The sequence below is a fragment of the Saccostrea cucullata genome, unplaced genomic scaffold, assembly GCF_032062105.1.
Source record: "Saccostrea cucullata isolate Sc308-1 unplaced genomic scaffold, CSIRO_AGI_Scuc_v1 ctg1146, whole genome shotgun sequence".
Lineage (NCBI taxonomy): Eukaryota > Metazoa > Mollusca > Bivalvia > Ostreida > Ostreidae > Saccostrea > Saccostrea cuccullata.
In genome coordinates this window covers 43,442-109,775 of record NW_026930038.1, presented here as the reverse complement: position 1 = coordinate 109,775, position 66,334 = coordinate 43,442, and the positions used below count along the sequence as shown (strand labels likewise).

The 66,334-nt window shown below is 32.6% G+C and overlaps 2 protein-coding genes across 2 annotated transcripts; both read left to right on the top strand.

Annotated features, from left to right (window-relative positions):
- The first annotated feature begins 9,343 nt into the window (after positions 1-9,343).
- Positions 9,344-46,864, top strand: LOC134282764 (uncharacterized). Its single transcript, XM_062765158.1, has 23 exons — positions 9,344-9,392; positions 10,674-10,804; positions 17,424-17,574; positions 19,475-19,605; positions 19,803-19,950; positions 20,187-20,317; positions 20,762-20,912; positions 24,650-24,780; positions 24,975-25,122; positions 25,359-25,489; positions 25,933-26,083; positions 29,842-29,972; positions 30,167-30,314; positions 30,551-30,681; positions 31,126-31,276; positions 36,265-36,395; positions 36,593-36,740; positions 36,977-37,107; positions 37,557-37,707; positions 39,439-39,569; positions 40,541-40,708; positions 46,153-46,350; positions 46,712-46,864. The coding sequence occupies exons 1-23, from the start codon at positions 9,344-9,346 to the stop codon at positions 46,862-46,864; spliced, it is 3,225 nt and encodes a 1,074-aa protein (XP_062621142.1).
- A 10,378-nt stretch (positions 46,865-57,242) lies between these two features.
- Positions 57,243-59,182, top strand: LOC134282766 (plasminogen-like). The gene is made up of 4 exons (XM_062765160.1): positions 57,243-57,348; positions 57,835-57,861; positions 57,987-58,214; positions 58,861-59,182. Exons 1-4 carry the CDS (start codon positions 57,279-57,281, stop codon positions 59,127-59,129), a joined length of 594 nt encoding a protein of 197 aa, XP_062621144.1. The 5' UTR covers positions 57,243-57,278; the 3' UTR covers positions 59,130-59,182.
- Positions 59,183-66,334: the final 7,152 nt, after the last annotated feature.

Genomic DNA, 66,334 nt, shown 5'->3' with positions numbered 1-66,334 from the left:
TGAACTGAACTTTTTCATAAAAAAAAAATGTTTTTTGCAGCAAATTAAGCATATATATATTAGTCAGAATGGCAATACAATACCAAGTTATTGCGTATAAGTAATTCATTACGTCGCTATAACGTTGTCGTCGCTACAAGAGAAAAATTATAAAATTTGACGTCAGTCGTATAAACGATGCATACTTTGAATAGCTGTAAATCCGTAACGGAGCAAGATACACCTGTAATAATTACAGGTTATATTTACCTAAGGTTCTACATCATTTTCCAAGAAAAAAGTCATTTTCGAAAATTTTTGCCATAATGGGGGGTTTTTGCTTGGAACGGCTCATATTGTATACTTTTTGTTATATCTTTACATTCAATTAAGTTAAACTCCATACTCCACAAATGAATGTATTCCAACATTTATTTTAAAGCTTGTGAAGGGTGGGGGGCTTTCATTGCATCTAAGTAATACATTCGAGGTTGTTTTTCCGCTAGTCGGAAAGGCCCGAGAAGTTGCGAATGATAGGGGCACTATAAGCATGATTATGGAGGCAAGTAATTTCACCTCAAAGCTTAAAAAGATTTTCAACCAAAAAGATTTTAATACAGAAAAAGAACAGGATATCCCTGCATCTAAACACACAAAGCTTCTTTTTTCGTATATATATAGAGGGCAGACGCGGATCTTGGAATTTTTTGAAAGGAGGGCGGGGTCCCATTCAAAATATTACAAACCACAAATTCTTCAACAGGCAAAAAACCCCACCTTTTTCGTGTTGGTGGTTATGGTTTTGGGTGTGTGGGTTCCAGGGTCATTTTTTTTATTTGCTTCAGTGTATACATTGAATAAGTACCTTACGGGATGACTTGGCGGGGGGGGGGGGGGGGGGGGGTTCCGGGGTCCCAAACCCAGCTCTTCACCTGCGCACGGAGAGGTGCAGACGGAATAGAACCCTTTTAGCTTTTTAACTGTTACAAGTAACAGCTTTTCGAAAAGCTTGCCTGACTAATGCCATCAATATTTATAGAACCTATAGGCATAATAAGTTATAGACGTTTACATTGGGGGGAGGGGGAGTTTATTTGTTTCACTAGAGTAAATTATGAAGATGTTGCACAAAACATCATGCCTTCATTTTAAGTTGTATGATACTCATCAGAGCAATGGAAAAAGAACACATTTTATATAAATCATATATATTGTTTGTATCTCATATAAAAAATGAAATCATGTATTTCATGTCACGCTGTAGATTCGAACCCGCGACGTATTTAAGATGATGGATAAAATGGTTTTAGAGGATGAAGTGAATAAGGGAAAAAGCTAATGTAATTGATTAATGCTGGAAAGAATGGCTATATATATGTAAAGGTTACATAAATTAGATTCAACTGCATACAGCATAGGCTTTTAGGAAGACAGCTGAAAATATGATAACTACAAGAAATTGGGAATCGAAACAGTTATGACTGACATGCAGAATATGTTTAATAGTTTCTTGGTATGCCAGAGCATCAAAGATGGTTGAAAACGTAGGATAAATAAAGCCCTATATGCTTAAATAAACCATGCAACAAACTTGACGGCGATATAGGAATGGCGACAGGCGCAGACTCAGGAAGTTTTCCCCGGGGATGAGGGTTTCACATCAAAAATATTTATACGAGCAAAAAAGTAATAAACTTTCTCAATCCTGAAATGTGAGAGGACATTTTCACAAGTCTATATACTCTGTTTTTGTCTGAGGAAACCGCCTGAAAGGGGGGAGGGTATGATCAGATGTATATTTGGCCAGAGCATCCTCTTACGAGGTTTTTGTTCGTTTCTTTTTTATTACACTTCTAACTCACTTCACAATATCACCGATGTTTTTGCCAAAGCTTGACCATGATTCCGATAAAAAAAAGAACATACTTTATATCGTTCATGCAGTTTTCATTTCCACTAATAGAATAGTCCAGGAAAAAGGCGCAAAAACTTACACTTGACATTTTGGCGCGAAATGATTGTGTCACCCCTTAAACAGAAGACAAATGGACTAATCCAGTAGTATAGAAACGCAGAAAAAAGGTCAAACGGACATGTCTGTATAAGAACTCGCATGAAATAAATAGCTGCTAGCAAAAAGCTAAAGGAAATAACATCAATGTATTGTATCAGCAATATGGTTATTTTTCTGCTAACTGTTATTGCTGAAACGCATGTAACAAAATCCGATGATAATCAGCATGCACAAAATCCGATGATAATCAGCATGCACAAAATTTTGCTGGCTAACTGTGACCTCTTAGCTTCGCACCTAGGAAATATTGATTCTTAGTAGTGCCTGACGCCATGACGTCAGGCAATAATGTACCGTAAACACCGGGCACGTAGTGTCGGAAGTGGGGGGTCTCCCTTCCCGCTTTTCCCCGAACGTAATATTAATGTTTTATATAATTTAGTACTAAAACCCATCAAAATTATTGATCGAAAAATTGTCTTGTGAAAAATTAAGAACCATACATGTACCACTAGCCTCCCCCCCCCCTGCCCCGCCGGGTTTTTCAAATAAAATTGCCTATTTTTCTGGGTGCTCTTTTCAAAAACGATGCTTCATACATGTACATGAAGACTAGACTTTTTTCCCATTTTCTGTTTTTTTGTGTGATCGTAAGGCCTAATGCACGGAAGCTTTTTTCCTGAAATTAATTTTGTCTCAATAAGGAGGCATGTAATAAACTTTATATTATGTGCCTATGAAAACTAACAAAAACTGCTTCATAAACATCTGGAATGCGTTAGGTTCTAAAGAATCATCCTATTAATGTATATTTAAACTCAGTGAGGGGATCAAAGAGGAGGAAACCCCATCCCCTTCCTAGTCATACGTCTTAAATCTGACAAAATATTATTAAATGTATTAATGATTATTTATAAACCAAAAATAGTCATATATTTTGAAGAAAAAAAAATCGAAAAACTAGTTAATACAAGATCACTTATATCATTTTAGATTTTCCGTATATGTAAACAAATGTGTCATTTCAAAGAGAATATATTTTCACGTTCCAGAATTTTTTTTATTTTTCTAAATGAGAGGGGGGGGGGTCGTGTCCACTAAAGTCATCAAAACGCAAAATACCTCTTTTTCGTGTGTGGAGTGGGATGGAACATCATTTGTTGATAATTTAAACTGTTTAAAATATCTCAAATATGTCACTTGTACTTATTTATCAGCGGTCCATTACTCCTGAAGGAGGGTCAAGGTTATTTCTTGATTGTTTTTATTGTATAAAATTCATGACGGAAAATCTTATGGGGTCCAGGCCTCTCCAACCCCAACCCCCTCTGCCAGTAAAAGGCTTTTAAAAATGTCAAAACGAAAATTATTAAGGATTGTTGGGAGATTTTCCTTTTTTATCTGCTACCATATTACTTTTTGCAATCAGTCTGAAGGACAGACATGAAATTTTTTTGATAAACATTTCATCAGCCCTCTCTTTATATTTTTTATGGTAGGACGAATAGGAGAAAAGATTAAATTGGTAAGCATTGAATTAACTTGCCACCTCTTTAGCCCCTTTCGTCTTGATAGGCGTTAGCATAATGCAACCTTGCATAATTTACAAATCACGAAAGTTCAATTTACATAAATTCACAAGTTGACAAATCGCAAGTCTGAGAATAGCAAGTGACTATTGACATGACTTGCATTTACATTTTACACTTTTCATGTTATGTTGGATAATTTACAATTAATAAATAGTGATAGAGCAATTGACAAATTATAAAATTATTATTTGCAATTTACAAAGTCATGTTTACAAGTGGACATTTTAAGACTACAAAGTTTGAATTTTACACCCGTTGGCTTTCCATAAGGAATCTATTTACACTGTGAAATATGCGTATGAGGTAGAAAATGCGGACCTCAAGAAATAATGTCGTTATGAAACTAAATGGCGACGGCGCCGGGGTCATATGATTTCTTTTAAAGTATCATTTCTTAAATATTCAAGGTATCAAGCTAAAATTTTCAGCATTTCTTTAACTTTTGTTGTTTGATGTTCCTTAAAAATTTTGTAAGCATAGATAGCATATTATTAATTTTATCGCATTATTCCACGAATTTGTCGAACAACGATCGTGCACAATGAGTGAATTTTTACTATTTATTTTAAGTTGATACAAGGGTTGAACTTTTCTCTTGTCGCCACATTTCATTCGGCATTTTTTTCGCTGGCCAGAGTACAAAAGATTTGCTAATTACTGTTAACACGTTCTCTCGTGATTCATCTGTTGTAATTTAAGTGAATGTTATATATTCATTATATTTAAAAGTAATCTGATATTAGTTTTTTTCAGTAACGACGAAATCTACAGCACAGATGTTTTTCACTTAAAAAAAACTCCACCACATTGTGCTTCAACATCAATGTAGACACAGTAATGATTTTTGTATTTTATATCGGCTTTTTTGTTGTTCTCTGTACAGGTACGTACATGTAGTACATGTATAAATATATTATGGAACTACAATATATAAGCAATAGATTTATTATTTATTAATTACTATTTATTATTTATCAAAATAAATTAATTCCCTTGCATGTTGACATAATTTGTCTGGCATGCAAGGGCAAAAATATGCCAAAATAGAAAACCAACTACATTAAAATAATTCTGATCTATGCATTGTCACCTTTTCCGGGGATTCTTCTTTCCTTTAACTACATGTAGGTAAATTCTTTTGAAAAAAATGAATACATCTTTACAAATAAAATGTTCATTTTTTTACAACTGAAAACATCATGATTGTAACAAATTCGAAGTACAATTTTTATAAAGTAATTATTAAACTTTTTAAAAAAGTCAATTCTTGTTGTTATCTTAAGTAAACGTGGTGTATATTAAAATTTGACATTTTACCTGGGACATTTAACAATTAATCGATACATTTTATTTTTTTTTCACATAGAGACTTCTGCATAAATGAGTGTTTTTAATTATTATTTAATGTTTATATACCTCTCAGATCCCTATTCATTTTGGATGAAAAGTTAAGTGTTTTAAATATGCTGACAAATTAAGTTTAATGTGAAATTTGCTTCTTTCATCCTTGATATCAATATATAGGAAGGCCCAAGGCGGCCGAAGGATAAGATGTAATATTACAGTGTAAGATAAAGATTTAACATGCAAGGTGAAAGCGTCAGTTAATGAGCTGTCATATTATAATATGTACTGTATAACATAATACAACAGATTTCTATATATCAACCTCTGTTCCTAAACTTACCGTGAGAATGAACAAAGCTTTTTCTTCATGCTGTAAACTTATAATTTAATGTAAATACAAAGTTATATTAACTAATATATATAATTTTGAATTGATTTGTCAGAAGTGAAAATAAATCAGTTCGCCAAGCCCTTTTTTGGGATTTCATGTAGAGTAAATTGAAAATGAAACTGATATACTCCAGTGTAATGAATTTCATGAAATTATGTTTCACCACATGACTTCCTGAAATGTTTTAAACTTTCAATTAATTTTTTCCAGCTCAATATGAAAAAACAGGTAGGAACGACAATTTTCTTTCATTTTTCACTTTTTCCTTTAATTCTGTTAAGGAAGCTTTTTGAAATAATTCAATATGGTTTTTGAATTGCTCAGATTGATGAGTGTTCTCTTTTTCAAATAGGATGTTTTACAATTCTATACCGGAGAGCAAACTAGTGTAAGATAAGATAAGATAAGATTTAAGTTTACTCTAGTTTTCAAAAGTTACCATAGCTACCAAAGTAACAAACTTTTTACATTTAAAATCAACGTATTTTTTTTCACCTGAGCTGAAGGCTCAAGAGAGCTTATCTGTTCAAAATTTGTTCATTGTCGTTGTCGTTATTTATAGTCGTCGTTGTCGTAAACTTTCACAGTTCCATCTTCCTCTCAAGAATCACTGATGATGAAAGTTTTACATAGGAATATATAGGAAAATTCTTTAAAAAATCTTCTTCTCAAGAACAATAAATCTATAATAGGTATGGATTAATATGGAAGGAATCTTAGATGGTGTAAAGTTTCGTGCCCTGCTTACAAAAAAAGTATTTACATTTTTGAAAGTGTCAATCAAACACGTCACGAAATTCGAAGTTTCAATAGAATCTAAATATATAATATCACATTTTCAGCTCACCTGAGATGAAAGCTCAAGTGATCTTTTTGAACACATTTTGTCTATAGTCCGACTGTCCATCCGTCCGCCTCTCCGACTGTCTGTTTGTCTGTCTGTCAACTTTTTACATTTTAGATCAATGATTTACATTGAAATATATAGAATTTTTTTTGTAAATATTCTTTTCATGAATTGCGAAGCCATGATTAGTCATATTCAAATGGAAGTATACTCAGGTAGTGAAGATTCTAATTTGTTCAAATCATGAACAAACCCTGGGGGTAGGGCAAGGCCATTTTGGCTGATCAAAGTTATATATAGAAATTTATAAGAAAATTCTTTTAAAATCTTCTTCTCAAGAACAGCAAAGACATGATTGATTATATTTAATGTAGATTCAAGTTTGTTGAAATCATGACCCCTTGCACTGGGTAGGGCGGGGCTACAATGGCCGATCAAAGTTTAACATAGAAATATATAGGAAAGTTTAATAATCTTCTCAAGATCCACAAAGCTATGATTAGTTATATTTATGCGGAAGCATCCTCAGGTAGTGAAGTTTTAAGTTTTATCAAATCATAACCCCTGGGGGTCAGGTGGGGACACAGTGGATTAACACAGTTTTACTTAGGAAAACAGAAGTTTTTTTTTCAAAGACAACAAAGCCATGATTTGTCATATTTTAGTTCGGAAGAGGAGGGAGGGGCACAATGTAAGTTCAAATGTGAAGGGCAATAAAGAAACAGGTAGTAAAAGAAATATGCAATCGTCCTTACTTAGTGAAATTTAAATTTGTTCAAATCATACCCTCTCCCCAGGGACCACTTTTTGATTTTAACTTTTTAATAGTAAATTGATTTCTGCTGTTTTGCTCACTTGCTTCAAGTTTGTTCATATGAAGGGCCACACCCTCTTCCAAGCGGAGATAATTATGAATTAGTCAAAAATTAATGGCATTATATAAAAAAATCTTTTTCTCAAGAACCACTGGGCCAGGAAAAATGAAACTCACGTGAAATCAGCCTCAGGTAGTGTAGATTCAAGTTTGTTCAAATCATGACCCCTAAGGGTTGGGCAGGGCCACAAAGGCCGACCAAATTTTTTCATAGAAATATATAGGAAAATTCTTTAAAAATCTTCTTCTTAAGAATAACAGTCATGATTGGTCATATTGAATTATATGGAAGCATCCCCAGGTAGTGTAGATTCAAGTTTGTTCAAATCATGATCCCCGGGGGTAGGGCGGGGCCACAATGGCTGACCCAAGTTTTACATAGAATTATATAGGAAAATTCTTTAAAAATCTTCTTCTCAAGAATAACTAAGCCATGATCAGTCATATTTATATTAAAGCATCCTCGGGTAGTGTAGGTTGGGCGGGGCCACAATGGCCGACCAAAGTTTTACATAGAAATATATAAGAAATTCTTTTAAATCTTCTCAAGAATAACAAAGCCGTTAGTGTAGATTCAAATTCAAAAGCCATGATTGGTCATATTATATGGAAGCATCATCAGGAAGTGTCGATTTCAAGTCTGTGCAAGTCATACTCTCTCCCATTGAAGGAATGGTTGGGACTACTTTTGGGTTAAAACTTTTCAATAATAAACTAATTTCTGCTTTTATGCTAGCCACAGTGCTCAATTGAGCGATGTGGCCCATGTGCCTCTTGTTATTCCTAGCCACAGTGCTCAGGTGAGCGATGTGGTCCATGAACCTCTTGTTATTATCATATTTTTGTGTAAAATGCCATAGCAACTTATTTGATTGATTGATAGCATGTTGTTTAACGTCACTCTCGAGAATATTTCACTCATATGGAGACGCCACCATGTACCGTTGGAGGGCTACGAATTTTGTCAAAATTTAGCAGATCTTCACTAGTAAAAGATGGCGTCTCCAATTGAGTGAAACATTCTCAAGAAGGACGTTAAAAAAGACACAAAACAAATAAACATACTCCTTGTATATCACTAAAGTCAAATACACGGTGTCTGAGTAAAAAGATTGCTTACATGAAATACATATGGATATATATAATCTATATTAACTCGATAAAACACTAAAATTATATACCTGTACCTGTATTTCTGAATTTTTTTCTTCAGACTAATACATGCATAGGTACTTGTACAGGCGATTGATTGATTGATTGATTGAATGATTGATTGTATATTGTTTAACGTCCCTCTCGATAATTTTTCACTCATATGGAGACGCCATCACTTGCCGGTGGAGAGCTGCAAATTTTGTCCAATGGTCGGCACTCAGGGCCATTGAGCAGGGAGGGATCTTTTTCATGCCCCCTACTGCGACCTGGGACCTTGGTTTATACGGTCTCATCCGAAGGACGGGTCTCCACCTCCCACAGCTGGATTCGAACCCGCGACGTAAAAATTGACTCCTTACGACTCTAGAGCAGACGTTCTAACCACTGCGCCACGCACGCGATTACAGGCAATTGATAGCATACAGTTGAATATGGGTATTATAATTGAGAACTTTTTCAGAATGCATATATAGTCAGTATCTGATATGGTTTAATGATTGATTCATGCATCACTGGTAGCTGATACATACCAATAAATAATATATTTGATTTTGCGTCCAAGACTTGTACAGTTTTGCACATTTACATTAAATTAGACTCACTGGTATTTCTTTATTTACAAACTTGAATACAAAATTACAATTAAAGTAAATATTTACGAAAAAAATTACAAATATTTAGTCACTTATATAGCCAACTGGAGTTCCGATGCTGATCAACAAATATATGTATCTCATTTGTTTGATACCATTTATTGCATTTGATAAGCTTTTTTGGACATTTAACTAATTAAAAAAAACCTTATCATCCTTGAACGTACGAAAATCAAAATATTTATTTAAATGTCCAAAAAAGCTTATCAAATGCAATAAATGGTATCAAACAAATGAGATCCATATATTTGTTAATCAGCATCGGAACTCCAGTTGGCTATAGCCAGGAAAGATTGTAAATCCAATGCCATAACACTGTACTAGTTTTACGCAATAAGATATATATTTTAAATAGTTTACTTACTATCTTTTAAAGAATGTGAATGTTTCATTTTTTATATGTCAATAGGATATCTGGGTTGTTTCAAGTATGAACCTGCCATTACGTTGAGGAATGGAAAATATAGCGCGGCTCACGCCAGTGTACAAAAATGCAAGGCATTCTGTGGAATGCAGAATACGCATTTCTACGGATTGGCGGTAATTCAGCATTTACTGACCATCCAGTATTTAAAATGTATATATTGTTATATTATAAACAGTTTTTCTTTATGTATTTTAAACAAATCTTTGAGTCTTCACCACTGCTTTAACAAAAGGAACCGGCGAGTTATATTTTTTTTATATGTAATGAAAAGAATTTTATCTCCAATTTAAGCATGGCAATCAATGTTTATGTGGCGATCGAGGAAGAACAATTCGAAAAAAAGAGAAAGAGTGTAATCATCGGTGCTCCGGAAATCGAAATGAGTTTTGTGGTGGACATTGGAGAATAAGCCTTTATGTAAATCAAAACTACGATACAGGTATATGGGCGCATCAAATCATTACCAATTTCCAGTTGCCTTGTTGCATCATAAGTAAAGCTGGCGATAAATAGAGAAAACAATTGATAAAGCATATATTTAAAGAATTTGAATTATAATAATATAATTGTACATGTAGTCTATGTCTAAATATTAATATGTCGTCTTAAATGTTATATTGGTCTTGAATTTAGTGAATTATTCGATCCTCCAAGTAACTTATTTTTCGTTCAAGATTGCCTTAAACTGTGATATAAATTCATTTTCAGTTAGATAGCTACAGAAATTATAAAGTGATCTAAAATCTTAAAACGAAAAAATAATTCTAAACATGTTAGTGCTCATTATCTTACTTTATATAACATGTACCTCCCACCATCTTGGCCCATCTTAAAAACATTAAAAAAAAACAAATACTATATAAGCTGAGTTTCTCCACTTAATCTATATTGAAAACGTTTTGAATGGCATTTTTGCATAAACTCACACAAAGAATTATACACAAAAAAGCTTGCGATTAAGCGGCGTCACAATGGTTATTCAGAGACGATCAAAGTATTACATGTATAATGATATGAGCAGTGAGAAATTCAAATACGGAGTATTTTTGTGTTTTTTAAACATGTAAAATTTTAAAATGATGATGCAGGATAAAGTTTGAAACAATATTGTGTATATAATACAGACTTGCACGTAAGCATTTATGTGCTTCTGGTTTTCTCTTTTTCATTATGTTCATGTATATCTTTGAAATGATTCGATATGTTTTAAAAAGTCTCAGAAGATTTTTCATTCCTTATCTTAGCTTGTTATAATTTTTTTGAAATCTTTTTATTCTGTTAATACATTCACATTTCTTGGGTATCTATTCCACTCTGAACACCTTTTCAAAAACAATCCTTAAAATCTAATTAAAGAATTTCTATGTCTTATATTTATCAATCTTATCTCACAGGATATGTAGGATGCTTCAAAGAACAGTTAAGTAAGACATTGAACGGGAAACATAATACATCAGATTCTATGACTGTGGAAAATTGTAAGGAATTCTGTCAACATCAGGATACTCAGTTCTACGGTTTGAAGGTTATTATTTGTATGTTCATGATAAATTTCTTTATGAAAATATGTTTCACTCAAATTGTTTTTAAATTTTTTGAAAGCAATGTAGATCAGCTTTACTTTATTTTTAATTTAAGTTGAAAAATATAAACAACATAAAACATTTCAAGGGCTTCTCGTTTCATGTAAACGTTTCTTTTATGGTCATCCTTCTTCTGAGGGATTTCGTACTGTGTTTCTTCTAGTTGTGTCTTGTAAGTTGTTTTTTTTTATTTTATCTTATTTTTATTTTATTTTTTGTAATTTTTTTCTCAGGAGTTTTGTCAGCTTTTAAATGATGGATATTTAAACTTGCTAAGAGTCTTTGCATGTTGAGTAAAACATCATTTTGAATCATACATATACAGATAGTTTACTTTGTTTGAATATAATTCATAATCTTCACATGTATTTTCCAAAAATCACTTCATCGAAAAAGTGAGAGAAACCCTATTATTAAATAATATTTGACAAAGTGCTTCATTTGTAGTCTTCCAGTAAATGTTTCTGTGGGAATTCTCTTTCACAAAGTGTCAAAACGCCAGACAAAGAATGCAGTTACAAATGCAGCGGAAATGAGGAGCAGATTTGTGGTGGAGATCGAAGAATAAGTGTTTATAAGAATGGCAACTACCAAAAAGGTAAAAAAAAAACATTAAGGAAAAAAGTAATCACGGTGACTATAGTTTAGATTTCATTGCATCATGAATGCACATTGAGGCCAATTTTGATTTTTGGTGCTTAATGTCTAGGTTTCAAGCAACTATTTAAGCTAGAGAAGAAGAGAGGGGAAAATCAGATCACATTGAGTTCTTTTTATAAACATGATGAATATAATGATGGATACAGTAAATCTTGTATATAACAAAGCCCTGGGGACGTGTGAAATTAATTTTCTGTATTTGTAACTGTTATATCCATATAATGAATTCGTATAAATATATCTAGCGAACGTAAACATTTTCTTTGATGAAAATGTATTACAAAACGCAACACTATTGTCAATTATTATGCTGACTGTTGCAAAAAAACGACAATATCATTTCCAATAATTTCATCACCTCTTACATGTTAGTACATGCTTATTATGACGTCACGTTGTGCTATATGTACGTCATAATCTTTTTTTTTTTATTTTGAGTGTTTCATGCAATAAGGCATAATGTATAGATAGTTTCAAAGAATTTAATTTAAGTGAAGGTAATAATGTTGCAAGAACCTTTTTAAGAAAAATAATTTTGTTGATTTTTTTTAGTATAAAATATTTGAAACTAAGTACATATATATTTGAATACGCAACAATGTAGATAACGACTTCTGTGGCATAATCGGTAGCGCGTCAGACTGGCAATCTCTGGGTCGTGAGTTCGATCCAAGACGTGGGAGCAGTCGGGTTTTCTTCAGAAAATGAAGCCGTGCGCTATTTCAGCATGGTATGCTTACACTATATGAATCCTTAGAACACTATGCGATAATAGAAGGGTATGGGTTACACATATGTATATAGAGACAAACTCACAAGAAGCATAATAATATCGAATATAATAGAAAAACATTTTTTTTTAACTCTTTCAGAAACTTAAGACTTTGTTATTAATTGAATTTTATACACAAAAACGTACTTAAAATAAAGTCAATCCTCTGCTTTTATTTTGTATTGCTTTATATACTTTTGAACTTGAATACTGTTTGTTATTTCCATTTACTAGTAGTTCATTCCGCATATCGAATTTTGAAATATTTAAAAATTGGATACAAAAGGTATCCATTTTTAGGTCACCTTAGTAAACTCAGGTGACCTATTGCTATCCGTTTTCGTCTGTCGTCGTGCGTTGTGTACCAAATTTTACATAATGCATCTATGGGTAAAGGGGAACAAAAATTGTGAATTTCATGGTCCCTGCCTCCCTGGGACCTAAGGGGTGGGGGCCAAAACCACTAAAATAAGTGAAATCTTTAAAAATCTTCTTTACTCCTGGACATCAAGCAGTCAAACTGTTAGCATGAATGTAATGACCATTGAGTCCTTCACCAAAATTTTGAAATTCATGGCCCCAGAGTCAGGGGTTCTGGTGTTAGGGTTGGGCTCTATTGATTATATAGTGAAAATGCATTATTTTTTTTAGAAATCTTCTTTTCTGCTCCTGGGTAATAAATAAACTAACTAAGTATATAGTTATGATGAGGAAGAATGCCTTTTCCAAAATTGTGAATTTTATGGCCCCAGGGTCAGGGGTTCTAGTGCTAGGGCGGGGCTCTATAAATTATATAGTGAAAATACATTATTTCTTTAAAAATCTTCTTCTCTGCTCCTGTGTATTAATTAGACTAACCAAGTACATATTTATGATGAGGAAGAATGCCTTTTCCAAAATTGTGAATTTTATGGCCCCAGGGTCAGGGATTCTGGTGTTAGGGCGGGACTCTATTGATTATAAAAAGTAAAGGCAGAAATTGTTTGAAAATCCTCTTCTCTGCTGCTGAGTATTCAACGAATTGACTAAGTATGTAGTTGTGATAAGCAAGAATGCTTCTTCCAAAATCGTGAATTTTATGGCCCCAAGGTCATGGGTTCTGGTGTAAGGGTTAGTCTCTATTGATTATACAGTGAAAATACATTATTTCTTTAAAAATCTTCTTCTCTGTTCCTGGGTATTGAATACACTAACTAAGCACATAGTTATGATAAGGAAGAATGCCTTTGTGAATTTTATGGCCTCAGGGTCAGGGGTTCTGTTGTTAGGGCGGGGCTCTCCTGGTTATATAGAGAAAATGCAGAAATTGATTGAAAATTTTCTTCTCTGCTCCTGGGTATTAAGCAGATGAACTACCTATATAGCTATGATGAGCAAGGGCCATTCTTCATGAATTGTGAATTTCAACGCCCCTGGGTCAAGGGTGCCATAGGGTGGGGGGCTCTACTTATATATTGAAAATGAATTAATTGATTGAATTCTTCTCCTTTGTAGTAATCAAACATTTTTGATAAGCAAGGGTGCCTTTTCCAAAATTGTGAAATGTGTGGACCAAGGGTCAGGGGTTCATGTGTGGTAGTGGCACTACTGATTATTGCTGAATATTACTGATTAGTCGAAATGCTTTTTTTTCCCCTACTCTGTCTATTAAGTAACCAAACTAAAGATGCAAAGTGTATTGTTATGATTAGCAATGGTGCCTCTTTCAAAACTGTGAAAGCCATGACGTCTAGTTTAAAACATGAACCAAAGTCAATCGTGGTAAAGTTGTTGCATGATGCTCAGGTGACCTATAAGGCCCATGGGCCTCTTCTATATCTTTAAACTCTGGGAAACAAAAGCAGTTGTTATATCCGAAAATTTCATATCATGTATGTTATAACTGTCACATTTAACAAAGAATTGTTTTAAAAAGTAATTAGTTGAGGTGCATGTTTCCTCTGCATCTATTCTATATTGTTTTATGGACTTTTGAGCTTCAGAATACTGTTTGTGATCTCCATAAGGTTCATTCAACATATCGAAATTTTCAAATATTTAAAAATTCGATAAGTATTGATTTCATTTTCTTAACCTCTACGAAAAGAAAAATCAGTTCCCTACATTCGCAAATCTTTTATATTACAGTTCGTTGTAACCGTAAAAGTTTACAAAGAATTGTAAGGAATTCAGAAGCCTGAAAAACCTCACTGTTCCCTTATTTGCGCGTACTTAAGAAGTTTTAATTTATTTGAAACATATTTGACTCTATTTTCATGATAGGTTATCTGGGCTGTTTCAAGTATGAACCGGGAATAACCTTAAGGAATGGAAAATATAGCGGTAGTCATCCTAGTGTGGAAAAGTGCAAGACGTTTTGCGGAAAACAAAATGCTCATTTCTACGGATTAGCGGTAATTTGTCAATCATTAAAAAAACAGTTTTTGTATCTTCAGTTTTCTCAGTTGAATGTTTTTTTTCGGGATTTCTGTCCAAAGTTTAAATTTTTTTAAATCGATAAGACTAATCTTAAATTCATTATATTTAGAAAATGTAGAGTAATTTATTGATGGAATCAATTCTAGTTGAGCTATGCTTGTAGCATGGAAATCAGTGTTTATGTGGTGATCGAGGAAGAACGGTCCGACAGGAAGAAATAGAATGTAGTCATCGATGCTCTGGAAATGGAAATGAGTTTTGCGGAGGACATTGGAGGATTAGCCTGTATATAAATCGAAACTACGATAAAGGTAAAGTGCCGGATCAATTTATAACAAAACACGAATTGCAACGTTGCGTCATTAAGAAACGCTAGTATTCACTTGAAAAGAAAAACCCTAATGTAAGATATGAACACATATACTTTACTCTTTTCATTAATTTATCACCAGGACAAATTAATAAAAGGAATTACTCTAAGAATACAGTACATGTTTCATTTAAAATTATTCTTGCTTTTAATTTGTTTTCTGTAATTGTAATCTAGCGAGTATATTGACTACCCTATTTCGCTGATGTTATTCTATTTCGAATTGCTGGAAAATTCGTTGATTGCTGAAAACGCAGGCTTGTAATGGCAGCACATGGATCAGAATAAGCCAAATTAACACTTTTTTATAATATGTAATACTACTAAATCGGAAAAGTTATAGATAAAACTTTCGCTATCAAAATGCATTATATAGACTTCACTGGGACTTATACTACAGGAAGCACTACACCAAGACGTCTTCACGTGACGTCTTTAATTAGAAAATATCACCATGCCTTAATGAAAAAGTGAAAAGTTCAACACTACTCCGGGAATAATTAATTTCAATTGTAATAATAGTTATATAAAAACATCTTTGTATCATGAAAAGTGCTGCTAGAATCATACTTTACGATCAATGAAATAATTATTCAACGCTTTCGAACAAAACCTTTCCAAAATATTTACAATTTGTTCATAAGATCGAAAAAATGCACCAATTCCCGTTAACCATACGATTCTAGCAGCAATATACAAAAAACAATACAATAATAAATTTAGATAGAAACAAAAATTAGGTTTCAAAGTATGCGGTGCAGTGTTCAACTTTTGCATCATTTTTGTTAAGAACGACAGAGGAAAGGATGATCGGCAAGTAAACAATCAGCCTTTATTGTAGAATTATATTAGCATACCTTATTCTTAAGCATTACATCCACATGAATCATACATAATATTCATTCTAATGCTTTTTAAATCCAATTTTTTGTATTTGTTTACATAAAATCTCTTTTCATTTTTTACTCAGCTAAAACTGATCAACAGTTATCATGACGTCACGGGTCTGGTATTTTACCAGTTAGATAAATACATAGAACCAGAAACGGCATGATTCCATTCATATTGTGCCTCTGCATATTTTGATTCATTTTTACGACCTCAAATTAATCTTAGATATCGATTTTAAGAAATAGTTATCTCCAAAGTTCACCTCATATACCTAACTATGACGACATATCATACAGACAAGTAGAATACTTGATTGACCTTCACATACCTGCGAATGAACACTGGCAATATAAACCAAAAAGATATTTTGATTGTATAATGGAAAACATCTGGTAATATCCGACAGCCAAATTTAATAACAATGTTTTTTCATCAATATTTTAATGTATTTTACATGCATGTATTCTTTCATCTACCCTATATCTTTATTGTCTTCTTAAATTTTTAGTCTGTTGTTTTGTTGTTTTTTTTTTCAAAAATTGTCCATATTTTTCACCTTTTGAAGCAATTTTCCTCTAGATTTTTTAAACATTCTCTTAATTGTAACTTAAATATTTATAACAGGTCTCAACAAATATAGATTGCCTGCCTGTTATTATTTTATATTATTACATGCATTGATCACCGGAAATTGAATATCTTTGAAACATGTTATTGATATGGCCAGTGCTCATATTTATTTTGTGATATTGATTTGAATCTATAAAATAGAATAAATTAACAGGCCTTAAAATAAAACTCTTGACCCTTTCCACGGCATTCATTATCAAATCTACGATTTAAGACTTCCTATCTTTTATATTTATTAATCTAATTTTCACAGGATATGTAGGATGCTTCCAAGAACAGTTAAGTAAGACATTGAACGGGAAACATAATACATCAGATTCTATGACTGTGGAAAATTGTAAGGAATTCTGTCAACATAAGGATACTCAGTTCTACGGTTTGAAGGTTATTATTCGTATGTTCATGATGCATTACTTTATGAAAAGAAAAAACTTTCACTGAATATTTTTTTTGCATTGTTTAAAAAAAGTGAAGATCAACTTTACTGTATCCTCAACTTTAGTTGCCAAAATATCACCAGCATAAAACATTTTGAGGGCTTTTCATTCCGAATATATTTCTTTTATGGCCTTCGTTCTTCTGAGAGATTCTCTATAGAACTTATTCCTGTTGTTTTTTGTAATTTTGTTCTCTGTTGGCTTTGCTTTTTGAATGAAGCATCATTCTGAATCATACATATAGTTTACTATGTTTAAATATAATTCATAATCTTGACTATATGTAATAGACTAGAATGAAAGCTTTTCAAAAATCACGTAAATCGAAAGCGGAGTCTAACCTCTAAAATTTAATGATATTTGACAAATGGCTTCTTTTGTAGTCTTCCGGTAAATGCTTCTGTGTGAATTCTCTTTCACAAAGTGTCAAAACAGCAGACAAAGAATGCAGTTCCAAATGCAGCGGAAATGGGGAGCAAATTTGTGGTGGTGATCGAAGAATAAGTGTTTATAAGAATGCCAACTACCAAAAAGGTAAAAGAACATGCTGGAGGAAAGAAATTACACTGACTAGAGATTATATTGTAATGAATTGTGAATGCACATTGAGGCCAATTTTGATTTTTGGTGCTTAATGTCTGGGTTTCAAGCAACCATTTAAGCTAGAGAAGAAGGAAATGGAGAATCAGATCAAATTGAGTTCTTTTTATAAACTTAAAAAATATAATGATGGACACAGTAAATATTGGTTATAGCAAAGCCTTGGGGACGTGTGAAATTAATTTGTTGTATCTGTAATTGTTACATCCATATAATGAATTCGTGTAAATATATCTAGCGAATTCGTAACATACACGTTTTTGTTTAAGAATTGCTACCAAATATAATAGGAAAACAATTTTTACAAAACATCTTTCAGAAAATGAAGGCTTTGTTATGAATTAAATTTTATGCACGAAAACGTACTTAAAATAAAGCCAATGTTCTGCTCTATTCTGTGTTGCTTTATGGATTTTTGAACTTGAATACTGTTTGTTATGCCCCGCCATGAATATGGTCGGGGCATATAGTGTTTGTCATGTCCGTCTTCCGTCCTTCTGTCTTTCCGTCACACTTTGCATTTAGCTCAGTTCGAAGCTCAGTTTCAAAAAGCAATCCAAGATATTTTCATCAAACTTCATAGGCTGAGAGATGTTGATAAGATCTATGCAACTTCATCATCATTTTTTGACTTTGGCCTTTTCTTTGATCTTAACCTCAATTTTTTAAAATGAGTGTTTAGGTCAATTTCTAAATACCATGCAAAATAGTGTTATTAAACTTCATAAGCTGATATATACTGATTATTGCCTTTCAACCGTATCAACATTTTTTTCCGTCGTCATTGTCGTCATTTTTCTTAAATGAGTGTTTAGATCAGTTTTAAAGATACAATCCAATTGATTTATGCCCCCTTCGAAGAAGGGAGGGTATATTGCTTTGTTGCTGTCTGTCAGTCTATCTGTCGGTCGGTCTGACGGTCTGTCGGTCCACATAGTTTCCATTCATTTTCTTAGCAGATGTTGCACATACTGAAAGAAAATTAAGTGTACAATTTTTTTAGATGAATATCTAGGTCAAGTTCTTTTTTGGGTACGATCAGGGCATTTTTGACAGAGTAATACCCCTTGCACTTAGAAAAATTCCAATTATTTGCATTTTCTGTTCATTTTGTTCGCACGGGTTGCACATAATGAAATGAAATTTAGTATACAGATTTATCTGATGAATATTTAGGTCATGTTTTGTTTTGGGTACGATCGCGCCACTTTTGACAGAGTTATGCCCTCTAGTACTTAAAAAATTCTAATTTTGGGGGAAGGCGCATAACTGTTTTACAAACATCTCTTTTAATTCATATACTAGTACGGTAGTTCATTCAGTATATGCAATTTTTTAATTTAAAAAAAAAATGAATACAAAATATATCAATTTAATATTTTTAAATTCTACGGGAAACATAAGCTGTTCGCTATTTCTGAAAATCTCATATCAGAGTTCATTATAACTGTAAAATTTTACAACGAATTGTTAAGAATAAAGTGAGTTTTTGAGGTCCGTGTTTGCTCTTCTCCAGTTCTTTATTGCACTATGGACTTTTGAGCTCCAGAATACTGTTCGTTATTTCCATATCGTTCATTCAACATATCAAAGTTTTCAAATCTTGAAAAACTCGATACAGTAGGTATCAATTTCATTTTCTTAAACTCTATGGAATACAAAATCAGATGGCTGTATCTTCAAATCTCTAATATTAGAGTTCGTGATAACCGTAGCAAATTTACAAAGAATTGTTAAGAATTTTAGCGGGAAGCCCTTAAACCTTTAATGTTCACTTATTTGTACTAAAGGAGTTTCACTTTATTTGAATCATATTACTCTATTTTCATGATAGGTTATCTGGGCTGTTTCCTGTATCAGCCTGGAATAACTTTAAGGAATGGAAAATATAGCAGGAGTTATCCTAGTGTGGAAAAGTGCAAGACGTTTTGCGGAAAACAAAATGCTCATTTCTACGGATTAGCGGTAATTTCTTACTCATCAAACAAAAAAATCAAAATATTTTTTTTTTGATCTTCATATGTTTAAATTGAATTTTTTCCCCGTTATTCTGTCTAAAGTTTTATTTTTGAAATCGATAAGACGTATCTCAAATTCATTATATTTAAGAAATGTAGAGTAATTTATTGATTGAAACATTTCTAGTTGAGATCTGTTTGTAGCATGGAAATCAGTGTTTATGTGGTGATCGAGGAAGAACGGTTCGAAAGGGAGAGATAGAATGTAGTCATCTGTGCTCTGGAAATGGAAATGAGTTTTGCGGAGGACATTGGAGGATAAGTCTGTATATAAATCGAAACTACGACAAAGGTAAAGTGCCGGATCAATTTTCTAAAAAGCTCACTGGAAACTGAATATCTTTGAAACATGTTATTGATAAGAACAGTGCTCATAATTATTTTATGATATTAATTTGAACCTTTGAAATAGAATAAATTAGCAGGCCTTACAATTAATATAAGGCTTGACCCTTTTTCTGGCATTCATGATCAAATCTACGATTTAAGAATTCCTATCTTTTATATTTATTATTCTAATTTTCACAGGGTATGTAGGATGCTTCCAAGATCAGTCAAGTAAGACATTGAACGGGAAACATAATACATCAGATTCTATGACTGTGGAAAATTGTAAGGAATTCTGTCAACATCAGGATACTCAGTTCTACGGTTTGAAGGTTATTATTCGTATGTTCATGATGCATTGCTTTATGAAAAAAATCTTTCGCTGAATATTGTTTTTGCATTGTTTAAAAAAGTGAAGATCAACTTTACTGTATCCTCAACTTTCGTTGCCAAAATATCACCAGCATAAAACATTTTGAGAGCTTTTCATTCCAAATATATTTCGTTTATGACCTTCGTTCGTCTGAAAGATCCTGAATAGAGCTTACCTGTTGGGATTTTTTTTTTTGGTAATTTTGTTCTCTGTTGGCTTTGCTTGTGCTCGTTAATGAAGCATCATTCTGAATATTACATATAGTTTACTGTGTTTAAATATAATTCATAATCTTGACTATATGTAATAGACTAGAATGAAAGCTTTTCAAAAATCACGTAAATCGAAAGCGGAGTCTAACCTCTAAAATTTAATGATAATTGACAAATGGCTTCTTTTGTAGTCTTCCAGTAAATGCTTCTGTGTGAATTCTCTTTCACAAAGTGTCAAAACAGCAGACAAAGAATGCAGTTCCAAATGCAGCGGAAATGGGGTGCAAATTTGTGGTGGTGATCGAAGAATAAGTGTTTATAAGAATGTCAACTACCAAAAAGGTAAAAGAACATGCTGGAAGAAAGAAATTACACTGACTAGAGATTATATTGTAATGAATTGTGAATGCACATTGAGGCCAATTTTGATTTTTGGTGCTTAATGTCTGGGTCTCAAGCAACCATTTCAGCAAGAGAAGAAGGGAAAGGAAAAGCAGATCACATTGAGTTCTTTTTATAAACATGATGAATATAATGATGGATACAGTAAATCTTGGTTATAACAAAGCCCTGGGGACGTGTGAAATTAATTTGCTGTATCTGTAATTGTTACACCCATATAATGAATTCGTGTAAATATATCTTAGACTATGGAATTCGTAACATACACGTTTTTGTTCAAGAATTACTACCAAATATAATAGGAGAACAATTTTTACAAAACATCTTTCAGAAAATGAAGGCTTTGTTATGAATTAAATTTTATACACAAAAACGTACTTAAAATAAAGTCAATGCTCTGCTTTATTCTGTATTGCTTTATGGACTTTTGAACTTGAATACTGTCTGTTATGCCACGCCATGAATATGGTCGGGGCATATAGGGTTTGTCATATCCGTCTTCCGTCCTTCCGTCTTTTCGTCCTTCCGTCACACTTTGCTTTAGCTCAGTTCGAAGCTAGTTTCAAAAACTATCCAAGATATTTTCATCAAACTTCATAGGCTGATAGATATTGATAAGAGCTATGCAACTGCATCAACATTTTTTGACCTTGACCTTTACTTTGATCTTGACCTCACTTTTTTAAAATGGTCAGTTTTAAAGTACCATTCAAGATAGTGTTATTAAACTTCATAAGCTAATACATATTGTTGAGAGCTTTTCAACTGCATCATTTTTTATACCCTGGCTTTTCTTTCGCCCTTGTTCTCATTTTTCTTAAATGAGTGTTTAGCTCAGTTTTAAAGATATCATCCAATATATTTATGCCCCCCTTCGAAGAAGGGAGGGCATATTGCTTTGCTGCTGTCTGTTTGTCGAGCTGATGGTATGTCGGTCTGTCGGTCCACATAGTTTTCATTCATTTTCTTCGCAGATGTTGCACATACTGAAATAAAATTTAGTACAGATTTTTTTTTTAGATGAATATCTAGGTCAAGTTCTTTTTTGGGTACGATCGCGTCGTTTTTGCCAGAGTTCTGCCCCTCTGACTTAGAAAATTTCCAATTATTTGCAGTTTCCATTCATTTTCTTTGCAGAGGTTGCACATACTGAAATAAGATATAGTATATAGATCTATCTGATGAATATCTACGTCAAGTTCTTTTTTGGGTACGATCGCGCCATTATTGACAGAGTTATGTCCTCTTGGACTTAAAAAAGTTTAATTTGGGGGGAAGGGGCATAAGTGTTTTACAAACATCTCTTGTTACTCCATATACTAGTACAGTAGTTCATTCAATATATACATTTTTTTAATTTAAAAAAAATGAATACAAATGTATCAATTTAATATTTTTAAATTCTACGGGAAACATAAGCTGTTCGCTATTTCTGAAAATCTCATATCAGAGTTCATTATAACTGTAAAATTTTACAACGAATTGTTAAGAATAAAGTGAGTTTTTGAGGTCCGTGTTTGCTCTTCTCCAGTTCTTTATTGCAATATGGACTTTTGAGCTCCAGAATACTGTTCGTTATTTCCATATCGTTCATTCAACATATCAAAGTTTTCAAATCTTGAAAAACTCGATACAGTAGGTATCAACTTCATTTTCTTAAACTCTGTGGAATACAAAATCAGATGGCTGTATCCTCAAATCTCTAATATTAGAGTTTGTGATAACCGTAACAAATTTACAAAGAATTGTTAAGAATTTTAGCGGGAAGCCCGAAAACCTTTAATGTTCACTTATTTGTACTAAAGGATACAAGATGAAACACACCCTTTAAGCTTGGTTTAATGGTGGGTTATAGGTCCTTAATGGTGATTTAATGGTTGTCTTTAAGTCACCATTAAGTTACCATTAAGCACCTTTAAGTAACATTTACACCACCATTAGTTACTATTAAGCCATCTCAAAGTCCGTAATGAGTGCTTAAATGTAGCTTAATGGTAGCTTAATGGTGGCTTACAGGTCCTTAATGGTAGCTTTTAGACCACCATTAAGTCACCATTAAGCTACCATTAAGCTAGACTTACAGGTGCTTAATGTCCAAACTCCATTAAGCTACCATTAAGCCACCATGAATCCACCATTAAGCCACCATTACGCAGTCGATATTACTGCTTTTATGGATGAAAAATTATTATTATAGTGATTTGTCATCACAAATTATTAATGTCGAGTTCACACATATCTTCATTTTATAGAAATAAGGGAAAAAAACGAAATTTAAAATATATATATAAAAAAAACACCACACACGAGGCGCGAATTTATGAGCCTTCGTGTAAGTGGCAGTCACCTTAACCATTAGGCTAACGCCGCTCTTAACAGTCTGAGGAAAATATCAAACATTTATTTTGCACAAAGTTGGTTTTGGACTTTAAAAAGTATTTATTTTGTTGACCGTTTCCAAAGTCTTCAATTGATTTATTAATCAAACTATAAACAGTTTTATTTATGGGTCTTTTTAAAAGGCTTATATCACATTAATATTTCTAAACCGTTGGGTTCGGCTTTTAAATTGTAATGAATTCTTCGCTCTGTTATTCGAAGATTTATACATGTCATTAAATCATAATTGAAATTAAATTAATTATAGATAAAACACAAAAAAATCTATCATCGGGAAAGACAGATGAATTTTTTTTTTTTAAATAATAAAATATTCTGCGGATATAACGGATTTTGTGTCTAAAATTTAGACCTAGTGACAATCCTCCTTTACGAGTTACCTGGTTATGTTTACAAAAACTTTTTTTGGAATATCATATTCATTTAAAATTCTTTTTGTATCATAATGGGTATCAAAATAATTGTCCTTTTACAAAGAATCATAATTTTCAATTTATTATATGTTTGCGTTAAATTTAAATTTTGTAAAAATAATTGATCATCAAAATCTGTTAGTGTACGTTGTGTATGTATAGTTTCCTGTTAGTTGACCGGGGACGGTGGACACCTAATTAAGGTCTATTGTCTAACCAGTCGGTATACTGTACACTGTTAATCTTACCCCGTTTCCCAATGTGTATAGATGTCATGTTTAATCTGATCGGCAAATCTTCTAAAAATTGATTCTGAAATAACAATCATTGAAGACCGACTCGATTTTGACAGATACTTACCGCTGCATTATATTCGAAAAAAAATAGTGAATTAATTCATTCAAATCATTCATGATGTAAAAGTCAAACTTTGAAAACTAAAAATTTTTATACCTGTGGCCCCAGCCCGTCCTCTCTCCCCCCAAAAAAATCATGAGAATATGACTTTATATTCCTGGGAATTCTGTAGCGGAAAAAAATAGATTTTGTGTAAATGACATTGAAATAACTTAAAAAGTTAAATCAAAGATTCGATTAAGATGCGTAAAAGTTTAATGAGGTTTAACCATTAAGTCACCATTAAGCTCGGCTTAAAGGTGGCTTAATGGTAGCTTAATGAAGTTTGGACATTAAGCACCTGTAAGTTGCAGCTTAATGATGGCTTAATGGTGGCTTAATGGAGATAACTTCTTTAAGCACCATTAAGTCACCATTAAGCTACCATTAAGCGATTGCTTAAAGGTGGTCTTTCGTCTTGTGGGAGTTTTACTTTATTTGAATCATATTACTCTATTTTCATGATAGGTTATCTGGGCTGTTTCCTGTATGAGCATGGAATAACTTTAAGGAATGGAAAATATAGCAGGAGTTATCCTAGTGTGGAAAAGTGCAAGACGTTTTGCGGAAAACAAAATGCTCATTTCTACGGATTAGCGGTAATTTGTTACTCATCAAACAAAAAAATCAATTTTTTTTTTTTTATCTTCATATGTTTAAATTGAATTTTTTCCCCGTTATTCTGTCTAAAGTTTTATTTTTGAAATCGATAAGACGTATCTCAAATTCATTATATTTAAGAAATGTAGAGTAATTTATTGATTGAACATTTCTAGTTGAGATCTGTTTGTAGCATGGAAATCAGTGTTTATGTGGTGATCGAGGAAGAACGGTTCGAAAGGGAGAGATAGAATGTAGTCATCTGTGCTCTGGAAATGGAAATGAGTTTTGCGGAGGACATTGGAGGATAAGTCTGTATATAAATCGAAACTACGACAAAGGTAAAGTGCCGGATCAATTTTCTAAAAAGCTCACTGGAAACTGAATATCTTTGAAACATGTTATTGATAAGAACAGTGCTCATAATTATTTTATGATATTAATTTGAACCTTTGAAATAGAATAAATTAGCAGGCCTTACAATTAATATAAGGCTTGACCCTTTTTCTGGCATTCATGATCAAATCTACGATTTAAGAATTCCTATCTTTTATATTTATTATTCTAATTTTCACAGGGTATGTAGGATGCTTCCAAGATCAGTCAAGTAAGACATTGAACGGGAAACATAATACATCAGATTCTATGACTGTGGAAAATTGTAAGGAATTCTGTCAACATCAGGATACTCAGTTCTACGGTTTGAAGGTTATTATTCGTATGTTCATGATGCATTGCTTTATGAAAAAAATCTTTCGCTGAATATTGTTTTTGCATTGTTTAAAAAAGTGAAGATCAACTTTACTGTATCCTCAACTTTCGTTGCCAAAATATCACCAGCATAAAACATTTTGAGAGCTTTTCATTCCAAATATATTTCGTTTATGACCTTCGTTCGTCTGAAAGATCCTGAATAGAGCTTACCTGTTGGGATTTTTTTTTTTGGTAATTTTGTTCTCTGTTGGCTTTGCTTGTGCTCGTTAATGAAGCATCATTCTGAATATTACATATAGTTTACTGTGTTTAAATATAATTCATAATCTTGACTATATGTAATAGACTAGAATGAAAGCTTTTCAAAAATCACGTAAATCGAAAGCGGAGTCTGACCTCTAAAATTTAATGCTAATTGACAAATGGCTTTTTTGTAGTCTTCCAGTAAATGCTTCTGTGTGAATTCTCTTTCACAAAGTGTCAAAACAGCAGACAAAGAATGCAGTTCCAAATGCAGCGGAAATGGGGTGCAAATTTGTGGTGGTGATCGAAGAATAAGTGTTTATAAGAATGTCAACTACCAAAAAGGTAAAAGAACATGCTGGAAGAAAGAAATTACACTGACTAGAGATTATATTGTAATGAATTGTGAATGCACATTGAGGCCAATTTTGATTTTTGGTGCTTAATGTCTGGGTCTCAAGCAACCATTTCAGCAAGAGAAGAAGGGAAAGGAAAAGCAGATCACATTGAGTTCTTTTTATAAACATGATGAATATAATGATGGATACAGTAAATCTTGGTTATAACAAAGCCCTGGGGACGTGTGAAATTAATTTGCTGTATCTGTAATTGTTACACCCATATAATGAATTCGTGTAAATATATCTTAGACTATGGAATTCGTAACATACACGTTTTTGTTCAAGAATTACTACCAAATATAATAGGAAAACAATTTTTACAAAACATCTTTCAGAAAATGAAGGCTTTGTTATGAAGTAAATTTTATACACAAAAACGTACTTAAAATAAAGTCAATGCTCTGCTTTATTCTGTATTGCTTTATGGACTTTTGAACTTGAATACTGTCTGTTATGCCACGCCATGAATATGGTCGGGGCATATAGGGTTTGTCATATCCGTCTTCCGTCCTTCCGTCTTTTCGTCCTTCCGTCACACTTTGCTTTAGCTCAGTTCGAAGCTAGTTTCAAAAACTATCCAAGATATTTTCATCAAACTTCATAGGCTGATAGATATTGATAAGAGCTATGCAACTGCATCAACATTTTTTGACCTTGACCTTTACTTTGATCTTGACCTCACTTTTTTAAAATGGTCAGTTTTAAAGTACCATTCAAGATAGTGTTATTAAACTTCATAAGCTAATACATATTGTTGAGAGCTTTTCAACTGCATCATTTTTTATACCCTGGCTTTTCTTTCGCCCTTGTTCTCATTTTTCTTAAATGAGTGTTTAGCTCAGTTTTAAAGATATCATCCAATATATTTATGCCCCCCTTCGAAGAAGGGAGGGCATATTGCTTTGCTGCTGTCTGTTTGTCGAGCTGATGGTATGTCGGTCTGTCGGTCCACATAGTTTTCATTCATTTTCTTCGCAGATGTTGCACATACTGAAATAAAATTTAGTACAGATTTTTTTTTTTAGATGAATATCTAGGTCAAGTTCTTTTTTGGGTACGATCGCGTCGTTTTTGCCAGAGTTCTGCCCCTCTGACTTAGAAAATTTCCAATTATTTGCAGTTTCCATTCATTTTCTTTGCAGAGGTTGCACATACTGAAATAAGATATAGTATATAGATCTATCTGATGAATATCTACGTCTAGTTCTGTTTTGGGTACGATCGCGCCATTATTGACAGAGTTATGTCCTCTTGGACTTAAAAAAGTTTAATTTGGGGGGAAGGGGCATAAGTGTTTTACAAACATCTCTTGTTACTCCATATACTAGTACAGTAGTTCATTCAATATATACATTTTTTTAATTTAAAAAAAATGAATACAAATGTATCAATTTAATATTTTTAAATTCTACGGGAAACATAAGCTGTTCGCTATTTCTGAAAATCTCATATCAGAGTTCATTATAACTGTAAAATTTTACAACGAATTGTTAAGAATAAAGTGAGTTTTTGAGGTCCGTGTTTGCTCTTCTCCAGTTCTTTATTGCAATATGGACTTTTGAGCTCCAGAATACTGTTCGTTATTTCCATATCGTTCATTCAACATATCAAAGTTTTCAAATCTTGAAAAACTCGATACAGTAGGTATCAACTTCATTTTCTTAAACTCTGTGGAATACAAAATCAGATGGCTGTATCCTCAAATCTCTAATATTAGAGTTTGTGATAACCGTAACAAATTTACAAAGAATTGTTAAGAATTTTAGCGGGAAGCCCGAAAACCTTTAATGTTCACTTATTTGTACTAAAGGATACAAGATGAAACACACCCTTTAAGCTTGGTTTAATGGTGGGTTATAGGTCCTTAATGGTGATTTAATGGTTGTCTTTAAGTCACCATTAAGTTACCATTAAGCACCTTTAAGTAACATTTACACCACCATTAGTTACTATTAAGCCATCTCAAAGTCCGTAATGAGTGCTTAAATGTAGCTTAATGGTAGCTTAATGGTGGCTTACAGGTCCTTAATGGTAGCTTTTAGACCACCATTAAGTCACCATTAAGCTACCATTAAGCTAGACTTACAGGTGCTTAATGTCCAAACTCCATTAAGCTACCATTAAGCCCATTAAGCCACCATGAATCCACCATTAAGCCACCATTACGCAGTCGATATTACTGCTTTTATGGATGAAAAATTATTATTATAGTGATTTGTCATCACAAATTATTAATGTCGAGTTCACACATATCTTCATTTTATAGAAATAAGGGAAAAAAACGAAATTTAAAATATATATATAAAAAAAACACCACACACGAGGCGCGAATTTATGAGCCTTCGTGTAAGTGGCAGTCACCTTAACCATTAGGCTAACGCCGCTCTTAACAGTCTGAGGAAAATATCAAACATTTATTTTGCACAAAGTTGGTTTTGGACTTTAAAAAGTATTTATTTTGTTGACCGTTTCCAAAGTCTTCAATTGATTTATTAATCAAACTATAAACAGTTTTATTTATGGGTCTTTTTAAAAGGCTTATATCACATTAATATTTCTAAACCGTTGGGTTCGGCTTTTAAATTGTAATGAATTCTTCGCTCTGTTATTCGAAGATTTATACATGTAATTAAATCATAATTGTAATTAAATTAATTATAGATAAAACACAAAAAAAATCTATCATCGGGAAAGACAGATGAATTTTTTTTTTTAAATAATAAAATATTCTGCGGATATAACGGATTTTGTGTCTAAAATTTAGACCTAGTGACAATCCTCCTTTACGAGTTACCTGGTTATGTTTACAAAAACTTTTTTTGGAATATCATATTCATTTAAAATTCTTTTTGTATCATAATGGGTATCAAAATAATTGTCCTTTTACAAAGAATCATAATTTTCAATTTATTATATGTTTGCGTTAAATTTAAATTTTGTAAAAATAATTGATCATCAAAATCTGTTAGTGTACGTTGTGTATGTATAGTTTCCTGTTAGTTGACCGGGGACGGTGGACACCTAATTAAGGTCTATTGTCTAACCAGTCGGTATACTGTACACTGTTAATCTTACCCCGTTTCCCAATGTGTATAGATGTCATGTTTAATCTGATCGGCAAATCTTCTAAAAATTGATTCTGAAATAACAATCATTGAAGACCGACTCGATTTTGACAGATACTTACCGCTGCATTATATTCGAAAAAAAATAGTGAATTAATTCATTCAAATCATTCATGATGTAAAAGTCAAACTTTGAAAACTAAAAATTTTTATACCTGTGGCCCCAGCCCGTCCTCTCTCCCCGCATTTAATAATGAAAAAAATCATGAGAATATGACTTTATATTCCTGGGAATTCTGTAGCGGAAAAAAATAGATTTTGTGTAAATGACATTGAAATAACTTAAAAAGTTAAATCAAAGATTCGATTAAGATGCGTAAAAGTTTAATGAGGTTTAACCATTAAGTCACCATTAAGCTCGGCTTAAAGGTGGCTTAATGGTAGCTTAATGAAGTTTGGACATTAAGCACCTGTAAGTTGCAGCTTAATGATGGCTTAATGGTGGCTTAATGGAGATAACTTCTTTAAGCACCATTAAGTCACCATTAAGCTACCATTAAGCGATTGCTTAAAGGTGGTCTTTCGTCTTGTGGGAGTTTTACTTTATTTGAATCATATTACTCTATTTTCATGATAGGTTATCTAGGCTGTTTCCTGTATGAGCATGGAATAACTTTAAGGAATGGAAAATATAGCAGGAGTTATCCTAGTGTGGAAAAGTGCAAGACGTTTTGCGGAAAACAAAATGCTCATTTCTACGGATTAGCGGTAATTTGTTACTCATCAAACAAAAAAATCAATTTTTTTTTTTTTATCTTCATATGTTTAAATTGAATTTTTTCCCCGTTATTCTGTCTAAAGTTTTATTTTTGAAATCGATAAGACGTATCTCAAATTCATTATATTTAAGAAATGTAGAGTAATTTATTGATTGAACATTTCTAGTTGAGATCTGTTTGTAGCATGGAAATCAGTGTTTATGTGGTGATCGAGGAAGAACGGTTCGAAAGGGAGAGATAGAATGTAGTCATCTGTGCTCTGGAAATGGAAATGAGTTTTGCGGAGGACATTGGAGGATAAGTCTGTATATAAATCGAAACTACGACAAAGGTAAAGTGCCGGATCAATTTTCTAAAAAGCTCACTGGAAACTGAATATCTTTGAAACATGTTATTGATAAGAACAGTGCTCATAATTATTTTATGATATTAATTTGAACCTTTGAAATAGAATAAATTAGCAGGCCTTACAATTAATATAAGGCTTGACCCTTTTTCTGGCATTCATGATCAAATCTACGATTTAAGAATTCCTATCTTTTATATTTATTATTCTAATTTTCACAGGGTATGTAGGATGCTTCCAAGATCAGTCAAGTAAGACATTGAACGGGAAACATAATACATCAGATTCTATGACTGTGGAAAATTGTAAGGAATTCTGTCAACATCAGGATACTCAGTTCTACGGTTTGAAGGTTATTATTCGTATGTTCATGATGCATTGCTTTATGAAAAAAATCTTCCGCTGAATATTGTTTTTGCATTGTTTAAAAAAGTGAAGATCAACTTTACTGTATCCTCAACTTTAGTTGCCAAAATATCACCAGCATAAAACATTTTGAGAGCCTTTCATTCCAAATATATTTCGTTTATGACCTTCGATCTTCTGAAAGATTCTGAATAGAGCTTATTCCTGTTGGGATTTTTTTTTGGTAATTTTGTTCTCTGTTGGCTTTGCTTGTGCTCGTTAATGAAGCATCATTCTGAATATTACATATAGTTTACTGTGTTTAAATATAATTCATAATCTTGACTATATGTAATAGACTAGAATGAAAGCTTTTCAAAATTCACGTAAATCGAAAGCGGAGTCTAACCTCTAAAATTTAATGATAATTGACAAATGGCTTCTTTTGTAGTCTTCCAGTAAATGCTTCTGTGTGAATTCTCTTTCACAAAGTGTCAAAACAGCAGACAAAGAATGCAGTTCCAAATGCAGCGGAAATGAGGAGCAAATTTGTGGTGGTGATCGAAGAATAAGTGTTTATAAGAATGTCAACTACCAAAAAGGTAAAAGAACATGCTGGAAGAAAGAAATTACACTGACTAGAGATTATATTGTAATGAATTGTGAATGCACATTGAGGCCAATTTTGATTTTTGGTGCTTAATGTCTAGGTTTCAAGCAACTATTTAAGCTAGAGAAGAAGAGAGGGGAAAATCAGATCACATTGAGTTCTTTTTATAAACATGATGAATATAATGATGGATACAGTAAATCTTGTTTATAACAAAGCCCTGGGGACGTGTGAAATTAATTTGCTGTATCTGTAATTGTTACACCCATATAATGAATTCGTGTAAATATATCTTAGACTATGGAATTCGTAACATACACGTTTTTGTTCAAGAATTACTACCAAATATAATAGGAAAACAATTTTTACAAAACATCTTTCAGAAAATAAAGGCTTTGTTATGAAGTAAATTTTATACACAAAAACGTACTTAAAATAAAGTCAATGCTCTGCTTTATTCTGTATTGCTTTGTGGACTTTTGAACTTGAATACTGTCTGTTATGCCACGCCATGAATATGGTCGGGGGCTATCGGCATATAGTGTTTGTCATATCCGTCTTCCGTCCTTCCGTCTTTTCGTCCTTCCGTCACACTTTGCTTTAGCTCAGTTCGAAGCTAGTTTCAAAAACTATCCAAGATATTTTCATCAAACTTCATAGGCTGATAGATATTGATAAGAGCTATGCAACTGCATCAACATTTTTTGATCTTGACCTTTACTTTGATATTGACCTCACTCTTTTAAAATGGTCAGTTTTAAAGTACCATTCAAGATAGTGTTATTAAACTTCATAAGCTGATACATATTGTTGAGAGCTTTTCAACTGCATCAACTTTTATACCCTGGCTTTTCTTTCGCCCTTGTTCTCATTTTTCTTAAATGAGTGTTTAGCTCAGTTTTAAAGATATCATCCAATATATTTATGCCCCCCTTCGAAGAAGGGAGGGCATATTGCTTTGCTGCTGTCTGTCTGTCGAGCTGATGGTATGTCGGTCTGTCGGTCCACATAGTTTTCATTCATTTTCTTCGCAGATGTTGCACATACTGAAATAAAATATAGTACAGATTTTTTTTTAGATGAATATCTAGGTCAAGTTCTTTTTTGGGTACGATCGCGCCGTTCTGCCCCTGTGACTTAGAAATTTTCCAATTATTTGCAGTTTCCATTCATTTTCTTTGCAGAGGTTGCAAATACTGAAATAAGATATAGTATATAGATGTATCTGATGAATATCTACGTCTAGTTCTGTTTTGGGTACGATCGCGCCATTATTGACAGAATTATGTCCTCTTGGACTTAAAAAAGTCTAATTTGGGGGGAAGGGGCATAAGTGTTCACAATATGAAACACACCCTTTAAGTCCGGTCTAATGGTGGCTTATAGGTCCTTAATGGTGGTTTAATGTCTTTAAGTCACCATTAAGTCACCATTAAGCACCTTTAAGTAACATTTACACCACCATTAAGTTACCATTAAGCCAACTCAAAGTCCTTAATGGATGCTTGAATGTAGCTTAATGGTAGCTTAATGGTGGCTTACAGATCCTTAATGGTAACTTTTAGACCACCATTAAGTCACCATTAAGCTACCATTAAGCTAGACTTACAGATGCTTAATGTCCAAACTCCTTTAAGCTACCATTAAGCTACCATTACGCCACCATTAAGTCACATTACGCAGTCGATAATATACAATTAATTACCCCATGTGAGGTCAACATGGTGAAATAAGGACCCGAGACCTGGCCCACGAGGTGACCTGACCTGACCGAGGCCGCGTAGCGGCCGAGGTCAGGGCAGGTCATCGAGTGGGCCAGGTCGAGGGTCCTTATTTCACCATGTTGAAATCACAAGGGGTAATTAATTGTTTTATTATACCGATATATTGAAAAGTATGAATCTCTAACCGTTATCAATTCTTTCTTTGATCGGGATCGGGATTCGCTACAGACCGGATAGCGAAGTTGTTTACATTGACGTCTGCAAGTCGTGTAAGTTTTTGAATCATGATTTACTGATTAAAACAATATTTAGTTCATAGCGACATACATTGTTATAACTAACGATTACTTTTCCTCTACTCAGTCAAAATCTAACACAGAATTCAACTCTTTTAAGAGCCGCCTCTACATTCCATTGAACTGAATTGTAACGATATATTGAAACGATATATTGTAACGATAATTTGACCGTATTCTGTATGGTAATGCAAAACAGACCATGCACAATTTTAAAAACATGTTTTTTTTTTCGAATAATTATTATCTTATGCATTAACTTCACTCAAAAACGAATTTTTGATTAAGCGGTCATTTTTAGCGGTCATTAAAAATAATGACCGGGTCATTATATCCCACGTGCAATGATTCCTAGGTCAGTATTGCTGTAAACAGTACCATTTGGAGTCATTGTTGTGTTTTAAAGTTTTCTTACCAGCCAATCAAATTCGAGCATTATCAATAGAGGTATAATAATATTGTTTATATGGGTGAAAAATTATTTTTATAGTGATTTGTTTTCAATATTATAAATGTAGAGTTCGCACATATCTTGATTTGGTAAAAATAATGAAAAAGAACGAAATTCAAAATTCAAAAATAAAAAAAAAACGCCACAGTCGGGCCGCGATCCAATGACCTTAGGGTTGCAAGGCAAACGTCTTATCCATTAGGCTATCGCCGCTCTTGATAATAGAAGGAAAATATTAAATATATAACCTTTATTTTTTTCAAAATTTGTTTGGACTTGTAAAGGTATTTACTAGTATTTTGTTGAACATTTCCAAAAGTCTTGAATTGATTTATTAATCAAAATATAAACAATTTTATTTGTGGATCTTTTTGAAAGGCTCATAACACATTAATATTTCTACACTGAGTTCGGCTTTTAGATTGATGTTATGTGATTGAGTTCTTCGCTCTGTTATTCGAAAATTTTCGAAATGTAAGCATTAAATCATGATTGAAAATAAATTAATTATAGATAAAACACAAAAATCTATCATCGAAAAAGAAAGAGGAAAAAACAGATTCTACTATTATTTTTAATATACTGCGGATATTAACGGTTTCTGTGTCAACAATTTAGTAACAATCCTCGCGTAAGAGTTACCTGGTTAATTACGTTTACAAAAACTTTTTTTAGAATATCATATTCAGTTTCAATTCTTTTCGTATCATAATGGGTATCAAAATAATTGACTTTTTACGATGAATCATAATTTTTAATTAGTGATATGCTTGCATTAAATTTAAATTTTGTAAAAATAATTGATCATTAAAATCTGTCAGTGTACGTACGTTGTGTATGTATAGTTTCCTGTTAGTTAACCGGGGACGGGGGACACCTAATTAAGGTCTATTGTCTGACCAGTCGGTTTACTGTACACTGATCATCTGTTAATCTTACCCCGTTTCTCAATGTGTTTCTGGTCGGATGTCATGTTTAGTCTGATCGGCCGTTCCTCTGAAAATCGATTTTGAAATAACAATCATTGAAGACCGACTAGATTTTGACAGATACTTATCGCTGCATTATTAAAAAAAATTAACGAATTAATTAGAATTATTCATGATGTAAAAGCCATTAAAAAGTTTTTCATGGTAAAAGTCAATCTTTGAAAACTAAACATTTGTATACCAGTAGCCCCCCCCCCCCCAACAAGGGACAGAGATTTTTTTTTCATGAGATTATATAGTTATATTCCTGTGAATTCTGTAGCAGAATGTTTCTTTTAACACATGAAATAAAAATACCATTTTGTTTTTAAAAAGTAATATATATTTTGTGTTCACGAACATAGATAATTTTAAGAACAAATTGATTTTTGGTATTGTAAATTTAAGATATTTCACAAGGACTTGTTCACGGTGTGTAATAATTATTTATTTTTAAAAATCATATACACTAAAAATAAAAACAACGCATTTAATAATGATTTATTTAAAAAAAAAATATACGGTTCTCATACAGGATGTCTTGTTTTATTATCACTGTAAATGATTTTTTTTTTAAATTAGACACCTCGAGCAAGCCCCTGTGGCTATTAGCTAACTTTGTTCCCAGTGATCAAGTTTATGCATGTTGACAAAAAACTCGTAGAAATTATGATCGAGACAAAATTATGAGTTGGAATAGATTTTGCGTAAATGATATTAAAATAACTAAAAGTTAGTTCAAAGATTCTATATAAGATGCGTAAAAGTTTAATGAGGGTTGACCATTAAGTCACCATTAAGCTCAGCTTAATGGTGGCTTAATGGTAGCTTAATGAAGTTTGGACATTAAGCACCTGTAAGTTGCAGCTTAATGGTGGCTTAATGGTGGCTTAAAGGAATTAACATCTTTAAGCCACCATTAAGTCACCATTAAGCTACCATTAAGCGATTGCTTAAAGGTGGTCTTTCGTCTTGTGGTTTTACAAACATCTCTTGTTACTCCATATACTAGTACAGTAGTTCATTCAATATATCCAATTTTTTAATTTAAAAAAAAATGAATACAAAAAATGTATCAATTTAATATTTTTAAATTCTACGGGAAACATAAGCTGTTCGCTATTTCTGAAAATCTCATATCAGAGTTCATTATAACTGTAAAATTTTACAACGAATTGTTAAGAATAAAGTGAGTTTTTGAGGTCCGTTTTTGCTCTTCTCCAGTTCTTTATTCCACTATGAACTTTTGAGCTCCAGAATACTGTTCGTTATTTCCATATCGTTCATTCAACATATCAAAGTTTTCCAAATCTTGAAAAACTCGATACAGTAGGTATCAATTTCATTTTCTTAAACTCTATTGAATACAAAATCAGATGGCTGTATCCTCAAATCTCTAATTAGAGTTCGTGATAACCGTAACAAATTTACAAAGAATTGTTAAGAATTTTAGCGGGAAGCCCGAAAACCTTTGATGTTCACTTATTTGTACTAAAGAAGTTTTACTTTATTTGAATCATATTACTCTATTTTCATGATAGGTTATCTAGGCTGTTTCCTGTATGAGCATGGAATAACTTTAAGGAATGGAAAATATAGCAGGAGTTATCCTAGTGTGGAAAAGTGCAAGACGTTTTGCGGAAAACAAAATGCTCATTTCTACGGATTAGCGGTAATTTGTTACTCATCAAACAAAAAAATCAAAATAGTTTTTTTTTATCTTCATATGTTTAAATTAAATTTTTTTCCCCGTTATTTTGTCTAAAGTTTTATTTTTGAAATCGATAAGACGTATCTCAGATTCACTATATTTAAGAAATGTAGAGTAATTTATTGATTGAAACATTTCTAGCTGAGATCTGTTTGTAGCATGGAAATCAGTGTTTATGTGGTGATCGAGGAAGAACGGTTCGAAAGGGAGAGATAGAATGTAGTCATCTGTGCTCTGGAAATGGAAATGAGTTTTGCGGAGGATATTGGAGGATAAGTCTGTATATAAATCGAAACTACGACAAAGGTAAAGTGCCGAATCAATTTTCTAAAAATCTCACTGGAAACTGAATATCTTTGAAACATGTTATTGATAAGAACAGTGCTCATAATTATTTTATGATATTAATTTGAACCTTTGAAATAGAATAAATTAGCAGGCCTTACAATTAATATAAGGCTTGACCCTTTTTTTGGCATTCATGATCAAATCTACGATTTAAGAATTCCTATCTTTTATATTTATTAATCTAATTTTCACAGGGTATGTAGGATGCTTCCAAGATCAGTCAAGTAAGACATTGAACGGGAAACATAATACATCAGATTCTATGACTGTGGAAAATTGTAAGGAATTCTGTCAACATCAGGATACTCAGTTCTACGGTTTGAAGGTTATTATTCGTATGTTCATGATGCATTGCTTTATGAAAAAAATCTTTCGCTGAATATTGTTTTTGCATTGTTTAAAAAAGTGAAGATCAACTTTACTGTATCCTCAACTTTAGCTGCCAAAATATCACCAGCATAAAACATTTTGAGAGCTTTTCATTCCAAATATATTTCGTTAATGACCTTCGATCTTCTGAAAGATTCTGAATAGAGCTTATTCCTGTTGGGAATTTTTTCTTTTTGGTAATTTTGTTCTCTGTTGGCTTTTGCTTGTGCTCGTTAATGAAGCATCATTCTGAATATTACATATAGTTTACTGTGTTTAAATATAATTCATAATCTTGAATATATGTAATTGACTAGAATGAAAGCTTTTCAAAAATCACGTAAATCGAAAGCGGAGTCTAACCTCTAAAATTTAATGATAATTGACAAATGGCTTCTTTTGTAGTCTTCCAGTAAATGCTTCTGTGTGAATTCTCTTTCACAAAGTGTCAAAACAGCAGACAAAGAATGCAGTTCCAAATGCAGCGGAAATGAGGAGCAAATTTGTGGTGGTGATCGAAGAATAAGTGTTTATAAGAATGTCAACTACCAAAAAGGTAAAAGAACATGCTGGAAGAAAGAAATTACACTGACTAGAGATTATAATGTAATGAATTGTGAATGCACATTGAGGCCAATTTTGATTTTTGGTGCTTAATGTCTAGGTTTCAAGCAACTATTTAAGCTAGAGAAGAAGAGAGGGGAAATCAGATCACATTGAGTTCTTTTTATAAACATGATGAATATAATGATGGATACAGTAAATCTTGGTTATAACAAAGCCCTGGGGATGTGTGAAATTAATTTGCTGTATCTGTAATTGTTACACCCATATAATGAATTCGTGTAAATATATCTTAGACTATGGAATTCGTAACATACACGTTTTTGTTCAAGAATTACTACCAAATATAATAGGAAAACAATTTTTACAAAACATCTTTCAGAAAATGAAGGCTTTGTTATGAATTAAATTTAATCACAAAAACGTACTTAAAATAAAGTCAATGCTCTGCTTTATTCTGTATTGCTGTATGGACTTTTGAACTTGAATACTGTCTGTTTTGCCATGAATATGGTCGGAGCATATAATGTTTGTCATATCTGTCTTCCGTCCTTCCGTCTTTTCGTCCTTCCGTCACACTTTGCGTTTAGCTCATTTCGAAGCTAGTTTCAAAAACTATCCAAGATATTTTCATCAAACTTCATAGGCTGATAGATATTGATAAGAGCTATGCAACTGCATCAACATTTTTTGACCTTGACCTTTACTTTGATCTTGACCTCACTTTTTTAAAATGGTCAGTTTTAAAGTATCATTCAAGATAGTGTTATTAAACTTCATAAGCTAATATATATTGTTGAGAGCTTTTCAACTGCATCAACTTTTATACCCTGGCTTTTCTTTCGCCCTTGTTCTCATTTTTCTTAAATGAATGTTTAGCTCAGTTTTAAACATATCGTCCAATATATTTATGCCCCCCTTCGAAGAAGGGAGGGCATGTTGCTTTGCTGCTGTCTGTCGGTCGGGCTGATGGTATGTTGGTCTGTCTGTCCACATAGTTTTCATTCATTTTCTTCGCAGATGTTGCACATACTGCAATAAAATTTAGTACAGATTCTTTTAGATGAATATCTAGGTCAAGTTCTTTTTTGGGTACGATCGCGCCGTTTTTGACAGAATTATGCCCTCTTGGACTTAAAAATTCTAATTTGGGGGGGGGGGGGGGGCATGTGTTTTACAAACATCTCTTGTTACTCCATATACTAGTACGGTAGTTCATTCAGTATATCCAATTTTTGAATCTAAAAAAAATGAATACAAAATGTATCAATTTAATATTTTTAAACTCTACGGGATACATAAGCTGTTCGCTATTTCTGAAAATCTCATATCAGAGTTCATTATAACTGTAAAATTTTACAACGAATTGTTAAGAATAAAGTGGGTTTTTGAGGTCCGTGTTTGCTCTTCTCCAGCTCTTTATTGCTCTATTGACTTTTGAGCTCCAGAATACTGTTCGTTATTTCCATATCGTTCATTCAACATATCAAAGTTTTCAAATCTTGAAAAACTCGATACAGTAGGTATCAATTTCATTTTCTGAAACTCTATGGAATACAAAATCAGATGGCTGTATCCTCAAATCTCTAATATTAGAGTTCGTGATAACTGTAACAAATTTACAAAGAATTGTAGCGGGAAGCCCGAAAACCTTTGATGTTCACTTATTTGTACTAAAGGAGTTTTACTTTATTTGAATCATAGTACTCTATTTTCATGATAGGTTATCTGGGCTGTTTCCTGTATCAGCCTGGAATAACTTTAAGGAATGGAAAATATAGCAGGAGTTATCCTAGTGTGGAAAAGTGCAAGACGTTTTGCGGAAAACAAAATGCTCAATTCTACGGATTAGCGGTAATTTGTTACTCATCAAACAAAAAAAATCAAAATAGTTTTTTTTTTATCTTCATATGTTTAAATTGAATTTTTTCCTCCGTTATTCTGTCTAAAGTTTTATTTTTGAAATCGATAAGATTCATTATATTTAAAGGTACTTGGACACAGATTTGAAGTTAATATTTTTTCTATAATATTACGACTTATATATTTTAATAGTATTTCACACAAAAATTAATTAAAAATCTTATTTCGTTTAAAAGATATTGAAATTTCAAATTTTTCGGCGGGTTTGATTGACATATCCCTGCACTCTCACAAATTTAATTTTATTCTTAATCCTTAGGAAAAGTGGCAATATCGTTTTGTATAAATGAAAAATATTAATACTATAATCCAGAAAATTCAGAGTAGACACGTTCGAAAGCAAAACAAACACACAATATATTGTCAGTCCGTGCAGTTGTGGTAAGCAGACTGTGACGATTGAACGCACCCGGTGAATTCTAAATATAAACAATAACAGAACTCGAGCACTGTTTACAAAAACTGTGTACATAACACGAGTGTGCTCGATTTGCTAAACTCTGTACGCATCTCTTAGTTCGGAATGACGATACTTGTGAAGGTGTTTTGCTTTCTAACATTTCTACTCTGAATAAAATTATTTTTCTTGATAAAAGTTTTAATATTTCTCATTAAAACACATCAAAATTGTCACTTTTCCTAAGGATTAATAATAAAGTTAAAATTTGTGAAAGTGCAAGAATGTGTCAAACAAACCCGCCAAAAAATTTAAAGTTTTAATAACTTTTAAATGAAATAAGATTTTTAATTAATTTTTGTGTGAAATGCTATTAAAATATATAATTCGTGATATTATACAGAAAAAATGAGAAAATATTAACTTCAAATCTGTGTCCAAGTACCTTTAAGAAATGTAGAGTAATTTATTGATTGAAACATTTCTAGTTGAGATCTGTTTGTAGCATGGAAATCAGTGTTTATGTGGTGATCGAGGAAGAACGGTTCGAAAGGGAGAGATAGAATGTAGTCATCTGTGCTCTGGAAATGGAAATGAGTTTTGCGGAGGACATTGGAGGATAAGTCTGTATATAAATCGAAACTACGATAACGGTATGATGATTCAGTCTTTGGTATTTTACCTGTTAAACATTTTTAATTCATTGTAGCAAAATATATACATATTTTTTTCCTTGATTAATGCAACTAATGCGTGATTTGGACATAATCCTGTCTTGCAATGTAGGAATATGATATATAGAATAAAAAAAATTCTTGATCGATAATTAAATATTTTATAATGAAAAGTCACAAATAAAAATGTTTTTGTTTTTAGCATGCTTTCCCTATATTCCTGTTGATTTAAATGCAAAATGAGATAATGTATTTCTTAAGATTAGCAATTTAAAAGCTGAAAATATTCTTTAAAAGCTGAAAGTATTCTTCTTATTTTTTTAAAATGATCCTCATTTTTTTATTGTGCTGGTTTTTTTTTTACATTCTCATCAGGATATGTGGGTTGCTTTCAAAACAAACCAAGTAGAACACTGAATGGGAGATTAAATACGTCAAATTCTATGACTGTGGAAAACTGCAAAGAATTTTGTCAACAACACGATTCACGATTCTACGGTTTAGAGGTTCTCACTATTGCTTTTCATGATTTTACTAGATGCTTATTCCAAAACTCAAATTTATAAACAAACTCTTAATTATAACGGTAATGACTACAATTTGCATGGTCTATCATGAAATGGTCTTTTCTATCCAATAAAAAGATTACCGTAAATGAGGTTAAAGTGTTTATTTTAATTTGTGTGAGGATTATACATTGTATCATACCCAAAAACACTTTCACGTCTTCATAGCTTTTGCTAACTTTTATATTCTTTTAAATTGTGTAGCATTCCATACCTTACACGAAAAAAAAAACAGGCGTGTTTATTTCAACCAAATTATAGAAACTTCATTAGAACTTTTTAATAACTTTGTTTACTTCCAATTTGAATATTTAAAAAGTTATTTTTCTTTTAACGATATGTGATGTGAAAAAAACAATCAAATTTGTGCATGAAAATTATTAGGACCCGACTCTTTATACCTAACTAGACTGTTCGCTGTAACTCAGACAGTGAAGTGCTTGCCCCGTGATCGGTTGATCGTGAGTTCGAATCTTGGTCGCGACTGACCTAGTTGTAAGTCAAGTAAACAGAACAAAGGCATCGGCGATATAATTACAAGATCACCTTTACCACAATATCACACTGCTAAGGTGGACCCCTGAAGTATCCTTATAAAAACCACCGAAACACACTTTTCTATATTAGTTTGTATGTTAATTTATATTTCAAACAGCACTACAATTTTTAGGATTCGATCAAATGTTTTTGTGGAAATGTCTTAGCACTTAGCAACAAAATCATTGGAAAAGAATGCAACGTCAAGTGCAGTGGAAATGAGAACCAGTTCTGTGGTGGAAAAGGGGTGATAAGTGTGTATAAAAATCCCAATTTTGATAAAGGTACTTATTAAAACATTTCTTCTCAAAAAAATCTTAATGATACAGGAAACATCCTGTAAATTATTAGCCGATATGTCAGTCCAAAGTTTTGATTCAGAATTATTAAATCGATATACAGAAACTAAACTAGGGAAAGAAAATTTTTTCAGTATTGATGAAATAACTGAATTTGAAGTATTGAATATGTTGAATACACTGGATGTAAATAAGTCAGCCGGTATAGACTTTATCGGACCTCGTCTTCTAAAACTTTCGGCAAATGTCATATGCAAATCTATTACACATCTTATAAATGCTAGTATCACTAATGGAGTATTTCCATCCAGTTTAAAACAAGCAAAAGTCACTCCTATTTTCAAAAATGGCGACCACGCAGATCCAGGGAACTACAGACCGATATCAATTCTTCCAACATTATCGAAATTAGTTGAAAAACACATAGCAAATCAAATACGGAACTTTGCCTCTAACTTTGATCTTTTATTTAAATCACAATCTGGATTTCGAGAATTTCATTCATGTCAAACGGCTCTTACAAAACTTACAGATAATTGGCTACAAGCTATGGACCAAGGAAATCTAGTAGGCATAACTTTCATTGACTTTAGCAAGGCATTTGATTTGGTTAATCATGAAATTCTTATTAGTAAACTTCAATCATATCACTTTGATCAAATGGCTATTAAATGGTTTCATTCTTATTTAACCTCAAGGTCTCAGTGTGTAAAAATAGGAACATATTCCTCTGATTTTTTGCTCGTCACAGCAGGAGTGCCCCAAGGATCTATCTTAGGTCCCCTTTTATTTTTATTGTATATAAATGATCTCCCTTTACATGTAAATAGAACAGATATTGATATGTTTGCCGATGATGCAACCTTGCATACATATCATAAAAATATAAAAGGTATTGAGAATGCCCTTAACTTTGATTTGTGCGAGATTGAAAATTGGTGTTCCAAAAATCAAATGGCGTTAAATACCAATAAGACAAAATGTATGCTTATGGGAACTCAGCAGAGAAAATCAAGAATAGATTCACCTGAACTAAATTTATATGCTTCAAACAAATTAATTGAAAATGTTGAATCTGAAAAACTTCTGGGAGTGCATATTGATGGTTCATTGCGCTATAATCACCATATTGACTCAGTTTGTAAATCTTTGACATATAAATTATATACCTCACGCAAAATTAAAAAATTCCTTCCCTTACACACAAGAAAACTATTCTATAATGCATACATTCTGCCCTCTTTGAATTATTGCCTAACTATTTGGGGTAATGAACCAGGTGCTGGCATAGATAGAGTTTTTAAATATGCTCTACGATCTGAAACAAACTATGACCTTCATCTACCGAAATATCGCACAAATCAATTTAAAAATTCTTTTCATTATTCCGGTGTTCATTTATGGAACAAATTACCTTTGTACATACGATTTTCACAGAATTTACACACATTTCGTAAAAATGTAGAAAAATTCATAATAACGTGCAGCAACTAAAATCTCCTGAAATCTATATGTGCTTGTATTTTTACGTCATGTTGTATTATTTATTATTGTACAATGATTTTATTATTGTATTATTGTGACATGCTTAGAGGACCCCGAGGAAGACTAGTGCATTGCACTAATCGGGTTACCCTCTTAAAATAAACTATTATTATTATTATTATTATTATTAATGATTTTAAAAGTTACTTCATAGATAGAATTAGTACCAAAGATTCTAGGATAGAATTTTAGACAAATTATCGATATGTAATTGTAAGAAAAGATTGTAAATCAAAGTACCACTTAAGTTATCTTAAATGAGGGTCTGTTTCTTTTATTTCTTTTCCCAACACGGGTGTTTTCATTATTTTGGATATAAGTATGAGTTTCTCTGCTAGTCTAAGTGTCATCCGACATGAATTAACCCTCTATAACTTTAGCAAAATTAAAATGAAAATTGTTTTAATGGAAATTTAAACGTATTACACGAGTTGTTGGAAGAACATGCTAAATTCAGAGGAAAGCAGGTCGTCTGTTGCTTTGAAAAGGATAATTTTATGTATCTCATTGTAATGATTTTGAATCAATCAATCTGATTTCAGATCTTTAAGCTTTTTTATTTGTAAAAATAATGTTTTAAGACTTTTTTTTGCATTTTTAAAGATCTATCTTTTTATTAAGACAGGGCATTGGCTATGAATGAGATTTGACAAAATACCTAATGAATGCAATGTTGACCTCAAAAAATGAATTAAAACAAATGAAATAAAATCCATCAAATCAAACCTCGCCTTAAATGGTTTGCCACTTAAAGTCAAACATGACAGTTCTCACAACCTTAAAACACTGCTTAACAGAGTTCAATTCATAGATTCATCAGTTTTTTAGATAAGCGCAAAACAACTCATTTTATATTTATTGGAAAAAAAATACCAACATTTTATCTTTATTTATATATTGATATGCTGAATTGACGGCGGATTTTCCCGTTATTACTTAGTACTTGATCGTTACAAGAAGCACACGGCGGATGTAACAGATTAGGAGGGGGTGCTCACTCCTCCATGAGACCTGATCCCACCTCTTATGTTTTGAAGTCCGTGTTTGCTCAGAGCCTATTTTATGCTGTATAAATGGACTTGCTCCTAAATACTGTTCGTTATCTCCGTATGTTTCTAAAGAAACGCGTTTACAGCATGAGAAAGAAAATGTGTTTCGATCTATTTATCATAGTCAGGCGGCATACCTAAATTTTTTGAGACAATTGTGCATTTTGTGATAAAAGCATAGAATTTTGTATGCAAGTAGAGTAGTTCATTACAAACATATTTGGATATTGGGCCACTTCAATCGGTACCTACTATGACCTTGACGGCCGATTTTCAAAATGGCTGACAAACGCAAGCATTAACAAGAACATTTTCCTTAACACGTTTAAAATAAAAACAGCTTTGCAATATATATTTATAAATACATGCACATGCTCTATGATTCAGAAAAAAATGTTTCTTCATCTCATCGGGGTTAAGTATGTGCCAGATGATGCTATCTATAGTAATAATTTTTCTAAATTGACAATATTAAAAATCTATGATTAAATTATTCTTTAAAACAGACATTTACGACCTATCTTTAACTAAATATGCCGTGATAGAGACAAAATACCAACTCTTAAAAATGACTACCTTATTGTTTAACTTTCAGAGTTAACTTGTAACTGTTGATACTATTTAGTATTTACAGTAACTTAAAGTATAGTTCAAATTGTAACTGTTGTTACTATTTGTAGTAAAATTTAACATCATTCGCAATACTTATTATGCGCCCCGCTTGAAAAGTGAAAGATTATATTGTAATCGGTTTGTCTGTCCGTTCGTCTGTACGTGCGTCTGTCTGTAAAGCTTTGGGATACCCATCTCTTATCTGGAACTCCTCTTTTACCCCTAAGTGAAATTTAATGAAACTTGAAATCACAGAATCTTTATTACATATTGCCATTGTGCACCTCTTGTTTTACTTTTTGATCTGACACACATTTTCGGTTTCCCCGCCACAGCATAACATGAACTTTTCCATTATAATCATTTGGGAGGCGGGGGTATCATTTAGTGATGTCATTGCTCACAGTACCTCTACTTCAGTCAGAAGACGGCCATGCAAATTGAATGAAAAGAAACATAAAACACTATCATCGCAAAATTAATTGTGTTAAACATGTAATGCTTAAAAAATTATAGTTACTAGTATATTGAATACTGGTATATAATTGTTATGGAACTTGAGTTGTTTGTATTGACATTTGCCAATCTCTTTGACTTCCAATTTATCTGGAAGTTCTTACAGAGCTTGTAACGTTGTTCCATGCCTTAGATCACACAAATTATGCAAGATGGATTCCTGTTCATCTCAGGGACATGGCGGAACTCCCTACAAAACACCCTGAAATAAATCAGGAATTTAATGATGGAAGTTTCACAGTGCAAAACACCAAACGTGTCTTCTCTGCTATTCTAATCGATCAAACACATGAACAAAACAACGCGTATATCAATACAGGAGCTTCAAGATGAACAATCTGACAAGAAAGGGTCAAAAGATACCCGTCATCATGATCAAAAACCTAGTATACAGGCTTCGTTTGCTAATGATGTTCACTCTCTTGTTTGTCTGATCAAAGACCTTGGCAATCCTTTCGATAAATTATGTAAAGATCTTCTAGTTCTAGATACAAAGGAACTTTCAGACCAATCTGCAGTAAGAGCTGTTATATGTGGAATGAGAGTTGGAATTGATAAATTTACACACTTTTGCAAAGAATGTCTCATTAACAGGTGAAGGCTAATCAATGATATCATTCATCGTAGTAGAGTAAGCTTGTTCAAAAATACAAGCAGTTCAAAATTCAGTGAAAAGAAAGAGGATGTAACCTTGCTCAAATGTGATGTGAATCTCATTTTTGTCAAAACAGACAAGATAACCTTAGAGAATTCTTTCGACATGAGAATCCACTATGACTGCCTTCACTTTCTGATGCATGTAACATCCATCTTGTCAATTACTGCTAAGACCTCAGAAAATTATGCTCATCAGAACTTCATTCCATATATTTTCTCAGTTTCTAAGAGCTTCCCGTGTAGACCTGGTATGGGAAAAAGATATAGACAATTCATTAAAAGGTAACGGTAGAGCAAAGCGAGGCAAGAGAAAACAAATACGTGTGACTGCCGAGTCAACAGTACCTAGAGATTGGCAAGATTTCCTCGAGTAGATAGAAACAAGACGGAACTTTACAGATTCCTCTCAAGATATCTCATTATGACTTTTGATGAAGGTATCAACCAAATAGTTATTACCGATGGTAGAAATGTTCTTTCAAAAATCTAAATACAAGATGTCCTTTCGATTTCTCCATGTAATCACGAGGAAGCAGATAGCCGAATGCTGTTACACACAGCACATGTATCTGGCCAAGGCCATAACAGAATACTGATCCGCACTGTTGACACTGATGTTGTGGTCCTGGCTGTCTCCGTGGTGCAAACTTTGAACCCAGAGATGGAACTTTGGATAGCCTTTAGAACTGGAAAAAATTTCCGTCATGTGGCAGCCCATATATTTGGACGTGGCCTTGGACACAGAAAAGCTTTTACACTTCCAATGTTTCATACGCTGACTGGATGTGACACTGTTTCCAGTATTGGTGGGCATGGCAAAAAAAAAAAACTGCACAGAAAACTTGGAAGGCCCTAACTTAGCTCACTGACGCACATGTTAAATTAGTTTGTCCACCAACTAATATACCAAGCGGTATAATGCAAACCATTGAAGATTTGTCATCCTTCTCTATGACAGGACCAGTACATGCTTTGACATAAACCAAGCTCGGCAAAAGATTTTCGCAAGGAAACCTGATGTGAAACGAATTCCGCCAACAAAGGCTGCGCTAGAGCATGTAAAACGAGCAACTTTCCAGGGAGGACATGTATGGGGACAGGTACTGCAACTAAATCCATTATTGCCCTCCCCTATCGAGTCGGGTTTTATTATGACAGATGGTCTGTATGAGCCTCAATGGACAACACTGCGGGAAGCCTCGAAAGTCTGTTATGAACTAATAAGATGCAACTGTGACTTGAAAAATAAAGGATGTAATTCAAAAAAGTGTTGTTGCAAACTTTCAGATCTCAAGTGCACTAACATATGTGGATGTGAAGGAGCTTAGTGATTACTGAAAGTCAGGACAAACAACATCTTTGTCAAAGCTTTTATTGTGGTCACCAGGACCTAATATATGTCTTACATATATAAACATGTTGTCTTTTAACTCTTTCATTACTTATTAGTACATGCATTTAAAATTAACCATAGGGTAAGTCACGTGTCACGCACTGGTTAGATCGAGTGTTTTAAAGTCTAAAACTGTGAATGAAGGAATTAATAACAATGCTAGTTCCAACCGAGTGCACGATGAGACAAAATAGATATCAGTTTTGTGTCGAAGAAGGCGCTGTTGTGAAAAAAGATCCCACACTTATGAATAGATTGTACAGAGTATAGGTATAATTTTGCACACACACCCCTCACACCACATGCCCAGCAGCACCTGATGACATCATAGTACGAATGAAAAAATTCTCAAAGGGACATAATGCTCACAAATAAGCATATTTAAATCATAGAGAGTATGCACATCAAAAGGAGATAGTATATGTACTTTTAATGTTAAATAATGAGGAAAAAGTGGATTTGTTTGTATTAAAGAAATGTTATTATAATATAACCATTTTATTTCATTGAAAACTTTTTCTTTTGAAGACAAAAAGAGTGTTTTTGTTTTTCTGTATACCATGATTATAACTTATATTGAGAGAGATTTAAGTAAATTTCAAATATAACGAAAAATCATGGCGGCCGTTTTGTAAAATGGCCGTCATGTCCGCCATGACATGATTCCGCGATGGCCCAATATTCAGATTTGTTTAGACAATAAATGTCTATATTTGTACAAAAATTGGTGCTTTTATCACAAAATGCACAATAGGTTGCCTATGCCGCCTGACTATCAACTTTCTTCTTTAACAACATGTAATTGTCTCAGAAAATATTTAAAGGATTAATAATTATATAACTAGTAACACAGCTTCAGGAGGATGTTTAACATAATATGGAGTAGGCTCCAGGAAAAAATATCATTGCTGAGCACTCTTTTTAGACACCAGCTTTTAGGCAGGGTTCGATAAAAGTTTCGTAGATAAAAGTGGAAAACTATCAAGTTTGAACCTAACTAGATGTTCAAAGTATATTATTTTTATGTGTTGTAGTATTTATTTATTGTTTGGGGGTTTTGTAGGATATATTGGCTGTTTTCAAGACCAGTCCATCCGAACATTGAATGGAAAGCATACGTCATCAAACATAATGACTGTGGAAATGTGTAAAGAATATTGTAATAAACAAGATGCTGAATTTTATGGTTTAGAGGTAAATTATCCTATGTTATAGACTAGTTAAATATACTCGATTTTTTTTGTATATAAAAGCATTTATTTCAATTTTTGTTAATTGATTATAAAATGTTTATGTCCTTATATCGTAACATTTTTTAAAGTCAGACAGCGAAAGAAAATTAAAAAGTGCAACACACCAAAAACCTCAGGAATACTGACAATAGTCTGTCTGATAAATTATTTTTAGATATTAATTTTATATTTCCATTTAAAAAGAAATAACGATTGTCTACATAGACAATAATCCAACTAGCCGAATTATCAGTTCCTGTAAATATTAAGACATGTAAGAGTTGAATTTGACAAAGTGTACGGGAAAATGACTGAGCTTTCAGAATAATGTTTTTCCTTTTACCAAAGGAAGTTTTTCAATTTATCATAAGATTTAACGTAGGTCGCGGGTTTACAGGGCTTTTAAAAGTGTTCGAAAACATACCATGAAAATTACTTATATGATTTCTCTACCTTTGATTTCCATTTTCTGAAAATTTTATAAAATTCGTGTGCACCGTTTCTGTGTAATTGAATTCAAAAGATGTCCTTGTTGTAGTTACATTTTCAACGGTATTCTATTGAATTGTATAGGGAAAACGTCGTTTTGGCTTGTTTTCAGGCAAGGTTTTGATTTAAAAAATATCAATAACTTTTAAATCGTGCAGACGAATTTGTTTATCCTTCGGTATTTAATAATAGAATTGATTTGAAATAAATCTATGTAAAAAAAATTAATATGTCTTCGGGTTAATTTTTTCGTAATTTAATTGTAGATAATCGCTTTTATATTGAAAAATGTAGCATTTTTAAGAACAACGTCATAAAATATCGCGACGTAACGCTTGACGTTTTGAATATCGATCCTGTATACAGAGCAAAAAAAAAAATATACGGTTTTTAAGAAAAAAAACATTCACGTATATCTTCTTTAAAATGACCAGTATCATAATAATTCATTAAAATATTTATTAGACATTTTCCCTTTCAGCTTATTACGTCTAATATAACAAGTGAAAATTCACGTAAAAGGCGTAAACCAACAATCAGTCCTTTAGTTTCTTTTTTATACTTTCTATGTGTGTTTATTTTTTACTGTTTCTTTCTTTTTTTTTTATTTATGCACGGATTCTCGCCAGAATTTGCAAAATAAAATTGACCTTGTATTCCCCTCTGGAAAAGGCAGACTACCCATTCCCGTTGAAATCGCAGATCTGTGATCTAAGTTTGTTTGAAAAGTCGTAGGTATGAAGATAATTTAGAAGTCAAGGACTACTAACACCCCCAACCCCGAAATATGTTTTTACGCTTTGTATATATTCTTTTTCTTTAGAAAATTCAGCAAGGCTATCAAATAAACAATAACTTCTTATGAATCAATTTCCGCCAAATATCCTCCCGAGTGTAAGTATTAATGCATTCAGTGTTTTTATTGAAAATGTTTTTGTTTAAGTTTACAAAGAGGCAGCGAATAACTAAAATAAATCTAAACTTGATTTTATTTTATGCTTATACGTATAAGAATAGAAAAAAGCGTACTTAAAAGGAATTTTTAGAGGGGTAAATGGGGCGATAATTTAAACATTAATTTTATTTGGCGCAGTCAACAGGCAGATTTTATTTTGCTCTTAGACTTTCAATGTATACATATAACATTAATTCTACAGAATGAACGTGGAAAGCAACGCAGCGAATAAAATATGTACATGCAACTAACAACAACGCGTGCCATTACTTACAGGCACTTGGAGTATCGACCCCCCCCCCCTTTCAGTTTTTCGGGGGGGGGGGTCCTATTTTGGATTTTTAATACGTATTGCATGTTATTAATATGTTACCCTTTTATCTCTTTATGCTGTTTTTAAATACATATTTTTCGTTTAATCTTCACTTGCAAGATCACTATCTAAAGCGTAGAGAATCATGGAATATGCAGACATCGATAAATGTTAAATACGCTCTTCTTCCTTTAAAGATTTTCATTTATATAATTCTTTATGTGCCCACGATTAGTAAATATTTCGATTAAATCAACATGCACATATAGGGTGGAGTTAAAATTTAAAAATTGGAAAAAGTTTAATCACCCCCGGCGTTAGAAAGTAAAAAATGGAAAGGAGGGAGGGGGTCATATCCTACGTACCTGTGGTTATTTACAAGAGGTCAATGCCGCTCAAAAAATGTTAATAATTTAGTTTATGTTTCATTAGTATTACCCCGGTAGTGCCTTAGCAGTTTTTAAATTTGTGATCAACCTGTATCTAGATTTGTCCGAGATTAGCACACCGTTTCATAATTGAGTTCGACTTTCCACTGGTGTGCATGAGCAGAGTTTTGACGCTGTTTACGGAGATAAATGAAACTAAGACATGCATGGCATATCTATGGTTGTGTGGATAGATTATCGTAGAAGACAATGGTGATAGTTTGTTAGTGCATTTCTACTGAAAGTGTACACTTAAATGAGTGCCTTTCTGAGGAGGGGGTATCGAGTGTAATTCGGAGTTAGATAACCTATATTATAATTATACACATTTAATACATGTATTTAATATTTATAAATCATACATGATACAAGGGTTAAAATTTATTTTCGAAACAAGTACATGTGCTCTCAGAATAGACCCCGATTGATAACACATAATGAAACGCTTTCTAACACTTTCAGTGATGGTCATTCGAATCGAAATGAGTCTTCATTATTTTTTATAACTTCAGCATGTTCTATGAATATTGTTACACTAAACTACAAATTTCAACAAAAGTTATAGCTAGATAATGTACTGAATTTTTCCCTTTCTCACCGTGACACCACAATCAGATGTGCACAAGAAAGTCGCCCAAATCATATAAATTGCGTATCCAGTTTTAATGACGTCAGCAAACCCGCGACCTACGTTAATCGTATTATTCAGGGAGATTTTAAAAATCTGAAATATATATATTTTTTTAATTTCCTTTCACGCTGAGGAAATTGTTTGTAAGACTATATTTACATATTAAAGGAAATATAATTTCAATAAAAATGCATTTATTCTTTGTACTTCTTGTTGACTGTATATGTGTCAGTTTTCACAGGACCGTGTCTAAGACTTCAAACGATCTTGAATGATACTCAGATGCATGAAGTGACAATTCTAATTTCCTTTTAAATATTTACATGTACAAAACCGTTTCTAAGACTCCAAAAAATATTTATACGTACTGCGATGCATAAAATGAAAATTGTTGTACGAAAAAATTTCATTTCAACCTCAATTTTGAGACTTTATAATAGTTTTAACAGATTATATTTCCTCGTCGAGGAGTGAAAATTGATATGCAACTATTACACAATATTCAATCACACACAGTATTTAGTTTAATGTTCACTTAAGACTTTCACACACATGCATACACGCAACACCATTTTTTAAACTTTTTTTTTTTTTTTTTTTGAATTTCCAGATGCACAAATTATTTTATTATTTAAATTAAGGACAGATGATACAAACAAACTTTTGTTAAATGAATTGAAAATAACGACTTGAGGTCCGAATTTAGAATTCCGACGCAAATAGGTTAAGGACTCTCATAGATACATCAGCTTATGCCGAGCTTCGGGAAATCGATTAGGAACTCAGGGTAAAACCGTACAAATAAATCTCGGCGAAAACTGTAAAATTACATATTTTCGAGGGGTCAAATTTTCGTGGTTTTAGGAAAATCTATTGATTCGGGGAATTTCATTTCTTGTATAAAGAAACACATGAGTACTTATGTATGTAACATTTTACATTTCGTTGTGGGCATGAATTTGTGGGTCTCTTCATACCTAGAAAACAGCGAAAATGAAACACCCCAAAAATTTGTGATTTCACAGTAATTAATATTTTTTTTTCAAACACTCTTACATACAGTCATTTCTCATAAATATTGTTAACATAAATCGATGTGTAACTTGTCATTTAAATATTTGAATGAAGAACTAAAACCACCTCGATCTCGCTTTACTTACTAAAATGACGTCACAGACTAGTTTGACACATAATTTCTCTATAATTGAGTCATATTTATTTATAATTGAGTCATACCGTCCTTTCTCATAAATATTGTAAACATAAATCGATGTGTTGCTTGTCATTTAAATTTTTGAATGAAGAACTAAAGCCATCTCGATCTCGCTTTACTTACTAAAATGACGCCACAGACTAGTTTGACACGTAATTTCTCTATAATTGAGTCATAGTTTGAATGCATTGATCACTATTTTACAGCCTTAATAAATTGAAAGGGAAAAGGCCTCAAATAAAGCCGCAGTAACTTCTGCCGGCAACCTTCTTCTTTAGGTTTGTCGTCAAGGTTCATACTAGCTTTACGATAGCAAAAATTCACATGACTGCTCATTCATTAATTTCATTCCAGAGTTCCACGTCTTGTTTCTGTGGAAACCTTACAAAAGGTCTGAGAAAGCCAGAGATAGATTGTTCTTATCTATGTCGAGGAAACCCTGATCAGTTTTGTGGGGGACATTGGAGGATTAGCATCTATAAAAATCGTAAGAACAACATTTAATGTATTTTAATTTTCCATGTACATACACCTGTTCTGTTTATTAATCTGTAAATTATTAGTCTGGTTTAGCTTTTCACAAAATAATCGAAAAAATGTAACACACAATTAACTATGGTTTCAAGCGATGTTAAAAAATATAGATCGTTAATATCAGAAATCTAAACAAATTTCTTTAGAAAATCATTCCCCCATCCAAAGAAAAAAAAATATTAATATAAGCCCCTCTCCTTAAAAGCCAGTCTTATTAAAGTCTTCTTCTCTTTTACTGGGTAATAAACAAAAAGTCACATACATAGATATGATGAGGAAGGATGCCTCTTCAAATATTATAAATTTCATGGCCGCAGGGTCAGGGTTCTGAAGTAAGTGTGATGCTCTATTGTTTATTTAGAGAAAATGCATTACACAAAACCTATATATCTATCATAATTTTTTTAAACATCTTCCCTGCTACTGGCTATAAATTAAACAAACTGTACAGTAACTACGTGTAGTTGTGATGAGAAAGAACGCCTTTTGATAATTGCCAATTTTATGGCCGTGGGGTCAGGGGTGTTGGTGTTAGGGCGAGGTTCTATTGATAAATACAGTGAAAATGCATAATTTTTTTCTTTGAAAATCTTTTTCTCTGATCTTGGATATTAAACAAACAAATTTGATTTATAGTGATGAGGAAGGGTGTGTCAATTGTTGATTTCGGGATCCTTGAGTCAGGGGTTTGTTGTAAGGGTAGGGCTGCATTGATTACAGTACTGTATATAGTGAAAATGCATTATGTTTTAAAAAATCTTCTTCTCTGCTCGTGTGTATTAAACAAACTAACTACATAAATAGTTGTGATAAGAAAGGATGTTGCTTCGAAAATTGTGACATTCATGAACGTAGGATCAGGATTTCCGGTTAAAAGATAAGCTCTATTTAGTATATAGTGAAAATGCATTTATTCTTTGAATATCTAGCTCTTCTTCTCTGCTCCTGGGCATTAAGCAGATGAAATACCTATATATCTATGATAACTAAGTGCCTCTTTCAGAATGTGAATTTAAAGTCTCTTGAGTCAAGGGGTACAGTAGTGGGCTCTAATTATATAGCGAAAATGATTTAATTCTTTGAAATCTGCTACTTGGTTTTAATCAAATATTTATGATGAGCAAATTTAAGATGTCTTTTCCAAAGCTGTGAAATGTGTGAACTCTGGGTCAGGGTTCCCTGTAGATAGGGGGTACTACACGATTGTGTATAGAATAATACTAAAAACTTGAAAGGTATGCTTTTTGTTTCCCTATTCTTGCTATGGGTATTAAGAAATAAAACTAAGCATTGAAGTTTATAGTTATGATGAGCACTGGTGCCTCTTTTAAATTTGTGCATGTTATGCACATTGTTTTCAAACATGAACCAAACTGGATGGTTGGAAAGTTGCAGCATGATGCACAGGTGACCGATAAGCCTTTTGTATACTTTTAGGAATGTTTTTCCATAGCATAAATTACAGGTTCTTATTTTTTTATTTGGTTCATTAAAACTGAATTCACTTGTTCATAAATGAAATGCATATATTTACAATCGCATTTGCTATTTTCGAAAGTACAAGCATATGAAATCGAAGATTAACGTACATGTAATAGGATAAAATCGACTTTAACATTGTAATTTAATTCATTGCCTTGTTTCAGAATACATGTATAAATGACTGGTTAAAAAAATAATCAAATTTTAAAATTAAAATTTATGAAATTTTTCTTTGCCAAATGATAGTTGAAAGCTTAAGATATCATATTCCAAAATTTAAGTTATATCTGGTGGTTAATAAAAAAAAAAATTTTTTTTGACCAACTAGTATCCTTAAGAAAAATTTTTCATTAAAGCATTGTTTTCAGCCAAAGGACTCGATATGTATAATAACGCTAAGATTACAATTCATCGTAGAGCTATGATGAAAAAAAATGAAAATTTAAAATAACGTTTTAGTTAACAGTTCCCAATTAAAGGACAAACTTTAGTAATGGAATGATATCAAACAAAAGCATTGTGGTAAAAGTTGGATTCAGGAGCAAAGTATTTAAACTTTTATACTGATTTATTTATTTATTTATTCACATAGGCTATACAATTCCATTTGAGTGTGAAGAGAACCTTTCACAAATAAAATGTTCACCGAAAGACGGAAAGAGAACCATTTGTGTTGTAAACAATGCAGAATTAGTCCTTAATGTTGCACCAAGTTCACGTAACCCTTCATGTGCACGCGGGGAGACGTATGGAAGACACGGGGATGAGATATGGGTTTCTGGAGAGTGTGCAGGGTTATTTACTGTCTGCTTTAAAAAAGGTACTGTCTTTCTTTCAACTTTGTATACCTTATGGAAATAAAATTAATCTATAAATATGTGAAACTTGTAATTACATTTGGAAATCGGTTCATTCAAGTGCATTTTACATATTCATCGAGTTCTTGTAAATGCCTACTATATTGTAAATATTTGTAATATTATATATTGATATATGTTAAAAGTATTATTAAGGGATACAGTTTAACTCAATATTGTGTAATGTTTCTTTCTCTGTTTTTGCAAGTGAAGAAAATGGACATCTCTAATGGTAAACAGCGAAAAACAGAGGAGTATTTTAAAAAACACATAACCTTGCAATTGGCTGAGTCTACATATTTACAAAATCATACAATTTGTTGAACATTGACAAACTTAAATAACCTGCATATTTTTATACAATGAATACATTAATATACAGTAAGATTTGTTTTGTATGAAAATCGTGTAGCAAATTTACGGTTATATCTAAGTTTGACATCTTTAGCAAAATTGAATTTAAAACAAATTTACAGATATAAAGATCTCACATATTTGGAGTTAAAGGATAAATTAACGGATTTTGTATCCCCTACGGAAAAAGGGAAAATTGCCCAAACTCGAAAATCCTATCTCGGGGGGGGGGAGAGCTTTTTTTTCAATGCCACCTTTCTTTCTCTTCCAACTTTTTTGCATAAATTACTACATTTTCTTGATATCACTTTACGGTTGTAAGAAGTGGGGGGACCAACCTTTCAATGAACATTTTCAATAGTAAAGGTTATGTTGGGGAAAAAGGTGGGGGCCCAGGCCTACGTGCCTGTATAGAGGAAAGTAAATCGGCAGGTCCCCAGGACCATTATATCCGAATTTAACTGTATCCTTAAAATCAATTCGATTGAATTCAAAATGTACAAAAATTGTTTTTTTTTTAATTGTTTATGTGAATATATTTACCTTTCACAAAATTAGCTAGAAAACTTATGAAATTATGTTGAAATTTTCATTTTACATGTAAGTTATAAATTTTACTACATGTAATTACTTTCAAAGAGCTATACATACATGTAGATATTGTTTTATAGATCTATTTTCGTTAATGATGAAGATCCATGAGTGTTTGTGTTTAACCTTTTGACTACTTGAAAGTCTTTATATAAATTATTTTACAGATTGTATACGAACAGCGGACGGCCATGATTATAAAGGTAGCTGGAACAGAACACAATCTGGTAAATCCTGTCAGGAATGGTCCTCACGGGACCCACATAAACACAGATTCAACACTCTTACAAACAACTATTGCCGTAATCCCAATGGAATGCCCCACCCTTGGTGCTACACAAACGACCCTAAAACAAGATGGGAATTCTGTGGTCTACCACTTTGTGGTAAGACAAATATGGTTTTATCAACAATATTGTATTCAATTCTGTATTGATAATGCATTTTATACTGATACAGCGCATGCATTTTACTCTTAATTGTGTCAAAAAGATTTTTTCTTTAAACGAACAGCGATACATGCGATATGTCAACCAGAAATTAATTAAAGAGTTTAAATCTTTGAATGCAGACATATTACTATACATTATTACTGCTTAGTGAAGTGACTATTTTTGTATTATTAAGATATAAGCATCATACAACTGAATAAGAAAATTTATCGAATAAAACGTATTATATATTATCAAAATTGAAACAATTAAAACGTTCATTATTCGGATAAGTTTAAGATAATTAGATATAAATATTTATAGACAAATATTGATAAAATGAAATAATAAACAATAATTATCAAATAAAATGGTAATATATCACATACATCATACATGTGTTTGCGTTTATGATAAAACGTATCTTTGTCTATACCACAGCTCCTCCGACGTCAGAAAATGCAGAAGGTATATCTGTTTTTTCTCCTCTTAATTTTTATCTGTTACCTGTATCTACAGTATGCATCGATTTCTTTTTTTTTTTTCAAAAATCCATCAACAAATTATATCAATTTCTCATTAACTTAACTTAGAATGTTTATTGGATCCAAGAGGAGAAACTTATTTGGGATTAAAGTCAACAACCAAGTCGGGCTTGACATGTCAAGCGTGGTCGATCCAGTCTCCCCACGCCCACGCCTTCAGTCGTCTCCTTGACAACCAGAAAAACTACTGCCGAAACCCAGATGGAGAGCTAAAACCCTGGTGCTATACGACCAACAAAACTAAACGTTTTGAACTTTGTGAAATCCCAGATTGTGGTAAGCTTTACTTCTCTACGATTTTTGTTATCATATTAATGCAGGATTAGAAAATCCGTCAAAAAGATGAATTTAAGCTTACATACATTGTACTTTTTTCATTTAATAAGTGATGTTTCACATTGTGTAATTAACTTTGGGTTATTCGGTTCATCTTATGAATAGAAAAGTCTAATACACGTAGACCTCTTTGTTTCTTAATATCTATCTTATCGACTTCCCGTGTTTCTCTCTGATATATTTATATCCTTTATAAGATTTAAAAGATATATCTTTGACTTTATTATTTATAGCTATTTAAAAATATTTCATGTAAAATTTAAAAGCTTAAAATTTAAAAAAATTACACTGAAAGATCAATAGATGGCTTGAATCTGAAATAAAAACTTTGAGTCTGTATGTTTCGAATTACTCCATCTGTCTATCATTAACACTTTAGAGGTTTTACTACTCGTCTATGCAGCTAATTCGTCAGTCCTTATTGAGCTAATTAAAAAAAAATGTTCGGCTTCCTACATGTGTTACATGTTCATATATGTGGGCTTCTTTTTTTTCGATTCGTAAGAAAAGATCAGAATACAAATGCCGGTATGAACGTATTTTTATGTAATAATAAAAATAATAAATGTTTGTCATATATTTTTAGCTGCATGCAATATTTATCAGGAAGAGGGACCAGACTGCAAGGTCGTTTATAAAGTGTCAGGAAATTGCTATTACAAATCGCACTATAGAAATGAATGTAAATACACAGTGCGGCTCAGTAAAAGCAAGGAAGGTCAAGGAGAGGCGACCATTAAGTACGGAAAGGAATCCTTTAAAATCCTGAAAGATCAACACCTTCTGAAATGTGCGTATTTTAAGAATGTGGGTGATTACCTGCTCATCGAGGACAAGATGGCAGACAAATGCTGAATTAAAATAAATAATTATATGTTGTTCTACCTTTCTGAAAAAAAAATATCGTGAATAAATAGTTTTAACACGACCACCTGTTATTCAGTTTTTACCATGGCATTTTATGTGTGTAGATTATGCAAGAGATATTTTATTTGCTTTCAGAGACGAAATCATACATAAAATGGTTTATCAAGGGTAGTTACCGTGTGATTTGAGGAAGAATTCAGGGCGTTTATACCTTTTAAATTTTTAAGTTCATTATTTGAAACTGGAATCTATTTTATTTATGAAATCCCTTTCAGTTTCCCGAAGTACGATGAAAAAACATGGATTTTTAAAACTTTTTTCTCCTTCTGTATAAAAATCAATTAAATTAATTGAATGATGATCAAAAGTGCCTATTCCAAAATTATAAATTTTGTTTTCCCGGGATAAAGTATTCAGCGGGAACTCTGCTCCTAGGTATTAAACAGACGGATATGGAGATAGCGAACAGTATTCAAACTCAAAGTCCATAAAACAGTGAAAATTAGGAGAAAAAACGGACTACCGAAGCATCAGAGGTGGGAGCAGGTGCCACAGAGGAGTGATGAGCATCTCCTGCTAACGATCATACCCGCCATGTGTTTCTTGTCATGTTCAGAAAATAATGGGAAAATCCGTCGTCAATTCAGTGTTTAAATAATGGACTTACATTTAGTATGAAAAACGTCAGTCAGCATTTGACTCAATGATGAATTGTATTTGCTGACAGTCTTTGTCTCGACCATAGAACTTACGAAACGATAACTTAATTTAATCGAGACTGCTTATATTCTTGTTTTATCAATTTGCTTGTCAATAATGTATCCCGTCTTTAGAAATGCGTAGCGCATGCTCTTGCGTATCGAATCAACTAAAATATATATACTCCGTATGCAGGTGATGAAGGTATATTGCTGCATAATCAAGTGAAGTTGACGATAGAAAAGTTAAAGTCATCACGTTTATCATAGAGTTTGGCTGTTAGATTACCATTAACGTCTTTTTCAAGTTAAATATCCAAGTATGAAACAGATGTGTCAGACTCTGAGGTATTCTTTATATCAAGCTCACCAGGATATAACGTATCGACGTAGGAATGGAAATGACCATTGTTAAATGACAATACGTCGTCGATATATCTAAATGTCGAATTGAAGGCCACAGCAAGTGTTTTCTTATTTTCACGCATAAGATTTTGCACAAATTCTGCTTCATATGAATATAAAAATAGGTGTGCTTATAACGAGGCGCACTTGGTACCCAATGGAATTTCAATGAGGAAGTGCAGGATTATGATGATCAAGAGTGCCTCTTCCAACAAGAGGCCAATGGGCCTTATAGGTCACCTGAGCATCATGCAACAACTTTCAAATGATTGAATTTGGTTCATGTGTTTAGCTAGATGCTATGGCATTCACAAATTTGAAAGAGGAACAATTGCTAAGCATAACTATACACTATAGTATATATAGATAGTATATAAGTAGAGCCCCCCCCCCTTTGGTATCCCTGACCCAGAGGCCTTGAAATTCACAATTCAGGAAGAAAAGCCATTGTACATCATAACCATATAAATAGTTCATCTGCTTATTACTCAGGAGTAGAAAAAAAAGATTTTTATAGATGTTATGTATTTTCACTATATATTCATTATAGAGCCACACCCTAACACCTTAACCCCTGACCCTGGGGCCATAAAATTCACAATTGTGGTAGAGGCACTCTTGCTCATCATAACTATGAACGTAATTAGTTTATTTAATACCCAGGAGCGGAGAAAAAAAATTCAAAGAATTAATGCATTTTCACTATATAATCAATAGAGCCCCGCCCTAGCAGTAGAACCCCTGACCCTGGGGCCATGAATTTCACAATCGTGGTAGAGGACTCAATGCTGATGTTTTAAGTTATGGAATTACCCAGATTGGACGTCATTTAGAGGGCATCATTTAAAAACGATATTTTCAAAGTGAATTCATTCTTTCGTGTTCCTTTCCATGTTCGTAAAGTTTTGCAAATAAAAGAACTTTATTTGGTAATAACCAATATTTGCCCCCCAAAATTAAACTTTGACGGGAAAAATTTAATTATGTTCTTAAAGGCATTGTAAATAATAAATTTACATTATCTTTACTTGTTTTGTAAAGCTGAATTTTCATGCAGTGAATTAATGCTGTAAGTTTTATAAAAAATAAATATCCATGTCATTTGATAAAAACAGTATATTGATGAAAGGTTTTCTTTCGTAAATTTGCTCTACGTACATGTACATGGAGATTACAAAATTATTCTAGCTCAAAAATTCATTTAATGAATACAAACTGTGAACAGAGAAAACACGAATATCTACAACGTAATAGGAGGGATCAGGTGTCACGGAGGAATGGGCATCCCCTCTGACTGGTCGCATTTGCCGAGTGCTTCTTCTCATGATCGGGAAATAACGAAAAAAAACTTTTTCAGCGTTATTGACAGCAAACTTCTGAATTCTTTTATTCTTTTGTTGCAAATACACAAATAGCTTACTTGCTATTGCGTAATACTGCACAGCTTTTAGCAAAAGATTTCTATGGCACATACTATAATTTCTTTTATTTGTGCCATCCATCCACCTGTGACCTTATAATATAAAAACTTAAAATACAAATCATTCTATTTTCAATTTCGTTTATTTTTACAAACCCACAAACTCTTGCAATAACTTAAAATTGCTTACAGTACAAATGTATCTTCCATCTCTCCTATGCAATCACGTCTCCAACGGCCCTTTTTCTCCGTTTCTCTAGCTGAATTCAGGTGCTTATTTGCTTATTTCATCTACACTCATCGTTTTATACTGATTGTTGTTCCCTTTAAGGAATTCTGTTCAATTCCGTGATGTCAAAATCTGATGAATATTCAGTTGGAAAATGGAAAATTTTTAAGTCAACTACAAGAATAAAAACTAGATACTTGCTATGGTAGAGTGTGTTCTAGGGAAAGAATGCTAGAATTTTCTTTAACCCATTTGAACACGTCATTACTTAAAACTAATTTGCATTGGCCATTATTCAGTACACAATTACCCGGTATCGAGACTTCCATTCCAAATCAAGCATTTTGTTTACATGTCGTAAGAATAATTATTTCTAGCTATACCTCGTAAAGCGAGAAATTAAAATTTTTCTTCGGACAAAATGTAGCTTTATCAGCTTCTCAATGGGTACAAACTGCGTCAGTTCGTACGATATGACAACATATTGACGAATAGGAAAATATTTACATCTGCTATTTTTTTAGGATTTAATCAGAAAAGCATTTTATAGCCATTTGAAAACACACATCACGTATTTCTTAACATCATGTATCATTGGGTTACGCAACACTTTTTTCATGTATAATCTTACATTGATTTCATTTTCTGTAACATGTCCGATAAGGCAAGTTTCGATCAAAGCATACTATTATTAATGAATTCCGAATTTTCATCTCTTGCAATTTCACCTTACTGTTTTTACAACACAGCTGGCCATAACACAGAGTCATTTATCTTTCCTAATATCCTTGTTTTACCTCTTCAGGAAATAGAGAAATATTATAAAGAGTTTTGGAAAGCAGTGCCAGATGAGGACAGAGATTGGTTAAGCGAATCTTTGAAAGATAGAGAATTCGACTATGCTATGGGTCTATTGGAACTTAACGACGAAACAAGAAAAAGTTTGGAATCAATGAAAACGTCCATAGTCAAACTATTCACAGATGAAATCAATACTAAAATTGAAATACCCTCTTCATGGGCTTTAATGGAACAGTTATTGTATGATGGAGGTTGGAAGGTTTTATCTCTTGGAAGCTCAACTCATCTCTTCCCCATGAATATCAAATAAAAGGTGAAGAGAAAATGTCTAAATTTTTAAAGTGTTTCCATGACAATGGACTTCTTTTGTACTATGAAGAAGAAACATTACGAGAGCATGTAGTTTTAGATATTCCATGGTTTGCTAATGCCTTCAACAAGATAATTGCTGATAAAAATCATATTAACATCGACTGCAAGCGTAGATTGGTCAAAGAATGGAAATCTTTCAACAACACAGAACTTGAAGCTAAAGTGATAGAGGCACTGTGGCAAGATGAGCCTTCATACTTGGAGCATAAAAGTGAAATTTTGTCATATATGGAGAAACTGCAAATGATGGTACCTCTGAGCTCTTTCGGAACTGATCCAAATCGTGACATGTCATGGTATGTTCCCTGTATGAACAAAAAACAGTTTAATTTTAATTTTTGTGAGGAAAAATGGGAATGTTCATCAATTTTGTGCTTCCGATTCAGTTCTTTTGCAATGTTAGTTTTCTACAGACTAGTAGCATATTGCATAAGTTTTCTTGGATGGAGTGTTTCAAAAGATGGCAATGATGAGGGAGCAGTATGCCTTTATCAAACTGCAGCAGTGTTTGATCACAATCAGCATACTATTGTTGTTGGTATGTTTAATGATGATATTCAGTTAAAAGTGCTTCGACTCAGAGGGTTAACAGTAGATAAAGAAGTATCATATGAAATTGGAGTCGAAGTTGAAAATGCCTTAGAAAAATTAACAGAAACCTTTCTTGACCGAAAGAATTCCAAAAAGGATTCAAATGTAAAAGCACTATTTGTTCTGACAAAGATCTTTCGTTCACTCTTGCAAGTGAGCTGTCAAAAATTACGACTGAAGAAACACAGTGTAAGTGTCAACTTCAGGAGAGACATTTGATTAATGTACAAGAACTCTAGGTTTCTGGGGAAAGGTAAGTTTTCCCTCCTTTTTAACACCCATTCCTCAACAAACACATTATGCTTGGTCTATAATAAGAAGGTGCCGTAAGTTTGTAGATTTAAGGAGATACTACTAGATGATTAGCGATGGAAAAGGTTACTTAAAAATTGATAGCTGATGAGGTTTGCTGTGTTATGTAACTGACTCATTGTCATTTGTTCGATGTCAGTGAAATAAAATGATAGCATTTATGCTCAGAAAAAAACAAAATTTTGTTGATCCTATACCAGTTACCTATACACAAAATTCGTTCAAATTAACGTCATGGTCACGAAAATATTAGAAAGTATCATGATAACTATTTCAGCTATATTTTACACAAGTTTGTAATTGAATGGAGACAAATTTAATAAAAAATGAATCTTTTACAAAGGATGCTGATACATATTAGCTGAAGATGTAACATGATCTTGATCAAAGCCATAAGTCTATTTGATATTTTTGAGGAACTTTCAGAAGTCGACACTTAAAACTCAGTTTGCAATAAAATCGTCTTTACTAGTATCCACCAGGCAAATTATTGTCATGCTTTTAACAAGTTATAAGTAAAATGTTAATCATTTATGATCCAAGTGCAATGATGGAGAAAGCTTTGAATTGAATATTTAGAACATCTTGAAAGTGCTTCTATTCATGGACATCTGATTAACAACCTTATTATATAAGTGCAAAAAGTTTTACAAAACCTGAAATTATTGTCACCTTATCAAAGGTAAAGGACTGAAGGTCAATTCATTGTAGTCTTCTCTTGTTATTTCAATTTAGCATTAATGGGGAATTTTTGCTTATTTTGCAATCAATCTAAAATTTGTACCATAATGATGAAAATGACATTTATCAGGTTCCCCTTTCAGCTCCGATGACTAAATTTATTGTATATTTATGCTTTTCTGAACAGTTAGAATCTGCTATCAGCCAAAATGATATTTTAAGTTATTTAAGACCAGTAAAGCTTTAAAAGCATTTCATTCAGTTTTACTTTTCAGACCCAGACTGCTTTACGTCTGAACCATACTGGATCATTTATTATAAAGTTATTTCTAATACAACTTACCTATTTGTATACAAAACTTTTAGTGCAACTGCTTGTTCAGCTTAATCCATTTTATGCTCTGATCATTTTTTTTTAGATAAAGGCAAATATTTTTAACACTGCACAAAAGCTGATGGACAAATCTTGATTTGCTAAACTGGGAATGACAACACACGATGTTTTAAATTGGGCATACAAAGACCTGCTTGAGTCGGAGGTGCCTCCTTCTCTTGTTTATAACAAAGTGACAACATCAACAATATTTAAAACACTACGTTCAGATCAAATGAATCTCCTGAAAAAAGCTTTTATGTTTGGATACAAAAACTTTGATATTTCTTTTATATATACGTTGATCAGAAACATATGCACAAAGATCCCTTTGCCAACAGAAGGACGATGGGGAGGAAAAAGTATGCCTGCAGCAGGAAATGTAACGGTGGGTGATGATGTAGAAAGAATTAGGTTAATCCGAAACAATTTGGCTGCACATGTGAGCTCAGCCTCCACCCCTCAGAAAGAATTCGATGACACGCGGTCATTGATTTTAGATATTTGCCAAAGAATTGAAAACTTCACTGGAAAGAAATATGTAGATAGTCTTAATTACATTCAAAATCTGACTTTAAAAGAAGAACAGGAAGATACTGAAATAGAAAAAATAAAAATGGATTGTTATCAGCATGAAATAGTAGAGGCACTTTGGTCAGATTTTGAGATTGTAAAGTCAGACGTGCAGGATATAAAAAGAATATTGAAGCCCGAAAGAAAAGATGCTTTGAATTAAGATTATTATCATAGTTTTATGGGATATATGGACATTTCTTGTAATTTGAAACTATGCTGATTGTTTGATTGCTTCGGATTTTTTTTTAAATATGTTTGATATAATAACATTTGTCACACTTAATGTCCAAAAAACAGTTTGTACAGTAGTAGGTAGAATATTGGTATTGTGTATTCACGCCCATATATGTAACTGTATGTAAGTATACTCCATTCTCAAAGAATATTCATAAGCCCCGCGTTCGATCTCAAAACTAGGCTAAGGTCGGTTGATCGAAGCTCTAAAAAAAAATGGCGACGCCCAGCATCGGGAAGAACGACAGGCATTTGTTGCGTCCCTCTGTGTAACGGCAACGGTCGCTTACACCCAGAATTGTCTTTCCACAAATTCCCAAGCAATGAAATTGTCAGGAAATTATGGATTCAAGCCATAAGGAGGGACCCTGCACCCCGTGACGTTATGTTGGAAGGTCTAATCCGCCTTGAATATTGATAATCGTAGTATAACACATACCTATATCAACATGGGATTTATATATAGTGTGTCAATTACTGTTTATAAATATTAAATTGGGA

Coding starts and splice junctions, on each gene's coding strand:
- LOC134282764 (XM_062765158.1), top strand. CDS start 9,344: ATGCAAGGCATTCTGTGGAATGCAGAATACGCATTTCTACGGATTGGC. Junction 19,606..19,802: donor CTCATTTCTACGGATTAGCG/GTAATTTCTTAC, acceptor ATCTGTTTGTAG/CATGGAAATCAGTGTTTATG. Junction 37,708..39,438: donor GAATGTCAACTACCAAAAAG/GTAAAAGAACAT, acceptor TTTTCATGATAG/GTTATCTGGGCTGTTTCCTG.
- LOC134282766 (XM_062765160.1), top strand. CDS start 57,279: ATGCCCCACCCTTGGTGCTACACAAACGACCCTAAAACAAGATGGGAA. Junction 57,349..57,834: donor CTGTGGTCTACCACTTTGTG/GTAAGACAAATA, acceptor TCTATACCACAG/CTCCTCCGACGTCAGAAAAT. Junction 57,862..57,986: donor GACGTCAGAAAATGCAGAAG/GTATATCTGTTT, acceptor AACTTAACTTAG/AATGTTTATTGGATCCAAGA.